General features: G+C 42.8%; 1 protein-coding gene across 3 annotated transcripts; it reads left to right on the forward strand.

Moving 5' to 3' along the window:
• The first annotated feature begins 16368 nt into the window (after positions 1 to 16368).
• med18 (mediator of RNA polymerase II transcription, subunit 18 homolog (yeast)) lies at positions 16369 to 19960 on the forward strand. Of its 3 annotated transcripts, none has more exons than XM_072547965.1 (3): positions 16369 to 16447; positions 17696 to 17793; positions 19233 to 19960. In XM_072547965.1, exons 2-3 carry the CDS (start codon positions 17721 to 17723, stop codon positions 19790 to 19792), a joined length of 633 nt encoding a protein of 210 aa, XP_072404066.1. In that variant the 5' UTR covers positions 16369 to 16447; positions 17696 to 17720; the 3' UTR covers positions 19793 to 19960. The 3 variants fall into 3 exon arrangements, with proteins under 3 accessions (XP_072404066.1, XP_072404067.1, XP_072404068.1); XM_072547966.1 differs by lacking the exon at positions 16369 to 16447 and adding an exon at positions 16581 to 17230; XM_072547967.1 differs by lacking the exon at positions 16369 to 16447 and adding an exon at positions 17385 to 17586.
• The last annotated feature ends 52129 nt before the right edge of the window (positions 19961 to 72089 follow it).

Consider the following 72089-nt stretch of genomic DNA (forward strand, 5'->3'; position numbering starts at 1 on the left):
CCATGCTGACCAGGTATCCCAACCTAATCTAGTCCCATTTGCCAGCATCTGGTCAATATCCCTCCAAACCCTTCCTATTCATATACCCATCCAGATGCCTATTAAATGTTGCAGTTGTACCAGCCTCCACCACATCCTCTGGCAGCTCATTCCATACACGTACCACCCTCTGTGTGAAAAAGTTGCCCCTTAGGCCCCTTTTAAATCTTGCCCCTCTCACCATAAAACATATGCCCCTCTAGTTCTGGTCTCCTCCACCCCAGTGAAAAATTTTATGAACCTGATCTGATAATCCTCGACGCCACTTTCCTGCCTTTTCCCCATGACGTCCATTCTATTCCTGATCAAAACTCTGTCTGTCTCAGCCTTGATCATATTCAAAGACCAAATCTCGACAGCCCTCTGGGGTAAAGAATTCTCCAGATTCACTCCACACTGAGAGAAGGAATTCCTTCTCATCTCTGTCCTAAATATGTGACCCCTTACTCTGAGATTATTCCTTCTGGTCCTAGACTCTCCCACAAGGAGAAACAGCTGCCCTGTCAAGTCTCCTAAGAATTTGTATTTATCAATATTCACTGAGCAGGTTGAATAAAGAAAAATAAAACACAACTGGTAATTATTATGTTGCAGTTTGTGGGATCTTGCTGTGAGCAAATTGGTGCCCGTATTTCCAATGTTACATTAGTTCAAAAAGTACCTCATAGTCCACACAGAGCCTTGGGATGTCCTAATGTTGCTATGTAAATGCAAGTCTTTCTTTTCAATGAATTGACACTTTTAGGTAATGAAAGTGAAAAGGAAAGGAAGGTTTATTAATATTACTAAAGCAACACCTTTATTCAGTGAAAAAAATGAGAGATTTAATAAAACAATATTTAATAAAAATAAAAGAGAAATGTTAGGTTGCTTTATTTCTTTTCTAATACAAACTAGAATGTTTCGACACCAAGTTCAAAATATTTTCATTATTGATGTGAAAATGCAAAATCTGTTTGGATGCACACAAATGCTATTCTCCTACTAATTGGATTAAATGAATCTCATTAAATCTAATACCCGCATTATGTAGGATGCAAACTTCCCATCTATAAACTTTAATTCTTGTTGCCATAACCTTTAGTCATAATTTTGTGTCAACATTTATTGTTGTAAATTATTATGTCAACATGTTCCCATTTCATTTTGCTACATCACCTGTCACTATCTAATCCGCTTAGACCAATAAAGCAAGTTTCTGAAATAATTATTCCAACATTGACAGCATCATTTATATGAATAAACCTAACTGGACATTACCAATTCATGACTCCCAACCTCCACTCCCGGCACCTTCCCCTGCAACCGCAAGAAATGCAAAACTTGAGCCCACACCTCCCCCCTTACTTTTCTCCAAGGCTCCAAGGGATCCTTCCATATCCGCCACAAATTCACCTGCACCTCCACACACATCATCTATTGCATCCGCTGCATCCGATGTGGCCTCCTCTATATTGGGGAGACAGGCCGCCTACTTGCGGAACGTTTCAGAGAACACCTCTGGGACACCCGGACCAACCAACCCAACCACCCCGTAGCCCAACACTTCAACTCCCCCTCCCACTCCACCAAGGACATGCAGGTCCTTGGACTCCTCCATCGCCAGACCATAGCAACACGACGGTTGGAGGAAGAGCGCCTCATCTTCCGCCTGGGAACCCTCCAACCACAAGGAATGAACTCAGATTTCTCCAGTTTCCTCATTTCCCCTCCCCCCACCTTGTCTCAGTCAAATCCCTCGAACTCAGCACCGCCTTCCTAACCTGCAATCTTCTTCCTGACCTCTCCACCCCACCCCACTCCGGCCTATCACCCTCACCTTGACCTCCTTCCACCTATTGCATTTCCAACGCCCCTCCCCCAAGTCCCTCTTCCCTACCTTTTATCTTAGCCTGCTGGACACGCTTTACTCATTCCTGAAGAAGGGCTTATGCCCGAAACGTCGATTCTCCTGTTCCTTGGATGCTGCCTGACCTGCTGTGCTTTTCCAGTAACACATTTCCAGCTCTGATCTCCAGCATCTGCAGTCCTCACTTTCTCCTGCTAAACATTTATACTTTGTTAGACAATACATTGCACTGTATGTTTTAAAGAAACATTTAACTTCCTCTGTAAATCTTAAGTGGCAAAAGTTTCTGCCAACCTGGCATTTCTGCCGTCTGGTAAAAGAGGGAAGCAGATAGAAGGGAAGACAGCTACGTGGGTCATCCTAATACTGTACTTTTGTTGTGAGGATTCAGTTGCTGTTGTCCATCTTCTTCCTGGCTGGAGGCCTCAGACTGAAAACAGCAAATGTTGGAGATCACAGCGGGTCAGACAGCATCCACCGAGGGAGAGCAAACTAATGTTGCGAGTTTAGATGATTCTTCATCAGAGCTGGAAGCCTCAGAACTGTCTTCTTTGAATTGTTCTAGAGATTCAGACAACTTTCCTTTATGCTTTCTTTTATTGGTCAGGGTATTGAGTACAGGAGTTGGGAGGTCATGTTGCATCTGTTCAGGACATTGCTTAGGCCACTGTTGGAATATTGAGTGCAATTCTGGTCTCCTTCCTATCAGAAACATGTTGTGAAACTTGAAAGGGTTCAGAAAAGATTTACAAGAATGTTGCCAGGATTGGAGGATTTGAGCTACAAGGAGAAGCTGAACAGGCTGGGGCTGTTTTCCCTGGAGCGTCGGAGGCTGAGGGGTGACCTTATAGAGATTTACAAAATCATGAGGGGCATGAATAGGATAAATAGGCAAAGTCTTTTCCCTGGGGTCGGGGAGTCCAGAACTAGAGGGCATAGGTTTAGGGTGAGAGGGGAAAGATATAAAAGAGACCTAAGGGGCAACCTTTTCATGCAGAGGGTGGTATGTGTATGGAATGAGCTGCCAGAGGAAGTGGTGGAGGTTGGTGCAATTGCAATATTTAAGAGGCATTTGAATAGAGTATATAAATAGGAAGGGTTTGGCTGGGTACTGGCAGGTGGGACTAGATTGGGTTGGGATATCTGATCGGCATGGACGGGTTGGACTGAAGGGTCTGTTTCCATGCTGTACATCTCTACGACTCTATAACTTTAATGCTGGCGGTAAATTTGATGTTGAATGCAGTCAGATAATGTCCCAAACACGAATTCATGAACTATTCACTTATTAAGAAAGCTTGAGATGGAGATGTAAACATCTATCCTGAAGGCTGACTTCAAACCGAAATGCTGCCTGTCACCTCTTGTCTGTGAGCTGTGATTTGATGACTAATAAAGTCTTGACAGAAGCATCAATATCAAGTTCCTTAGGCAATTTAGTTAAAAACTTCTGAATCTTCAAGTCACACTCACCATCCTGATGTCAACATTGCTTTGCTATCATGAGATCAAAATTGTGAAATTCCCTTCCCAACAATACTGTGGGCGTGCCTGCACTGTGTAAACTGCAGAGGTTCAAGAAGGCGCTCTCACTAGCTCCTCAGACACAGTGAGGACTGCAGATGCTGGAAGCCACGGTCAATAGATATGAAGCTGGAAAAGTACAGCAGGTCAGACAGCATCCGAGGTGCAGGAAAGTCAATGTTTGGGGCCGAAGCCCTTTGGTAATATTCATACCACACAAGTGTGAAGCAATAGCCATCTCCAACAAAAGAGAATTTAATTATTGTCCCTTGACAATGGCATTACCATCACTGAATTCCACCCCCACCGCCAACATCCTGGGGTTTACCATTGACTGAAAACTGACCTGGACTCACTATAAAAATACAACCAGAACAAGAGCAGGTCAGAGGCTAGGAATACTGCGGCAAGTAACTCACTTTCTGACTCCCCAGATGGAGTCCATCAACTACAAGGCTCAAGTCAAGACTGTGATGGAATACTTCTCACTTGCCCCAAAATAGTCTAGAAGCTTAACCCCATCCAGGACAAAGCAGCCTGTTTGATTGGCACCACATCCACAAGCATCCATTCTATAGCAGCAATGTGCACTATCTACGAGATGCACTGCAGAAATTCACCAAAGCTCCTGAGACAGCACCTTCCAAACCCACGACCACTTCCACCTAGAAGGACAAGAGCAGCAGATACATAGGAACATCACCACCTGCAAGTTCCCCTCCATCTGCAGTCCTCACTGTCCTGACTTGGAAATATATCACCGTTCCTTCAGTGATGATCATTCCTTCACTGTTGGGCCAAAGTCCTGGAACTCCATCCCTAACAGCATTGTGGATGTCCATCCATCATAGTGTACTGCAGCAGTTGAAGCAAGTAGTTCATCAGCACCTGCTCAAGGGCAATAAATGCTGGCCTAGCAAGTGACACCCTTATCCTATGGAACAAATAAAAATAAATGGTCTCACCAATATCCTGTACAAATGAAGCATAATGTCCTTATTTTTGGGTTTAATTCCTGTCACAACAAATGAGACCATTCCACTAGTTTTCCTAATTACTTGCTGTACCTGCATTTATTAGTTTGCTGTGAATCATTCACTTGTAGACCCAGATTTCTGTGCATCCCTCACCATTTAGAAATGCTTCCTTTTTATTCTCCCTCCTTAAGTGGACAACATGACACTTTTCCCCATGTACCAGATCTTTGTCCACTTGCTGAACATATACATACAATGTATATACCCCTTTGTAGCTTCCTTATGCCCTTTTCATAGTGTACATTCCCCTCTGTCATTGTTTGATTAGAAAATTTAACTACCATGCCTTTGGTCTCATCACTGCATTCATTCAAATGAATCATAACAAGTTGAGACAGCAGCAGTGTCCCCTGTATGACATTATTTGTCATCATATCATTTATTATTTGGAATGCCAGAGATATCAGAGGAATTTTGCACAGTCTGTGTGATGTCCATGAAAGGTTAATGATCGTAATTCGGCTGGTAAAATGGCAGATTGGAGAGTAACCCAGAATATATTAAAATTTACCAGCACATAGGGAAGACATGAAACCCACTGCACCTTTAGTGTGGGTCCCTTTGACTGAGTCCCATTTCTCATGCTTTTACTTATTGTTGTTCAATTTTTTTCCTTGTTCAAGGATGAATTCACTGCAAAATTCCACATCGATTGCCACAACTACAGTCTTCAAGAACAGTGTTCCTTTACTGGGCATTATTATCCCATTAAATGTTGTCACTTCAAATAAAACTGTATCTGTTGAAGTTTGTGTGTGCGTGTGGGTGTTAGAGTGTATGTGAGTGTGTGAATGTATGCGCGAGAGTGTGGGCTTGAGTTTGTGAGAGTATGTGTAAATGCATGTCTATGTAAGTGGGTGTGAACATGAGAGTGTCTGTGAGTGAATGTGTGTGTAAATGAATGTGTCTATGAGTGAGTGTGTGTGTAAATGAGAGTGTCTATGAGTGAGTGTGTGTGTAAATTAGAGTATCTGTGTTTGAGTGTGTCTGTCTGTGTGTCAGAAATCACACGACACCAGATTGTATTTAAACAGTTTTATTTGAAACCACAAGCTGACAAAGGGGCAGCATTACGAAAGCTTGTGATTTTAGATAAACCTAATCCTGGGCCTCCTCCACTGCCAAAACCAAGCCACCCGACTCCTGGAGGAAGAACGCCTCATCTTCTGCCTTGGGACCCTCCAACCACACAAGATCAATGCCAATTTCACAAGTTTCTTCATCTCCCCTCCCCCCACCTCATCCCAGATCCAACTCTCCAACTGCCCTCCTGAACTGTCCTATCTGTCCAACTTCTTTCCCACCTATCTGCTCTACCCTTCTCTCTGACCTATCACTATCATCCCCCACCTGCATCTATCTTTCACCTTCCCAGCTACCTCACCCCCACCCCCACCCTCCTATTTATCTCTCAGCCCCCCTACCCCCCAACCCCTCACTCCTCCACATTCCTGATGAAGGGCTTATGCCTGAAATGTCGATTTTCCTGCTCCTCGGATGCTGCCTGACCTGCTGTACTTTTCCAGCACCACATTCTCGACTCTGATCTCCAGCATCGACAATCCTCACTATCTCCTATGACCTGGTGTTGTGTGACTTCTGACTTTGTCCACCTTGGTCCAACACTGGCAATTCCACATCATACGCGTCTTTCGTGTGTGTATATATATCTAAACATATCTATATGAGAGTGTGCGTGACTGTGTGTGTGTGTGTGCGCGCGCGAGCGAGATAGAGAGGGAGAGACAGAAAAAATGAACTGTACAGGTCTGTTCAGGGCATGGATGTGCTCCTGTTTCTGTAACATTAGCTGTTTGGAAATTCCCAGAACATTGGCTTGATGTCGTCACAGTCCAAGGGCGGGGCTCTAACTACAGCAGGTGGGTTCCTATGATGAGCTGATGCATGCTTGTTGATGGCTTTTAGCATTCAAATATCATTCAAGTGTCATTCAAATGAGAGACACCAGGTGGTTAATAGGATGGTGCTGGCTGCTATACTGCTGTGCCACAGAGACAGAGAGAGACAATACAAAAGAAAATCTGTTCTTTATCAGGTCCTTTGGGTGTTAGAGGTTGTTTCTAACCAGGTCATTGTGAAGTGTGTTCAATGTCATGATATAGACAAGGTTAAGAGTGAAGGGAGGGTTTGAGTTATAAGGAGATGCTGGGACTTTTTTCATTAGAGTGTGGGAGGCTGAGGGGTGACCTTATAGAGGTCTATCAAATCATGGTTAAAATTAACACAACACCAGGCTATGGTCCAACAGGTTTAATTGGAAGCACTAGCTTTTGGAGTGCTGCTCCTTCATCAGGTAGTTGTAGCCCTGGTGTTGTGTGGTTTTTTTTAACTTTATACATCCCAATCCAACACCGGCATCTCCAAATTATAAAATCATGACGGGGAAAGATAAGGTGAACAGTAAAGGTCTTTTCCCTCTAGTGGGGGACTTCAAAACTGGAGGGCATGTTTTTAAGATGACAGGAAAAAAATTTTAAAAAGACATGAGGGGCAACTTTTTTTAATACAGAGACTAGTTTGTGTGTGGAATAAATCTCCAGAGGAAGTGATGCATTTGGGTACAGTTAAATGTTTAAAAGACATTTGAGGAAGTACATGAATAAGAAATGCTTGGAGGGATACGGGCCAAGCGGAGGCAGGTGGGATTACTTTAGTTTGGGATTATAATCAGCGTGGACTAATTGGAGTGAAGGGTCTGTGTCTGTGCTGTATGTCTTGGTGACAAGATCCAAGAAAAAGAGACGCCAATAATGCCATTGGTTTACATTAATTGGAAGGAGGATTCGAGGGATGATGGGGAGTCATTGTCTTTTTCCAGAAGGTGATGAACTCCCTGCCTTAAAGGGGGTGGAGGCAGAAACATTCATTGCATTTAAAAAAAAATCACTCAAAAACGCCTTTTGGTTCCATAAATTACAGCACAGTGGATCAAGAGCTGGGAAATGGGATGATGCTGGACAGATTCTTTCCAGAGTCAAGATTAGCAGGTCAGGCAGCATCCGAGGAGCAGAAAAATTGACGTTTCAGGCAAAAGCCCTTCATCAGGAATAGAGGCAGGGTGCCTGCAGAGTGGAGAGATAAATGAGAGATTCTTCCCAGCACAGGCATGAAGGGATGAATGGTCTCTGTCAGTGATCTAAAATTTTCAGTCATTCTCAAGAGTAAATGACTTGAGTGACTGGAGAATTGATGTTGGTTGAGGATGGAAACGGTGGGTGTATTGAGAGAACCACCTGCTCTCGTTTAGCAGTGAAATGGGATCCTTTGCAAGCACTCGGCAAGACCATAAGACCATAAGACATAGGAGTGGAAGTAAGGCCATTTGGCCCATTGAGTCCAATCCGCCATTTAATCATGGCTGATGGGCATTTCAACTTCACTTAACCGCATTCTCCCCGTAGCCCTTAATTCCTTGTAACATCAAGAATTTATCAATCTCTGCCTTGAAGACATTTAGCGTCCCGGCCTCCACTGCACTCCGCGGCAATGAATTCCACAGGCCCACCACTCTCTGGCTGAAGAAATGTCTCCGCATTTCTGTTCTGAATTGACCCCCTCTAATTTTAAGGCTGTGTCCACGGGTCCTAGTCTCCCAGCCTAACGGAATCAATTTCCTAGCGTCCACCCTTTCCAAGCCATGTATTATCTTGTAAGTTTCTATTAGATCTCCCCTTAACCTTCTAAACTGCAATGAGTACGATCCCAGGATCCTCAGCTGTTCCTCGTATGTTAGACCGACCATTCCAGGGATCATCCGTGTGAATCTCCGCTGGACACGTTCCAGTGCCAGTATGTCCCTCCAGAGGTGTGGGGCCCAAAACTGGACACAGTGTTCTAAATGGGGCCTAACCAGAGCTTTATAAAGTCTCAGTAGAACATCGCTGCTTTTATATTCCAATCCTCTTGAGATAAATGACAACATTGCATTCGCTTTCTTAATCACGGATTCAACCTGCATGTTTACCTTTAGAGAATCCTCAACTAGCACTCTCAGATCCCTTTGTACTTTGGCTTTATGAATTTTCTCACCGTTTAGAAAGTAGTCCATGCTTGTATTCTTTTTTCCAAAGTGCAAGACCTTGCATTTGCTCACATTAAACTTCATCAGCCATTTCCTGGTCCACTCTCCCAAACTGTCTAGATCCTCTGCAGCCTCCCCACTTCCTCAGTACTACCTGCCTGTCCACCTATCTTCGTATCATCGGCAAACTTCGCTAGAATGCCCCCAGTCCCTTCATCCAGATCATTAATATATAACGTGAACAGCTGTGGTCCCAACACTGAACCCTGTGGGACACCGCTTGTCACCGGCTGCCATTCCGAAAAAGAACCTCTTATCCCAACTCTCTGCCTCCTGTCAGACAGCCAATCCTCAATCCATGCCAGTAGCTCACCTCAAACACCATGGGCCCTCACCTTACTCAGCAGCCTCCTGTGTGGCACCTTATCAAAGGCCTTTTGGAAGTCTAGATAGACCACATCCACTGGGTTTCCCTGGTCTAACCTACTTGTCACCTCTTCAAAGAATTCTAACAGGTTTGTCAGGCACGACCTCCCCTTACTAAATCCATGTTGACTTGTTCTAATCCGACCCTGCTCTTCTAAGAATTTAGAAACCTCATACTTAACGATGGATTCTAGAATTTTACCAACAACTGAGGTTAGGCTAATTGGCCTATAATTTTCCATCTTTTGTCTTGATCCTTTCTTGAACAATGGGGTTACAACAGCGATCTTCCAATCATCCGGGACTTTCCGGGACTCCAGTGACTTTTGAAAGGTCTCAACCAATGCCTTCGCTATTTCCTCAGCCACCTCCCTCAGAACTCTAGGATGTAGCCCATCAGGGCCAGGAGATTTGTCAATTTTAAGACCTTTAGCTTTTCTAGCACTATCTCTTTTGTAATGGCAACCATACTCAACTCAACCCCCTGACTCCCTTTAATTGTTGGGATATTACTCATGTCTTCCACTGTGAAGACTGACGCAAGGTACTTATTAAGTTCTCCAGCTATTTCCTTATCTCCCATCACTAGGCTTCCAGCATCAGTTTAAAGTGGCCCAATGTCTACTTTTGCTTGTCATTTGTTTCTTATGTATTGAAAGAAACTTTTACTATCATTTCTAATATTACTGGCTAGCCTACCTTCATATTTGATCCTCTCCTTCCTTACTTCTCTCTTTGTTATCCTCTGTTTGTTTTTGTAGCCTTCCCAATCTTCTGATTTCCCAGTGCTCTTGGCCACTTTATAGGATGTCTCTTTTTCTTTGATACATTTCCTGACTTCCTTTGTCTAATCCCTCCCCGGATAATCTTTCTTTTCTTGGGGATGAACCTCTGTACTGCGTCCTCAATTATACCCACAAACTCCTGCCATTTTTGCTCTACTGTCTTCCCCGCTAGGCTCTGCTTCCAGTCTATTTTCGTCAGTTCCTCTCTCATGCCCTCATAATTACCTTTATTTAACTGTAACACCATTACATCTGATTTTGCCTTCTCTCTTTCAAACTGTAGACTGAACTCTACCATATTATGATCACTGCTTCCTAAGTGCTCCCTTACTTTAAGATCTTTTATAAAGTCTGGTTCATTACATAGCACTAGGTCCAAAATAGCCTGCTCCCTTGTGGGCTCCATGGCAAGCTGTTCCAACTAGCCATCCTGTAAGCATTCCAAGAATTCCCTCTCTTTGGATCCACTGGCAACATTATTTACCCAGTCCACCTGCATATTGAAGTCTCCCATGGTCACCGTGACCTTGCCTTTCTGACATGCCTTCTCTATTTCCCGGTACATGTTGCGCCTCTGGTCCTGACCACTGTTAGGAGGTCTGTACATAACTCCCATTATGGTTTTTTGCCTTTGTGGTTCCTCAATTCCACCCACACAGACTCCACATCATCCGACCCTATGTCAGTCAGTGCCATAGATTTAATTTTGTTCTGAACTAACAAGGCCACCCCACCCCCCCCTCTGCCCACCTCCCTGTCTTTTCGATAAGTTGAAAATCCTTGGATGTTTAACTGCCAGTCCTGACCCCCCTGTAACCACGTCTTTGTGATGCCTACCACATCATAATCATTCACGATGATCTGTGCCGTTAGTTCATCTGCTTTGTTACGAATGCTACGAGCATTCAGGTAAAGTGCCTTAATGCTAACTTTCTTATCATTAGAGATATTGGAAGTCATAAGATGTCCTAAATTATCCTTCCTTTTTGTTGCATTCCTAATCTGCCTCAAGGTTAAATCCACCTGCACATATGCTATCCTCCTGCTTATCTTTCCATTTAACTCCATACTCCCTGTCGCTTTCACTTTCCCTTCCCCCCAACTCAGAAGTTTAAAGTCCTACTGACCACCCTATTTATCCTTTTTGCTAGAACATTGGTACCAGATCAGTTCAGGTGGAAACCGTCCCAACGGTACAGATCCCCCCCCCCGGTTCCAAAACTGATGCCAATGCCCCATGAAATGGAATCCCTCTTTCCCACACAAATCCCTTAGCCCCGTGTTTACTTCCCTAATTTTCTTATCCCTATGCCAATTGGCACGTGGCTTGGGCAGTAATCTGGAGATTATGACCCTTGAGGACCTGTACTTCAATTTCCTTCCTAGTGCTTGATAATCCCCAAACAGGTCCTCCACCCTAGCTTTGAGGAGAAAGTGAGGACTGCAGATGCTGGAGATCAGAGCTGAAAATGCATTGCTTGAAAAGCGCAGCAGGTCAGGCAGCATCCAAGGAGCAGGAGAATCGTCGTTTCAGGCATAAGCCCTTCTTCAGGAATGAGGAAAGTGTGTCCAGCAGGCTAAGATAAAAGGTAGGGAAGAGGGACTTGGGGGAGGGGCATTGGAAATGCGATAGGTGGAAGGAGGTCAAGGTGAGGGTGATAGGCCAGAGTGGAGTGGGGGCGGAGAGGTCAGGAAGAAGATTGCAGGTTAGGAAGGCGGTGCTGAGTTCGAGGGATTTGACTGAGGCAAGGTGGGGGGAGGGGAAATGAGGAAACTGGAGAAATCTGAGCTCATCCCTTGTGGTTGGAGGGTTCCCAGGCGGAAGATGACGCACTCTTCCTCCAACCGTCGTGTTGCTATGGTCTGGCGATGGAGGAGTCCAAGGACCTGCATGTCCTTGGTGGAGTGGGAGGGGGAGTTGAAGTGTTGAGCCACAGGGTGGTTGGGTTGGTTGGTCCAGGTGTCCCAGAGGTGTTCTCTGAAACGTTCCGCAAGTAGGCAGCCTTGCTGATATATATGGTCACTGCTTTCCTTCCCGACTGCCCTTCCGGTCCACGTCACTTCCTCCGCTGCTCCCGCTTCTTATCCGCTGCTGCTTGCACTTAAGATGTAACCTCATCCTAGTCTTTCCCCGGAAAGACAAGACCTCCCGCCTGGCAACAATCAAGGTCGTGAAAATCAGTTTTGAAAAGCTTCAAATTGATTTTTGCTTCGCTTGTTTACATTAATGTATCTTGGCCTCATTTGTGTATACACCAGAGATTCCTGATGGATAACCTGCTAATTAAATACTGACCGTATCCAATCTCCCTTTCAAACCATTTGTGAACCTCCTGTGTGTCACAAATTAATATATTTTGAACAAAGAAATCCACATTGTGCTACTTCAGCTCAAACCCTCAGAAGAGTGGGATATTGTGGCAGGGTAGTTAGTTCACTGAGTTTGACAAAAGCTTGAACTAATGATCCTGAGAGAAAAGAGCTCAGATTGCAGCCAGAGGTTTAAACTCAAAAGTATTATATTGATTAAATATTAACATAAATCCATATACATATAATATACAAATATAAAATATATAAAGTATTAACATAATAAATATTAATACAACAAATGTTAGTTTACAATTAATAAAAATAATTTAAAAGATTACAAATAAATCTGGAGTAGAATAAAAAGGCTACTGTTTGTGAGAGTGACCATGAAATTCTCCTTTTGTCACTGAACACCATCTGGTCCACTAATGAACATCAGGAAAAGAATTTGCTACCACTATCTAGTCTGATCTGCTGGGAATTTCAGACACACAGCAACATGGTTTCTCCCTAGCCATTCAGAAATGACTGAGGAAGCTAACCCAATATATTCAAGAAGGTGGCTCACCACCACCTTCCCCAGGGCAATGACACAATACGTAGAACAGAGAACATTACAGCACGGTACAGGCCCTTTAGCCCTTGATGTTACACCAACCTGTGGAACCAACATGAAGCCCATCTAACCTACACTGTTCCATTTTCATCCATATGTTTATCCAATGACCATTTAAATGCCCTTAATGTTGGTGAGCCTACTACTGTTATAGGTAGGCAGTTCCACACCCCTGCTACTCTCTGAGTAAAGAAACTACCTCTGACATCTGTCCTATATCTATCACCCCTCAATTTAAAGCTATGTCCCTTCGTGCAAGCCATCACCATCCAAGGAAAAAGGCTCCCCCTGTCCACCCTATCTAACCATCTGATTATCTTATATGTCTCTATTAAGTCACCTCTCAACTTTCTTGTCTCTAATGAAAACAGCCTCAAGTCCCTCACCCTTTCCTCATAAGATCTTCCGTCCCTAACAGGCAACAGCCTAGTAAATCCCCTCTGAATCCTTTCCAGAGTTTCCACATCCTTCCTGTAATGTGGTGTCCAGAACTGTGTGCAATATTCCAAGTGCAGCTGCACCAGAGTTTTGTACAGCTGCAGCATGACCTCATAGTTCCAAAACTCAATCCCTCTACCAATAAAAGCTAACACACCGTATGCCTTCTTAACAACCCTGGATGGCAACTTTCAAGGATCTATGTACCTGGACACCGAGATCTCTCTGCTCATCCACACTACCAAGAATCTTATCATTAGTCTAGTACTCTACATTCCTGTTACTCCTTCCAAAGTGAATCACCTCACACTTTTCCACATTAAACTCTATTTTCCATCACTCAACCCAGCATTGCTGCTTATCTATGTCCCTCTGTAACCTTCAGCATTATCAATAACTCCACCGACCTTAGTGTCATCCACAAATTTACTAGGAGCAGGAAAATTGAAGTTTCGGGCAATTCGGGCAATTCCTGATGAAGGGCTTTTGCCCTAAACGTTGATTTTCCTGCTCCTCGGATGCTGCCTGACCTGCTGCGCTTTTTCAGCAACACATTTTCAACTAAAATACAATACAGCACAGAAACAGGCCCTTTGGCCCACCAATCCTTATTTAAGCTCACTACCTATTACCCATGCATGGTATCTATCCCTCTGTTCACCTCCTGTTCGTGTGTTCATCAAGATCCACCTTAAACGTTGCTAATGTGCCTGCTTCCACCACCTCCATTGGCAGTGTGTTCCAGCACCCAACACCCTCTGGGTGAAACATTATCCCCACATTTCTCCCCAAAACTTTCTCCCTCTCACCTTGAACTGTGCTCTCTTGTAGTTGACTTTTATAGCCTAGGAAAAAGCCTCTGACTATTCCCCCTATCTAATTTTGTAGACTGCTATCAAGTCACCCCTCAGCCACTGTCTTTCCAACCTTTCCTCATACCTAAAACCCTCCAGACCAGGCAACATCCTGGTAAACCTTCTCTGCACCGTCTCCAAAACATCTATTTCCTTCTGTTAGTGTGGTGACCAAAACTGCATGAAATATTCCAAATGTGGCCTAATTAAAGTTTTGTACAGCTGTAACATAACTTGCCAACTTACTAATTTGAGACCATCCTGTTTGTAGATTGGAACTGACCCATCTGGAGGCATATGAACATTGTTGATTTATTGATGTTGGCTTCTGAGAAGTTTCTGGAAGGTTGTTGCTAAGTCCAGTTACATGAATACAGCAGACATCTTTGTTGGGCTGGTTAATATACTTTTGTGTATATACTATGGTGTATATATGTGTTCATCTGTTTTTACTCCTTTCGAGATAGAATTTACTCACATTTTTAAATTTATGGAAATACAGAAGTGACTATTAGCTCTTAATAGGAACAACAGGGATAGGAGCAGGCCATTCAGCCCCTGGAGCATCTTCTGTAATTAATAAAGAGCACAGCTGAATGATCACCTGACAATGTACCCTTATCTGATATCTCGTAATATCCCTGTTGAACAAAAATTTCAGATCTTAAGTAAGAGATAATCAATTGTCACTTATGGAAAAGATTTCCTAACCTCCAAAACCACATTTTGATAGGGTAAAGAAGGATATTCTGTTTCCAACAGTAGGCATCGTCAGTAACTCGAGGGTCACAATTTCAAGACTGTCAAGAGAGTCAGGAGTAGGATGAGGAGTAACTCCTTTACTCAGAGAGTTGTTAGGATTCGGAATGCGCTGTCTGGGAGAATGGTGGAGGTGGATTCTGCATGAGGTTTCAAAACAGCTGAATGTATATTTGAAGCTGATGGATTTAGAGGGCTATGGAGATAGAACTGGAGAATGGGACTAGCTAGGCAGCTCTTTCAGGAGCTGGTACAGACACGATGGATCAAATGGCCTCCTTGTGTAAATTTCTAAGAGTCTCTACCGCTCTTTCTGTGGGTAAGTGCTACCTAGACTAAACGTTAGTTGTTTTTACATTACCTGGGGAGGTGGATGCCTTTTAGGGAGTGGATTACTCCCCTATTGAGAATGCGGTCAGATCAAACACCAATCAGTCCTTAAAGTGTTGACCATTAGGTTTCTTAGTGAGAGGGGATTGGTAGGTAGGATGAAAGGTCAGTGAGTTGGGGGAGGTTGTTGTTGGTGTGTGGTTTGCAGCTTTTATATTTAATGTTGGGAGTCCAAGTAACGTTCAGGTAAATCTATGTTTACATATTAATCGATCGAAACCTGCATCCCCATTCTAAGTGATTAAAGACTTAACAGCAATCTATGTTTGTTCAATACATTGCATCAGTTGTATGACACTTTGATCTTTTACTATAAATTCTGTGTCCTATGGTCCTGTCCCGCTAGCTACCTGATAATGGAGCATTGCTCCAAAAGTTTGTACTTCCAAATAAATCTGTTGACTATAACCTGGTGTTGTGTGATTTTTAACTGCACACTCCTTTTCAACAAACATCAACATTTTATGATCTCAAATGCAGGCAGGGCACACTTTACCCAGAATAAGTTGGTTGTGAAAACCAGGTAGGTACCTGAAACAGGTGATTGGTCATTAGAAAAATGGGCGGCATGGTGGCACAGTGGTTAGCACTGCTACCTCACAGCGCCAGAGACCTGGGTTCAATTCCTGCCTCAGGCGACTGACTGTGTGGAGTTTGTATATTCTCCCCGTGTCTGCGTGGGTTTCCTCCGGGTGCTCCGGTTTCCTCCCACACTCCAAAAATGTGCAGGTCAGATGAATTGGCCATGCTAAATTGCCCGTAGTGTTAGGTGCAGGGGTAAATGTAGGGAAATGGGTGTGGGTGGGTGCGCTTTGGCGGGGCGGTGTGGACTTGTTGGGCCGAAGGGCCTGTTTCCACACTGTAAGTAATCTAATCTAAACACAATATTGGTCAGATTAGTGAGGATTTAGACAAAGGGAAGAAATTTTAGTCCATGTAAGGACAGAAATTTGGTTAGTCTTTTTGAAAACATTTAACAAATGAACTAAGAAACTTGACTGGCTGTGTCTCGGAGTATTTTTTGACAGAAGTATATATGCAGTAGGTTCAGGTGTGATGGCTCATGTCTGTGTTCAGTAACTGAAATGACATCTGTAGTGACTGGGATTGGTCCTGGGTGGGATTCTGTTGTAATTATTGTCTGTAGATGGACCATGAGGATACAGTGTTTGAACTAATGGATAAACTGTCTTACTTCAGCACGTGAACATCTTGAAAAGAGTGTTAAACATCTCACACAGTCAATTCACAAAGGTTTGGGGAGGGGGAGGGGGAGGGGACGTGGACGGGGGGAACGTAAATGACGCGGCACCTGGTGGTTCCGTTTCCGGTTTCCGCCCGGACGCTGTTAGCGGCTGCACGCGGGCCACATCCGGTGAGGGTCCTGAGTCCGAGAGACAAAACACCCCCACCCCCCACGTGGGGATTCTGTCCCTCACCCCCACCCCCTCCCCCCCCCCCCCCCCGGCCCTCCGATCCCAGTCCGCCCCCCCCCCCCTCTCTCTACACCGGGATCTCCAAATCATCTCTCCCCCTCGGGTTGTGTGACCCCTGACCTGTGTCTCCCCCTCCCCCCAGATTGTGTGACCCCTGACCTGTGACTCCCCTCCCCCCGGGTTGTGTGACCCCTGACCTGTGTCCCTCCCCTGGGTTGTGTGACCCCTGACGTGTGTCTTCCCCACCCTGTTGTGTGACCCCTGACCTGTGTCCCTCCCCTGGGTTGTGTGACCCCTGACCTGCGTCTCCCTCCCCCCCCCCCCGTTGTGTGACCCCTGACCTGTGTCCCTCCCCTGGGTTGTGTGACCCCTGACCTGTGTCTCCCCCACCCTGTTGTGTGACCCCTGACCTGTGTCTCCCCCCCCACTGTTGTGTGACCCCTGACCTGTGTCCCTCCCCTGGGTTGTGTGACCCCTGTTGTGTGACCCCTGACCTGTGTCCCTCTCTCGCTCCTCCTCCGTTGCTGGGATTGCCTCCCTGTTTGACCTGAGGCCCCGCCCTGGTCACCTGACCCACTGTGACTGTGCTGGGGATGTTAACATGGGACAGTTACCCTGGTCCCCTGGTCCTCCTCCCTCTTTAGAGAGAGTGTGGCTGGTGCTGGTTTAACCTGAAGCTCCTCTTGGGTCAGGGGCGAGGTGGAGAAGGAGGGTCCTTCATGGTAACTTCAGCCTGTTTGGGAAGTGGACATGAGAGATATTGGATCTGGATTAGTGGTGCTGGAAGAGCACAGCAGTTCAGGCAGCATCCAAGTAGCTTAGAAATCGACATTTCGGGCAAAAGCCCTTCATCTGATGAAGGGCTTTTGCCCGAAACGTCGATTTCGAAGCTACTTGGATGCTGCCTGAACTGCTGTGCTCTTCCAGCACCACTAATCCAGAATCTGGTTTCCAGCATCTGCAGTCATTGTTTTTACCATGAGAGATATTGGATCTGCCGCAATCCTATTGAATAGCAGAGCAGGCTCGAGGGGCCAAACGGCCTCATCTTGCTTATATTTATTGAGCCCGTATATCTGTATGTATATCAGCCACCAGAAAACTAGCCCCCATGTTATTCAAACCCTAGTTTTCAAGCTGCCTGGTTTTCAAACGTTCTAACCTCTTCAGTGTTTTTATCCCCCCAGTTAGGTTTCCTGGAGACTTGACAAAATGGAGGCCCCTCCTGTAACAGTGTTGCCTGTCATTGGTGGGACCATCAACATGATGGAATATATTCTTCAAGGTATGAAATGTAGCCCAATTAATTTTACGTGAAATGATTTCAGGAGATAAACAACTGTGGCTTCAGAGCTAAAACTATTCTTGAGTGTTTGGTGTGTGAGACAGATTGGGTAGACGGTCTGCCATGTTGCTCCTGGTGGGGATAAGTGTGTCTCCTTAACTATAAAGAAAAATCGCCATTGTCCATGAGGGCCATAGAGCTGCGCTCTCATTACAGAGAGAGAGAGAGAGATGACTGATATTGGGATTTGGAAGTGCTGGTGTTGGACTGGCATATACAAAGTTTAAAAATCACACAACACCAGGTTATAGTTGTTTGGAAGCACTAGCTTTCGGAGCGCTGCTTCTTCAGGTGATTGACAAACTCCTAATGAAGGAGCAGTGCTCCGAAAGCTAGTGCTTCCAAATAAACCTGTTGGACTATAACCTGGTGTTGTGTGATTTTTAATCATGTTATCAGAGAACTACAGACTGTTCACATTGGGCTGGAATATAAGATTTTAATTTCTCTCAGCAGTATAACAGGTGCATTGTAGACTTTTTAAAATAAACGTTAAACAGGTTAGGCAGCTCCAGTAAGTGCATTCTATACTTGATTATTACCCTGTCAAATTTCTTTCCACCATTTAACTTGACCATATGGTTGTGTGGGAGTCTTTCAACTTGCCACTGGCTAGTAAACTGCTGGGTGGACATCTGCAATTTTCCTCCTCTTGACCAGGATTGTTTGAGGCCAGTTATAGTGCTCTGAATGCTAGCTGAGCTCTGCACAGACCTGGGAACTGGCTGGGTAGAAATGTTTTAATTCATGCTGAATCATTAGTCATGTTCTGATCTTCAATTTTGATAAAAATTGTGACAAAATCTTATTTTTGTATTCGGGGAAAAAGCAGAATAGTAAGATTTGAATGTTGCTGAAAAGAGAGGTATCTTACCGAAGTTTCTGCTGATATGGACAAATGCAAGAATTCCGCATTTCAAAAGATCACAACAATTCATAGTCCTTTTCTCCTATACTGTGAATTGTTGTGTTTCTTTTAAAATAAATTGACACTAAAGCTTTAGCAACATGCTGATTCAGCATGGAAACAGAGTTCCATTTGTCCATGCCGACCTGGTTTCCCAAACTAATCTAGTCTCATTTGCCTCCGTTTGACCCATATCCCTGTAAACCTTTCCTGTCCATGTACCTGTCCAAATGTTTTTTAAATATTGTCACTGTACCTGCATCTACCACTTCCTCTGGCAGTTCAACATGTCTTGCTGTTCAGTAAGATTCAGATGCAATACGACCAAGTGTCTGTTAGAATGCAAGCAATGGAAGCTCGGTGATACGCACTTTTGACAATGAAATCACTAACTATTGTAAGTGGTGCTTTACTTAGTATTCTCACGTTGTTAAAGTTATTTAATGATTGGAATTAATTCTGATTGCCACAGGAAGTGTGCTAGACCAGAGTCTGGAAAGCCTCCTCCATCGACTGCGTGGGCTTTGTGACAATATGGAGCCAGAAACTTTTGTAGACCATGAGCTGGTATTCCTGCTTAAAGCTCAGCAAGGAAGTCCGTTTATTTTAAGGGCCCGGCGCTCTGTGGACAAGCCTGGTTTGCCCTGGCACCTCCGATACCTTGGGCAGCCAGAAATTGGTGACAAAAACCGTTCAGCACTGGTGCGAAACTGTGTGGACATTGCAACTTCTGATGGTCTAACCGAGTTTCTGATAGAGATGGGTTTCCGAATGGATCATGAGTTTGTGGTGAAGGGGCATGTTTTCCGCAAAGGAATTATGAAGATTGTGGTGTCGAAAATCTTTCGGATTCTGCTTCCCGGTAACATTGACAACGTGGAGCCGCTCTCGCTGTCATACCTGGTCGAACTGAATGTGGTGGCACCACCCGGGCAGGATGCAGTTTCAGATGACATGAAAAGTTTTTCAGAACAGCTGAAGCCTTTAGTTCATCTGGAGAAAATTGACCCTAAGAGATTACACCAGGTGTAGGGAGAAATGTGTGTGACATTAGAGTGTACGGTTTGTGTGGCTGGGGAAGAGGTGGTATTGCCACTGACACACTGCACTCTGCCTGAGTTCTGAATGTGTATGCTTCTAAACTTCAAACATGTTTCGTGCTTTTAAAATATTTTGAATAAATTTTACTTTTTGTCTTTATACTTGAATCATGACTGCCCCAACCCAGATGGTGAAAGATGGATTTTGAACCTGATCATGACACATTTTATAATTTTTTTTACTTACAGAAATACACTTTGCAAGCATGCACCTTCACACTCTGTTATGAGCATGTTTGGAGGATCTCTGTCTCTCTGTCTCTCTGTCTCTCTGTCTCTCTGTCTCTCTGTCTCTCTGTCTCTCTGTCTCTCTGTCTCTCTGTCTCTCTGTCTCTCTGTCTCTCTGTCTCTCTGTCTCTCTGTCTCTCTGTCTCTCTGTCTCTCTGTACTAATTTGTTCTGTCTTTTGTTCTCTCTCTTTCACTTTGTCTCTTGTTTTCTTTCCTTTTTTTTTTGTTTCTCTCCCCATTATTTCCACTATTCAATGGATCACAACATAAATTTAATTGTTTTGTTTACTTCCCAATATATAAAAATCCATTAACCATGTTTCTTTATTGAAGGCAAAATTATTGGTCGTTTACAAAACAACGTATTAAATAAAAATGCAAAATTGGCTAACGCACGCATGCACACACACACGTACATACTTTACTGTGAAAGTATAAATGTATACCCCTCTAAATAACTCAAAACACACCCACTCCCCACAAGGGGAAATCGACATCCGCACAGATGCTGCCAAATTTGATGAGTTTCTCCAGCAATCTGTGTTTCAGATTTCCTGCATTCATGGTATTTTGCTTTTACTGTAATGATATTAATGCAGTAACCTGGAAGAAGCAGTGCTTTCGTGGCAGAATAGCACTCTCTATAATTTATGTATTTGATTTGTGGACTGAGCGAAATAGCCTCCTGACTCTTGGAAGAAAGATGGAATAGTTTGAATGAACATTTTCCTTGTGAACCTCATTGGCATACCTTATCTACATGGTGTTACCCTGAGAAGCTGATGTTGAACTCCGTTTGTGAGTTTTGAGGAGATTTGTAGCTCAGGTTGAGGTTCAGGTTGTAAGTTTGCTCACTGAGTTGGAAGGTTTGTTCTCTAACGTTTCGTCACCATACTAGGTAACATCATCGGTGAGCCTCCGTTGAAGCACTGGTGTTCTGTTCCACTTTCTATTTGTGTGTCTTGGTCCGTTAAGGTGGGTGATGGCATGATGACAAAACATCTGAGAACAAACCTACCAGCTCAGTGAGCAAACTTACAAGTTGGACTCTGCTTCTGGACCTGTTGATTGAATACAACTCAGTGAGTTACTTGGTCAGTTCAGAAGGCACTTAATGGTCAACTATGTTTGATGTGGGACTGGAGTTTCACACAGGGCAATCCGGATAAGGATGATCATATTAACCTCTTTGATCAGCTTTATGCTCACGTTTGCTAACACTTTTTTTAATTTCTTCAGTTCTTGTTTTGAGCCAAATTCAAGATTTCAGCACCCGCTGTGGGCTTTGAACGGTTTCTTAGGGGTTATTGCTGGGCTAGCTTCCACTAAGTTTTAAAAAAGACATCCTCAGCACACGTGCAAAAATCTGTGGGAAGGAAACGTTTTCTCAGTTCTGAGTGGAAATGCATGTGGAGATGTTAACACTACTTCCTTGCCCCCAAGTGTCTTAAAAATATTCCTGGCAGATTTCTCTTCACAGGAGAATCTGATATGTTAAGTCCTCCTTCCTGAGATTCTATTACAGAAAGAAAGAAGGAAATCTAGCTGTGTTCCTGGAACGCTGTGAGGAGTTGTATTTCTCTAACGTCAGTTCACAGTGTTCAGCATGTACAGGAGTTGTTACATAAAACTGTGCAAAGTAGAAAATACCAACAAGAATTTGACAATTACAAAGACTGTCTAATTATCAAAGGTCAACAGAAACTGGTGGTACCAGCTTTTTAATTTCATTTTTTGAAACTGAATTCAAGTTTCAATCTATCCCCCCCTTAGGCTTTGAACTCATTCGTTGGGATTATTCCTGGAACATTTGGAAACATATACATCTGGAAACTTTTAGCTGCTTTTGTAAGTTTAAAATTAGAACTATTATCACAAAACTGTAAATGAGAAGTCCTTATTTGGGAAGATTGTTGGGTTACTATTTGGAACAATTGCTCTTTTGATAACGTTTGGAATTTGTTAAACTTGAATTGAAACTCCTGGGAGCAGTGTACCAAAGTCTTCTTTCGGGATTTAAATTTCCAACCACAACTTAGAAGTAGACACTGCGGATGCTGGAGGTTGGAAGGAAAACCAGAAGATGCAGGAAATACTCAGCAGATTTGGCAGTATCTGTGGAGACAGAAACAGAACGAACATCTCAGGACGATGATCTTCTGTCAACAGCTTGGAAATAAGTGAGAGATACGAAGGATAGTCCTCAATCTGTAAACATTTGACTCGTGAACATAATCTTGTACAGGGGTGTAGTTTTAAAGACCTGACATGAACATTTCCTGTACTTACCAACAGCACCGCTGAACTATCCTGCATTGTGTTCTGACTTGCCTGACAATGGACTTGCGAACAGATTGCAGAAGGGAGCCCATTCACAATTTGGGGACTGTCTGTAGGAGGTTTTAAGCAAGGAATGGGACAAGATAAAATTGTGAGAGGGCGGAGAGTATAAAATAAGAGCAGAAATATTTGCTGGAACTCAGGGGGTTGGGCATCATCTGAGGAGAGAGAAATAGGGTTAATGTTTCAAGTTCAAAGACTCTTCTTTGAAATCAAAGAATCCCTACAGTGTGCATCGAGGCCATTCAGCCCATCAAGTGCACACTGACCCTCCGAACAGCATGTCTTTGGACTGTGGGAAGAAGCTCACGCAGACACAGGAAGAATGTGCAATCTCCACACACACGGTCATCCAAGGCTGGAATTGAACATGGGTCCCCAGCACTGAGAGGTAGCAGTGATTGCTACTGAGCCGTTCCAGGTTTCAGTTCTACTGAAGAGTCTTTAGACTTGAAACATGGGCGGCACGGTTGCACAGTGGTTAGCACTGCTGCCTCACAGCGCCAGAGACCCGGGTTCAATTCCCGCCTCAGGCGACTACTGTGTGGAGTTTGCACATTCTCCCCGTGTCTGCGTGGGTTTCCTCTGGGTGCTCCGGTTTCCTCCCACAGTCCAAAGATGTGCAGGTCAGGTGAATTGGCCATCCTAAATTGCACGGTGTAGGTAAGGGGTAGATGTAGGGGTATGGGTGGGTTGCGCTTCGGCGGGGCGGTGTGGACTTGTTGGGCCGAAGGGCCTGTTTCCACACTGTAAGTAATCTAATCTAATTAGCTCAGTTTCTTTTGATTGTTTCATTTCTTGTCCCATCGTTTGGCTGTGTGCAATTAACTCATTCAGTCGCTCTGCTCTTCCAAGCAGAGTAGACTTTTTATCCATGTCCCATGTCTTGCTTCAAACCAACTCCATCTCAAACTTTCCCCTGTTCCAACGAAGGATCATTAACCTGAAATGTTAATGCTTTTTCTCTGTCCACTGATGCTGACTGAGCTGCTGAGTATTTCCAGCTGTGATCATTTTTCTTATCTTTCTGATGTTTGAGTTCCTTTGCTGGATATAATGGAGCTTTCACTGAGAACATAAAAGAATTGTGAACACTGGAGGTCTGAAACAAACGAAGACAGAAAATGCTGGAGAAACTCAACAGATCTAGCAGCATCTGTGGAGAGCGAGAGAAGCAGAGTTAACAATTCAAGTGACCCATTGTCAAAACTAAGGAAAGAGATGTTTGCTAGAAGGAGCAATTGCAGTAACTCTCACCTAACATTTAGTGACTGCTGAAAAATCAGTTTAAATACTCAATGAGCTAAAGGTGACTGAAATTTCACAGTTGTTAAGTGTATTCAAAGTCGAGGGTGATATTGATGAAATTTTGAATCTACGATTCCAGTATTTGTCAGTGAATTCAATACCGATGCACAACAGATCTGGTTTAAGATTTTCACCAGCACAGCAAAGATTTTAAGTAAAAGCCAAAAGATGCTGTAAATCAGAAACAAAAACAAAAGTTGCTGGAAAATCTCAGCAGGTCTGGCAGCATCTGTGGAGAGCAGTCAGTGTTAATGTTTCAGGTTAGGTGACCCCTCCTCAGAATGGTTTCCCCAACTGTGAGGAAGGGTCACTCAACCTGAACCATTACCTCTGATTTCTCTCCACAGATGCTGTGAGATTTGCTGAGCTTTTCCAGCAATTCCTGTTTTTGTTAAAGATTTTATGGACACAAATGAAAATGAAACACAACAAAATATTACAAGGTTTGTGGTATACTTGTTCTGATTATTTTTAAATGGAACATCAATCACAAATGTAACCTTCCAGACTCCACAGTAAATGCAGTAGTGCTGTCTATTGTAAACTGCTGCTTGAGAGCTCAGCTACTGAAATGAGCTGTGAATGCACCAATGTTGCTGTCTGCTGTAGCTAAAATGCAAACGATATAGAAGAAAGACTTATATTTGTATATCACCTTTCATGACCGCCTAAAATTCACTTTGTAGCCAACTAAACTGCTTTGACACATTGTCACTGTGTGATGTGTGAATGCAGGAGCTTGCACAGCAAGAGTCCACAAATAGCAATGTGATAACGACCGAATAATTAGACTTAAGGTGTTAATTAAAAGATATTGACCAAAACACCAAAGGTCTATCTTTTGAAATGAAGCCATAGGATCTTTTACCTAAGAGAGCAAATGGGACTGTGGTTTCATGTCTTGTCTGAAAATAGGAACAGGAATAGGCCATTCAGTATGGTCATGGCTGATCATCCAACTTGGTCCTTCGTTCCTGCTTTCTCCCCGTACACTTTAATCCCTTTAGCCCTAAGACAACATCTTCAACACAGCAACGTCAAGGTGGACTGTTTGTTTCAAAACCATAGAGAGATTTAAACCCACAGATGTCAGATTCTGAGCTGTGAGTGCTAGAGTGATTCATGTTTGACCTTATTTTGTGAATATGCATGTTGGTATAGACACAGGGAGTCCCCGATTTACAAATATCCAACTAATTTGTAGGTATGACCATGATCCCATACAGTTTTCATATTAAAGACCCGATATAGGAACATTTCTTTTACATAGGATCCTTGAACTATCTGAACAACGTGGGCAGGGAGTGTTTTGTTGGATAATCGAATACCGGATAACACAGTTTAGCCAAGCATCGGGACCTTGCAATCTTGTTTGGATAATCCGAAATTCAGATAATCGAGGTACCTCCTGTACTTAAAACAGCTGCGTTACATCCTCCTGCATTGTCTTCCGATTTGTGTACAATCAACTTGTGAACCAACTCCAGACTAGAATGTGTTTCACACTTGGGGAACTGTCTGTTTACAGTTTCGATTTTTCCATCCTCTCCTGAGTTCTTATGATTTGCCACGTGTCCAATGTTACAAATTTTAGACCTTTCCCAGATCTGTTTGGGGGATCAGTGTTACTAACCCATTAACAAACCCCATTGTTTCAACAGGGCTGTGTTACAGACTGACCCACATAGAACTAATGTACTGTTGCCCAACCTCCCCCCCACCCCCCCCCCCCACCCCCCACCCCCCCCCCCCTCCCCCCCCTCCCCCCCCCCTCCCCCCCCACCCCCCCCCCACCCCCCCCCCCTCCCCCCCCTCCCCCCCCCTCCCCCCCCACCCCCCCCCAGCCCTAATCTCTTACCCCCCACAATTGGAATATGAGTTATACACAAATCCCTGCTGTAGTTAAACATTCTGAAATGTTAAATGTTATACTTTAGATTCTCTCCAAGTTCTCCTGTCATTTAACATCCGTGACTTTGATCTCTGGGGTAATTCCTTGCTTTGGCCTCATTTTCTGAATGTGTTCCAACATTTTGTGTTTGTAATTTGTGGCTATGTATTTTGTTTATGCAGTTTTCTGTCTGTAATGCACTCAGGCCCTGTTTGGGTGGATTCACACACACACTTTGGTATTGCTGTGATTTGCAACAGGAAGTTAATTTCTTTAAATGAGTGCTCAAAGAGTTCCTTATAATAAACTGAGGGTTCAATAATAATTTCGAGAGTAGTTACGTGTTCAAAAATCAGATTTAGTCATTTATTCTGAAAATATGAGCCTCCTTTTTTAAAAGTTTTTCCGTGGGAAATTAGCTCTGTTACAGCCTCCCACTATTATTCGACCATCCATTGGCAGCTTCACACTAATCCCTTCAGATTTATCCATCCTTAGGGTGCACTTGGTTTTGTGTTATTTGTTCATGGGCTGTGGCTGTCTCTGGCCAGCACTTACTGCGCATGCTAACTGTCCTGGGGAAGGTGAAGCTGAGCAATGTTCCCTTTAAACTGCACGTGTTGCCCCAGTGTGTCACACTGCTGATTGCAGCATTGATTTCTAATTCTGGAAGTTTCTGCTATGCATGGGCTGCTATCCTCGTGTAACTGTTAAGAATGTTAGAGGAAATACAGGTGGTGGCAAGGCATGCTACCTGTGCTGCTGTAGTCACTCAGGTATAGAGAGACCCACTATGCCCTTAGGGAGTGTGTTCCAGGATTTTGACCCACCGACACTGAAGGAAGTGTGATATATTTCCAATGCAGGATGGTGACTGGCTAGGAGGAGAACTTAAACAGAAGTTGCTGGAAAAACTCAGCAGGTCTGGCAGCACTTTGGAGAGAAAGACTTAACATTTCAGGCCCAGTGACCCTTCCACAGAGATCATGGGCTTGGAAGAGTCAGCCGTAGGCATGTTGCTGAGTTACTGCAGTATATCCTGGAGATGGTACAAGCTGCTGATGCTGTGTGTCAGTAGTGATTGGTGTGGACGTTGAAGGTAGTAGGTAGGGCTGCTCCACAGCAACACCTTACAGATTAGGAGCTCCTTTGTTACCTGCTGTAAAACTTTGTCAGCTGTGGCTCAGGTGGAGATATACATTCCCGTGAGCTAATTCTGAGGGAGTGCCATGAGTGTTCTGCCCAATGTCTTGGTCAATTATTTCTCCGTCAGCAACCTAAAAGCATCATGTCATTATTGTTTCTTGTGGAATCTTACTGTATACGAATTAGCAGCTGTTTTCCTACATTGAAAAATGGGACTAAAACTTTGAAAGTGCTTCATTGTAACAGTGAAGCTCATTGAGATGTCTTGAAGTCATAAAAGGTGCTATTTAAATGTAAGTTTTTCTTTTGCTGAAAACAATTTAAGTCTAATTATTTTCAATATTACCATTTTTGAACTTAAATCAAATTCAAAGAACAATACAGCACTGGATCGGGCCCTTCGGCCCTCCAAGCCTGTGCCAACACATTTTGTCCTTCCATTCTGAAACTCTCTTCGCCTATAGGATCCATATCCCTCTGTCCCCTTCTTGTTTATGTATTTGTCCAGGTGCCTCCTGAATGTTGCTATTGTGTCTGCTTCCACCACCTCCACTGGCCGCATGTTCCAGGCACTCACCGCCATTTTGTGAAAAACTTGCCTCGCGCATCTCTTTTAAACTTCTGCCAACCTCTTTCAGTAAACCTATGTCCCCCAGTAATTGACCCGTCCACCCTGGGAAAACACCTCATACTTTCCACTCAGTCCATGCCATTCACAATCTTATAAACTTCTATCAGGTCACCCCTTAACCTTCTGTGTTCCAGTGAAAACAATCCCAATCTATCCAACCTTTCTTTACAGCTAAAATCCCCCAACATCCTGGTAAACCTTTTCTGTACCCTTTCCAAAGCATCCACATCCTTCTGGTTGTATGATGACCAGAACTGTATGCAATATTCCAAGTATGGCCTAACTAAAGTTCTATAAAGCTGCAGCATAACTTGTGTATCCTTATACTCAGTGCTCCTTCCGATGAAGGCAAACATGCCATCAGCCTTGTTTACTCCCTTATCTATCTGCGCTGCCACCTTCAGTGATCTGTGGACCTGCACACCCAGATGCCTCTGCATATCAATACAGTAGCGCCTTGACTTACGAACTTAATCAGTTCCGGGACTCGGTTCGCGAACTGAATCAATTTTTCCTATATGAATTAATGTAATTCCAACTGATCCGTTTCGCCATGTCGTACTGCTTAACGAGATCAGATACGCGAGCACCATTCTCGTGTTTAGCTATTTTTATTTCCTTCTTCATTTCCACAGTAATACGTTTAGGCTTCTTAACACCACTATCACTACCACTTTTCACTTTCTTGGGAGCCATAATGAGAGCTAATTTAATGCAAAAAACAAAAAAAAGCGTAAGAATGCTTGGATGTAGCAACGAACGATGTTCACGGCGCGTGTGCAAAAGACGAATTGAACGAGATCATGCGAGGCCCGAGAACTTTTGTGTTCAAAGTGCGCGTAGCAAAGCAGAACAATGAAGCCATGTGGTCGCACACGGGCTTTTTGTGTTCCTACCTTGAATTTCGTACGTACGTTGAAGCAAAATTTTACGTACAATCCTGTTCGTAAACTGATTTGTTCGTGAACGGGGTAGTTTCTATGTCGAGGCGCTACTGTACTCCTAAGGGTTCTGCCATTCACTCTGTACTTTCCACCTGAACTTGACCTTCCAAAATGCATCACCTCACATTTGTCTGGATTAAACTCCATCTGCCATTTTTCTCCCCGTGCCTCCAACTGATCTATATCTTGCTGTATCTTCTAACAATCCTACTCTCTATCCGCAATTCCACCAATCTTTGTATCATCCGCAAACTTACTAATTAGAGACCAGCTACACTTTCCTCCAAATCATCTATGTAGATCATGAACAGCAGAGGTCCCAGCACTGATCTCTGTGGGACACCACTAGTCACAGCCCTCTATTCTGAAAAGCAACCTTCCACTGCTGCCCTCTGTCTTCTATGACTGAGCCAGCTCTGTACCATCTTGCCAGCTCATTCCTGCTAAAATGTAACTTCCCCTTTTGTACCAGTCTGCAGCGAGGGATCTTGTCAAAGGCTTTACTGAAGTCAATGTAGACAACTTCAACTGCTTTTCCCTCATTAATCATCTTCTTCACTTTCTCAAAAAAAAATCAATAATTTTTCACTAACTTTTAGGTTACGTCCACCTCTGTCAAAAGTACAGAAAAATCAATTTTCCTACATCCTTCAGTTCTGAAGAAGAGTTGTATTGGACTTGAAACATGAACTCTGTTTCCCTCTCCAAGATGCTGCCAGACCTGCTGAGTTTCTCCAGCACTCTCTGTAATTACTACTCACATAACAAATCTGCCATTTTCTTATTACTATCATTGCCCCATTTGCCTTTACTTCTTTCTCATTTTATTTTGAACCAAAAATATTGATACAATCCAATATTCAAAATCTTATGTTCTTAAGATGAAGGGCATCATCTTCGTTTGAAGACCCTCTCTAATGCTAGTACTGTATTGTCTGTTAATGTTATGGAACCTTTGACTTTCTGCTTTTAGAAGCATGTGGTAATTCTGTATCATCCGAATTGTTTTTGAATATGTCACACAGCAGGACAATTCATTAAGGTAAAAACAATGACTGCAGATGCTGAAAACCAAATACTGGATTAGTGGTGCTGGAAGAGCACAGCAGTTCAGGCAGCATCCAACGAGCTGCTCGTTGGATGCTGCCTGAACTGCTGTGCTCTTCCAGCACCACTAATCCAGGACAATTCATTAGCACTTCAGCCCAGTATACTATGGTGAATTCAGTTCTCATCTTTTCTCTGCTTAGATTTTAAACCTTGGATGTGACTCTTTTCTCTCTCTCAAGTCTTACATAAAGTTTAACTATTATGCCACTATTTACAACCATTGGATTGTTCACTAATTACTTACTCATTATTAATGTGGTGTGGCCTGTTCTCTGTCTATTGGTTGACATATTGATAGAAAAAAATGTCCCTAACTGCATCTTGGAAATACATTTGCTTTATTACGTAAGCTGTTTTATTTTCCTAAAAATAGAACATTTTAGGAAATTCATGTGAAAATTAAAATGTCTGATAACCACATTATGTTCGCTGACCTTCACATGACTATCTTGTATCCTTTGCCGTCCTTTTACTGTCCTCAGTGTTTCCATCACTCGAGCACTGTCAGGAAAGACCTTTTGTTTTATTTTAATTGATGCACACAATCTCTTCATGAGATTCACAAAATCGCAGAATTGTTAATGACAGCCATTCAGCCTACCCCACCTGTACCAGCTCTCTGAGCATTTAAACTCTGGTCTTTTCCCTGCAACTCTGTGCAATGTTTTAATTTAAATAACCATCCAATGCCCCTCTCGAATGCCTCCACTAAACCTGCCTTCTTCCCATTTCCAAGCAGCATATTCCAGACTCTAAATACTCATTTCTTTGATTTATTGTTGTCACATGTACCTAAGTACACTGAAAAGTTTTGTTTCGCGAGCAGCACAAGCAGATCATAGCAAACAAGGACATACAGATCTTAGGGTGCTTGGGCAGAGCAAGGCACACAGGTTTCAGCTGCACAGGAGGTGCACAAAGCAAGATCAACATCAGATTTGAAATTAGAGCAGTCAAATAACAGCAGGAAAGAAACTGTTCTTGAATCTGCTGGTGTGTGTGTTCAAGCTTCTGTATCTTCTGCCTGATGGAAGAGGTTGGAAGAGAGTATTACTGGGGTGGGAGAGGCCTGTAATAATGTTGGCAGCCTTTCCATGGCATTGGAAGATTTCAATGGAGTCCATGGATGGGAGGTTGGCTTCTGTGATGGCCTGGGTTTCTTCTCATGTTGCATTTACTTCTATCGCAAAATACTTTGTAACTAAACCATCTGGTTTTTGATCTATTTCTGAACAGAAAATGCTTTTCCCTAGCCATTCTATCCAGTAGAAATTTGATAGTATTTATGTTAAAAGTTAGGCATGAAAATGCAGTATGAACTGCGGATTTTGTTTGCCTTCTATAAGTCGGGTGTTTTTCCTCAACTCTGTCAGCAGAGGGCACATGAGGTACATGGCTCTGCTGTGCAACAATTCATCATCTACTGTGGGGATACAGATGTCACAAGCATCTGGAAGTTTATTTAATTGCCCTGCTTCCTGGACAGTTTATTAATTTCTCCAAATTTCGAGTCCGTTGTGGTGCAATCCTGTTTGCGCATTGCAGTTTTTCTTCCAAAATAGGGTTACCTAATCTGGGTTCTGTAATGTGCTGATGGGAGGCTTCGTTAGTTCTAAGTGTTATCTGACTGTTGGGTCTTAATGATGTAACACCAGCAGGTTACGACATGAAAGTGAGTTCCCCAGAGGTAATCCGTCAGCTCTGGGTTTCCATAATCGAGGGTGGCACAGGCAGCTTCCAGGGCCATTGCAGGCTGAAGGACTGACTGGCTTCCCAGTGGTTAGTGTTGTTTTTGTGGAGCACTTTTGCTCATCCTCCTCTGTAAAAATAAAACAACAAAAAGGTATTTTGCATTAATGGTAATGGTGAAGCATGCAGTAAATTAGAACTGCAACCACTGGCATCTGCAAATGTGTGTTTAAAGGCAGAAATCTGATGTTCCTGCCAGTGATACCTTGCATTTGCATAGCGTGCACTCTAATAGTCCTTGATGATAGATCTAGGAATGAAAAAAATACAATGACATGCAGATGGGGCATTTGCTCATTTGCTCCCCAGTAAAACAACACTCTGAAAGCTGAGATTGGTACATTAAAGACTATATTGCCATAATAATTGGTAATTTGGAGAAAAGTAGGCTTCATTTTACTTTTTTTTCCCTGTACCTTTTAACTCCCTTTGCCATGCTTCTGACCCAATGCTTGCCCAGTGTGAATGTGAAAATACACTAAAAAGAAACACCCTGTTAATCCCATTTGTTGTTTCTGATCTTTATTCCATTTTCTTTGTACTATTCAGATTTAGCCATTTCATGGTGCTTTATACTTCCTGGTTTAGACTCTCCGTCCCTCAATGAGAATCCTTTAATCTGATTGGTTGAGAAGCCTCCTTGTTTCTTGTTTGGCTTGAGGATTCCACTGAACAAGACTTCATGTGCACATTCAAGTATTTTTTAAAAAACGTGACAATGGTCTCTGCCTTTACCACTCTTTCTGCTTGTGAGTTCTAGACCTCTTATCATACTCTGGTTGAAGAAATCACTTCTCAACCCCCCCTCCATTTCTTTCACCAATGACTTCAAAACTATGCCCCTCTGCTAAAGAAAGTCTGAGCAAAAGAAAGCTTATCTCTTGGATCTCTCCTCTGTGGGCCATCATCTGAAACTGAAATGACAGACAGGGTAATGAGATTTTAGGAGGCATTGTAGGTAAGTTGGTGGATGACACCAAAATTAGTGGGTACAGTGGACAGTAAAGAAGGCTATTTAAGATTACAAAGGGATCTTGATCAATTCGATCAATGGGCTGAGGAGTGGTAGATAGAGTTTAAGTTAGTTAAATGCAAATATTGCACTTTGGTAAAACAAACAAGGACAGGACTTATACAGTTAATGGTAAGGCCCTGGGTGGTGTTGTCAAACAGAGAGGCCTAGGAGGTTCAGGTACATAGGTTTTTGAAAGTGGTGTCACATGTTGACAAGATGGTTAAGAAGATGTTTAGCACACTTGCTTTCATTGCTCAAACTTGAATAAAGTAGTTAGGATGTCATGTTGCAATTGCCCAGGACGCTGGTGAGGCCACTGATGGAGTACTGTGTACAGTTCTGGTCTCTCTGCCAAAGGAAGGATATTATTAAATTGGGGGGGGGGATGCAGAAAGGATTTACAAGGATGTTGCCAGGACTGAGTCATGATGAGAGGCTGGGATTTTTTTTCAGTGGAGCTCAGGATGTTGACGGGTGACCCTGATAAAGATTTATAAAACCGTGAGGGGCATAGATAAGGTGAATAGCAAAGGTCTTTCCCCTAGGTAGGGTGTTCAAAAACTAGAGGGCATATTTTTAGGCAAGAGGAGAAAGTTTTAAAAGGGACTTTAGGGGCAACATTTTCACACAGAGAGTGGTTCATATGTGGAATGAGCTGCCAGAGGAAGTGGTAGGTGTAGATATAGTTACAACATTTAAAAGACATTTGGACAGATAGATGAATAGGGAAGGTTTAGAGGGATATGAACCAATGCAGGCAAATGGGACTAGTTCAGTTTGGGAGACTTGGTCAGCATGGATGAATGGACTGAAGGATCTGTTTCCGAGTTGTATGACCCTATGACACTATGATAGATGAGTTATATTGACAGGTTAAGTAAGGGCAAAAGTAGTGTAATGTGGGAAATGTGAAATTGTTCATTTTGGAAGGGAGAACAAAGGAATAATATTATTTAAATGGAAAAAAACTGAAGAAAGCTTCAAGATAAGACCATAAGAAATAGGAGTGGAAGTAAGGCCATTCAGCCCATTGAGTCCACTCTGCCATTCAATCATGGCTGATGAGCATTTCAACTCCACTTACCCGCATTCTCCCCATAGCCCTTAATTCCTTGCAAGATCAAGAATTTATCAATCTCTGCCTTGAAGATATTTAACATCCCAGCCTCCACTGTGCTCTGTGGTAATGAATTCCACAGGCCCACCACACTCTAGCTGAAGAAATGTCTCCTCATTTCCATTCTAAATTGACTCCCTCTAATTCTAAGGCTGTGCCCAGGGGTCCTAGTATCCCCACCTGATAGAAACAATTTCCCTGTGTCCACCCTTTCTAAGCCATGCATTATCTTTTAAGTATCTATTAGATCTCCCCTCAACCTTCTAAACTCTAATGAATATAATCCTAGGATCCTCAACCGTTCATCATATGTTAGGCCAACCATTCCAGGGATCATCCATGTGAATCTCCACTGGACACGCTCCAGTGCCAGTATGTCCTTCCTGAGGTGTGGGGCCCAAAGTTGGACACAGTACTCCAAATGGGGCCTAACCAGAGCTTTATAAAGTCTCAGTAACACATCTGCTTTTATATTTCAATCCTCTTGACATAAATGATAACAATACATTTGCTTTCTTAACCATGGACTCAACCTGCAGACTCAACACAAAGGGATTTGGGGCGGGGGGGTGGATTCTTGTGCACAAAACACAGAAAGCTAGCACACAGGGTCAACAGGTAATCATGAAAGCTATAGGAATCTTGGGTCTTATTTCAAGGGAGTAGGAGAGTAAGCATAGGGAGGTCTTACTGCAACTCTACAAGGTATTGGTGAGACCATATTGGGAGTTCTATGAGCAGGTTTGGATCCCTTATTTAAGGAAGACTTTAATTCAGAGAAGGTCCATGAGAATCATCCCTGGTATGGAAGGATTGTCTTGTGAGCAAAGGTTAAACAAGTTTGTACTGTACTCACTGAAGTTTAGAAGAATGAGAGGAGATCTCATTGAATTGTATTGGGTTGTCAAGGGTAAATGCTGAGAGGACATTTCCCCTTATGGGAGAGTCTCAGACCAGAATAAAGGGACACCAATTGAAGACTGAGATAAGGAGGGATTTATTCTGTCAGAGGATTGTGAGTCTTTGAAACTCCTTGTGACAGAGAGCTCTGAAGGCAGAGTCATGTGTCGGAGATTGATAGAATTTTGAAAAGTTGGGAAATCAAGGTTTATGGGGAAAGGGCAGGAAAATGAAGATGAGGAAAGTCCGATCAGCCATAATCCTATTGAACATGGAGCAAACTTAAGGGTCCGAATGGCATATTCCTGTATCTAGTTCTTCTGATCTTTGTGTTCACAAGAGGGCATTGATTCGCTTATTGTAAAACTCTAGTACTTGATTGAAGCTCCTGGGAAGCTTCAGTGGGGTTGGGTATTACTGATTCTGAAATTTACAACATTTCTCCTCCTTGATATTTTCGAGTGTGCTAACCTCTCAGGGGCTTGGGACATTGGCATTTCAACTGATTAATCCTGGAGAACCATTCCTAAGGCTTCGATTCTGAATGACAATCTGAAGTTTGTGAGACCAGTAGAAAGCCATATCTTCCCTGTGAAACACCGTTTGATGAAGGTCTACAAAAGATTATCCACAAGTCCTGACAATTAACAAGCATTTCAACACCATGTGGACTGATCCTATTATCACTGCTTTCTAATCATTGGAAAGAAGAGAAAGACTTGTAATTTCTATGTTGAGTTTCATAGCTTTTGAAGGTTAGCCATTGCTGTGGTGTTGGAAACACAGCAATTTGTCCATTTAGCCCACCATTATACTGATCATCTGTTGTTGTGATATCAGTTGAGGGATTAATACTCTCCAGGGACTGGGGAGGAATCCTTTCCTCCACTTTAAAACAGCACCATCCTGTACTTTTTCACGAAATCTACCTGAGAGTAGGCAATTAGGCTCTTGGCTTAACATCTCTGCTAAATGGAAAGGCAGTATGTCTGACAGTGCGGCTCTCCCTCATCACTGCCCAAGTGTTTCAGTGTAGAACCTTGTGGTCAAGTCTCCAGAGTGGAACTTCAATCCACAGCCTTCCGAACTGGTGTTACCCAATGAGACACAGCTGCCAACTCTACTGTAGGTCAGAAGTCACATGACATCATGTGACTTATATATCATGTCTGAAGCTGTGTGACCTCTGACCTTGGAGAAAGTGAGGACTGACCTGCTGTGCTTTTCCAGTGCCACACCTTTCAACTCTGTCTTCTGACCTTGTCCACCCCAGTCCAACACGAGCACCTCCACATCATCAACTCTATTATAGATCAAGGTGATATTGGAGATACAAGATATTATACTTCAATTCTTCTTTGTTGAGATTCTTCAATCAACTGGATCAGAGGTGGTACTCCACTACTCTGGAGCAGATGGGACTTGAACCTGTGTCTGATGGCCTGAAGGCATTACCACTGTGCTACAGAGCCCCCTGCTTCATTGTCTGATTCCTCAAAGTACATTTATTGGTTACAGCCTGCAGGCATCGCTTTGTTAATGTGGGGTGGCTGAGTGGTTAGCACTGCTGCCTCTCAGTGCCAGGAATCTGGGTTTGATTCCACCCTCAGGTGACTGTCTGTATGAGTTTGTAGATTCTCTCTGTTTGGGTTTGCTCCGGTTTCCTCCCACAGTCCAAATATCTGCAGGTTAGGGTGGACTGGCCATGCTAAATTGCCCAGTGTCCAGGGATGTGCAGGCTAGGTGGGTTCTGGATTAGTGGTGCTGGAAGAGCACAGCAGTTCAGGCAGCATCCAAGGAGCTTCGAAATTGACGTTTCGGGCAAAAGCCCTTCATCAGGAATAAAGGCAGTGAGCCTGAAGCGTGGAGAGATAAGCTAGAGAAGGGTGGGGGTGGGGAGAGAGTAGCATAGAGGACAATGGGTGAGTGGGGGAGGGGATGAAGGTGAGGGAGGAAAGGGTGGAGTGGATAGGTGGAAAAGGAGCTAGGCAGGTAGGACAAGTCCGGACAAATCATGGGGACAGTGCTGAGCTGGAAATTTAGAACTAGGGTGAGGTGGGGGAAGGGGAAATGAGGAAACTGTTGAAGTCCACATTGATGCCCTGGGGTTGAAGTGTTCTGAGGCGGAAGAGGAAGCGTTCCTTCCTCCAGGTGTCTGGTGGTGAGGGAGCGGCGGTGAAGGAGGCCCAGGATCTCCATGTCCTCGGCAGAGTGGGAGGGGGAGTTGAAATGTTGGGCCACGGGGCGGTGTGGTTGATTGGTGCAGGTGTCCTGGAGCTGTTCCCTAAAGCGCTCTGCTAGGAGGTGCCCAGTCTCCCCAATGTAGAGGAGACCACATCGGGAGCAACGGATACAATGAATGATATTAGTGGATATGCAGGTAAAACTTTGATGGATGTGGAAGGCTCCTTTAGGGCCTTGGATAGAGGTGAGGGAGGAGGTGTGGGCACAGGTTTTACAGTTCCTGCGGTGGCAGGGGAAAGTACCAGGATGGGAGGGTGGGTCGTAGGGGGGTGTGGACCTGACGAGGTAGTCACGGAGGGAACGGTCTTTGCGGAAGGCGGAAAGGGGTGGGGAGGGAAATATATTCCTGGTGGTGGGGTCTGTTTGGAGGTGGCGGAAATGTCGGCGGATGATTTGGTTTATGCGTAGGTTGGTAGGGTGGAAGGTGAGCACCAGGGGCGTTCTGTCCTTGTTACGGTTGGAGGGGTGGTCTGAGGGCGGAGGTGCGGGATGTAGACGAGATGCGTTGGAGGGCATCTTTAACCACGTGGGAAGGGAAATTGCGGTCTCTAAAGAAGGAGGCCATCTGGTGTGTTCTGTGGTGGAACTGGTCCTCCTGGGAGCAGATCTGGGGGAGGCGGAGGAATTGGGATTACGGGATGGCATTTTTGCAAGAGGTAGGGTGGGAAGAGGTGTAATCCAGGTAGCTGTGGGAGTCGGTGGGTTTGTAAAAAATGTCAGTGTCAAGTCGGGTCGTCATTAATGGAGATGGAGAGGTCCAGGAAGGGGAGTGAGGTGTCAGAGATGGTCCAGGTAAATTTAAGGTCAGGGTGGAATGTGTTGGTGAAGTTCATGAATTGCTCAACTTCCTCGCAGGAGCACGAGGTGGCGCCAATGCAGTCATCAATGTAGCAGAGGAAGAGGTGGGGAGTGGTGCCGGTGTAATTATGGAAGATCAACTGCTCTACGTAGCCAACAAAGAGACAGGCATAGCTGGGGCCCATACGTGTGCCCATGGCTACCCCTTTGGTCTGGAGGAAATGGGAGGATTCAAAGGAGAAATTGTTAAGGATGAGGACCAGTTCGGCCAAACGAATGAGAGTGTCGGTGGAAGGGTGCTGTTGGGGACGTCTGGAGAGGAAAAAATGGAGGGCTTGGAGGCCCTGGTCATGGCGGATGGAGGTGTAGAGGGATTGGATATCCATGGTGAAGATGAGGCGTTGGGGGCCGGGGAAACTGAAGTCTTGGAGGAGGTGGAGGACGTGGGTGGTGTCTCGAACGTATGTGGGGAGTTCCTGGACTAGGGGGGATAGGACAGTGTCGAGGTAGGTAGAGATGAGTTCAGTGGGGCAGGAGCATGCTGAGACAATGGGTCGGCCAGGGTGGTCAGGCTTGTGGATCTTGGGAAGGAGGTAGAACTGGGCAGTGCGGGATTCCCGGACTATGAGGTTGGAAGCTGTGGGTGGGAGATCTCCTGAGGTGATGAGGCTCTGTATTGTCTGGGAGATGATGGTTGGGTGATGGGGGGTGGGGTCATGGTCAAGGGGACAAGAGGAAGAGGTGTCCTTGAGTTGGCGTTTGGCTTCAGCGGTGTAGAGGTCAGTGCGCCAGACTACCACTTGCGCCCCCTTTATCCACTGGCTTGATGGTAAGGTCGGGATTGGAGCAGAGGGATTGGAGGGCTGCACGTTGTGAGGGTGAGAGGTTGGAGTGGGGGAGGGGGGTAGAGAGGTTGAGTTGGTTACTGTCTCGGTGGCAGTTGGCTAGGTGGGTTACAGGGGTGGGTCTGGGTGGGATGCTCTTTGGAGGGTCAGTATGGACTCCTTAGGCTGAATGGCCTGCTTCCATACTGTGGGGATTCTGTGAGCTAGTAATTTGCATTTTTCAGATGAGACCAGCTCATGCTTGATATCCTCAGAAGGGCTGGGGAAATTTGAATCATATAGCACAGCAGGGGATTGCTCAATCCATTGTGCCTCTGCTGGTGATTCGAAAGTGCTCTCCAATTAAATCCCAATCCCCTGCAAAAATATTCCCTTTCAAGAACTCCTGCAATTGTTCACCATGTGGCAATACTGACCCAGGTGTGGCTGACGACAGATTTAATCTACTCATAAAACAAAAGCTGCCTTTTTTAAAAATACGTAAGGACATGACGAAACCATGCCACAGCCCCTTCCAAAGTCGGACCCTCATAATTAAATATCCTGCTGACAAGCTGCCAGCTGCTGGAGTAATGGCTCAAACCATTAACCAATTAACTCATGATATTTGTCCGTCACCTGACAGAGTAGGGGCACATATTTAAAAATTCAGATGAAATTCAGTGAGATTGAGAATAAGCAAAAAGTGTGATGGATCTTTGAGTTCTGCTGGAGAGGGGGAACTGAAATGACTGACTGTTTCAATGAAAACATAATCAGAATCGAAATAGATTCACATGGCTAGAGTGGCAATAGGTCAATGAGTATATCCTTCAAGATTTCAATTTGGAGGCTGGTTATTCAGTGTTTAGGTTCTAAATATGTAACGAGCATACTCTTCATATATCTATATTTTCCCACACAGCAGCAGCAATTAACACATTTCACTTAAAAATCTCAAATTGTAATAATAGAAAGAATTAACTTCGATGTTGCTGGGCTTACTTGTAACTGCCTCATGGCTTTTAAGCTGCATTTACAGTGCTGCACTAGTTGCAATGTGGAAAACTCAGCTGCCATGAAGCCACAAACAGATCATGACGCGATAATCCTGTTTAGCTGTGTTAATTGGGGGATAAATATTGGCCAGAAGATCAAGAGAACTCTCCTGCTGTTTGCCACATAGATGCTGGAATCTTCCATCTCCACTTACAAAGAAAATAAACAGACATTGCCTCAATGTCCTATTTGAAATGCAACAGATTTTTAAAGACATACTCTTTCATTGCTGGTAAGACCTGCATCTGCTGCCCATTGCTAATTGAATTTGGAAAGTTGGTGGTGAGCTGCCTTCCTACAACATGTTGCAACAACCCAGTAACACAGCAGATTGCCAATGCAGCCAAGGTCTTGGTGTGGGAATCTAATGGAGTGGTCTAATGAAAATTATATAATGATAAAGCCACCATAGTTTTACCAGACCATGGGACTACTCTCTAATCAGAAAAATGATGCCTAAGGGTGGTTCAGCCTGAGGGTCACCTGCATTTACTGGATTAGTGGTGCTGGAAGAGCACAGCAGTTCAGGCAGCATCCAACGAGCAGCGAAATCAACGTTTCGGGCAAAAGCCCTTCATCAGGAAGGGCTTTTGCCCGAAACGTTGATTTCGCTGCTCGTTGGATGCTGCCTGAACTGCTGTGCTCTTCCAGCACCACTAATCCAGTATTTGATTTTCAGCATCTGCAGTCATTGTTTTTACCTTGGTCACCTGCATTTGTCCACACTGTAGCAATACTGCACCAAGGGAGAGTCCTTCCTCATCATGGTATGATTGAAATGAGGTCAGCCAGATGGATCTCATAGAATATGAGTTCCCTGATTGAGGCTGTTAACCTGGTTCAGTCAGGGAGCCCTAGGCTGACAGGTATAAAAAGGAGTAAGTGAGGACTGCAGGGTCAGTGTCAGAAGTGTGGTGCTGGAAAAGAATGGCTGGTCAGGCAGGAGCGTTGATGTTGTGGGCATAAGCCCTTCAGTATCAGGGGTTCTGCTCACTCTAAGAGCTGACTCTGTGCTAGCTGGGCCAGTGTCATATACTATGCACCTGTAAGTACAGTGTGGAATATCAGCCTCTGTGCAGTTATTTCAGTCACCTCAGCCAGTGCAGGAATTGAACCCATGTTGTAAGGGTAACTCCTCACTGTAAACCAGCCATAAGCCAACTGATCTAACTAACTGCAAGGCAGCCAACTGTAACTGAAACATAGGCTGCTCCCTCATGAGAGAGAAGAGAGAGAGAGGAGAGAGAGAGATGATGGTGGTTTAATCTGAGGCTTGGGAAGGGGTTAAGAAAGACAATCCATTATGATAACTTCAGCTTCTTAACTCACCCAAGCTTCCCAAAGATGTTGGTTGACCTGATGTAGTCCCCCAGCATTTCCTGGTTTATTGTGTATCGATGATAGTCATCTGAATTTCTCAAAAACATGTTGCCTTTCATTTACTCTGAGGGCAGTTCCACTGATCACTCCTGTTTTTTGCAGTCGGGCTTATTACACATTTTGCATTTTATAATTAGAGCTACGGTGCATAATTAGATTTTGCATTTGAGTTCATAAATTAAGCAGACATTTATTATTCTTATTGAAATAAAGTTTAGGAAAACTAATTAAAATAATTCAGGACTAACATCTAAATAATTAAAACACTAAAATATGGGCTGCATTTTAAATATGATAAATGCTATGGAATTAGATGCTTTTTGTTTTGTTTAATAGAGAGGTCTTTTCACATTTTCTTTGCTTCCTGTATTATTTCACACCGTTTTTAACTGATGTGCTGATTGACTTACCCTTGTCTAACTGATGTTTTCGATAAAGCTTTTCTGCAATAGATTTGCGGGTGGATCAATTATATTTTGGCTGTGAGATATTATTTATTCAATCTGGGGTGAGAGTACAATTTATTTATTAATGGGAGACCATTCACTTTTTCTCTATAGTTAGTGACCTATTCACAAAGTAATACCCAGCATTAAGCTTTTCAATGCTACATGTTTGAGAAATCATTAAGGGTTTACTAATTACAAAGGAGCTCACACTGAGAGGTATTCTGCATCCTTGCTATTGTAAACCAGCTCACATGTACCATTATCCAATGTTTTGCCTGCAGTTTATTGTACCACACTGGCAGACTTCCCAAAATGCAATATTATAAAACATTATACTGATAAATAATTTTTATGTGTATTTGTTTTCATTTTGGACTCATCAAGAGCCTTTGAAATTAAAAAAAATTCTTCAAACTTCTATGACCTGTTTGGGTCATATTTCTAAACTAAAGGCACTATACAAATGAATATTGTTGTCACAATGAAGCAGTCTCAGCTTTGCACCATTGGGTCTCCTGTAAATTGAATATTAAAGCATTCCTCTGATTTGTCCCAATTCCAGGTACAGGCACCATTTGCAATTTATATTTGTACTGTTGTTAAACTGAAGGAGAATCACGCTGCTTGAATCAGTACCTGATGAACATATGAACACAGTAATTAGGAGCAGGGGTAGATCTTCCCCCCTGTTGAGCCTGCTGTAACAGTCAATACAATCAAGGCTGGTTTTGGGCTTCATCTCCATGTTGCTGCACATCCCTGGATTCCTTAAAAGATTGAATATCTATCTCTCTGAGTTTGAATTGAATGTAATAATGAATCATTCACAACTCTCTAGGGCAGAGAATTTCAAAAATACTTTGAGAGAAATATTTTCTCCTTATCTCAGTTGAAGTGATCAGTTCCTTATCCCGAGAGTACATTTCTCGTGTTTTACCACTCAGAGACCAGTGGAAACAATCTCTCAGCATCTACTGTTGTCAAACCACTTCAGAATCTTGTGTTTTTTCAATATCACCACTCATTCCTCAAAAACACAGAGAATGTATCTTATCTGCTATCACTTTAATGTTACTGAGTGAAATAGTCTATATCAGAAGAGACATATTGGCCAAAATATTCCAGACTTTACCGAATTCTGGGAGGTTCCAGCAGATTGCTTATGTTCAGGAGGGAGGAACGTAGGAAACAATAGACCAGTTAGTCTAACATCTGTCACTGGGAAAATGATAGTGTCCATTATTGTGGAAGAAATTGCAAAATGTTGTGAAAAGCTTTACACAGTCAGAGTCAACAAGGTTATGTGAAAGGTAAAGCATATTTGCTAGAGTTCTTTGTGGATATAACAAACAGAGCTGATAAAGGGGAACCAGTAGATGTGGTATATTTGGATGGGGAGAAAAGAAATCCAGATGATGCCACATGAAAGGTAGAGCCTACTGTATCATGAGCAATGAATGAGCATGGATTGAGGATTGGTTAACACAGTTGGGATTTGTGAGGCTTTTTCAGGTTGGAAAGACATATCTAGTAGCATGACTCAAGGATTAGTCCTTGTGCTTTAATTATTTACCATCTATGTTAATAACTTGGAGGAGGGAGCAGAGTGTAATGAATTCAAATTTGCTGACAATGCTAAAATAGGTGACAGGGCATGTTGTGCTGAAGATATAAGGAATCTGAAAGGGGATGTGAGTAGGTTAAGTGAATGAGCAAAGGGTTGGGACTTAGAGTTTAACGTAGAAAAATGTGAGGGTCTGCGCTTTGACAATAAGATTCAAAAGATAGGCTATTATTTAAATTAAGGCCTTCCCTGGACCAATGCTTTATCCCATTACCACCTCTCTACAATGCAGTGCTTTTGTTCTATTGTACCTTTCATCTTTAATCTCCTTTGTTTTACAACTTTTCCCGGAATTTCCCTGCACTCCAACAGCAGCCTCCCTTACCCAGTGTTCCCAATCTTTCATTCAGTCTGACGATGAGTCATGTTGGACTTGAGACCCTGTGTTTCTCTCTCCATGTTTGCTGTCAGACTTGCTGAGTTTCGTCAGATCTCTAGCATCCACAGTATTTGGCTTTTATTTGTAAAACAGTTTTTTTTTAACAGCTTATGCTGCATTTCATCTCACTTTAAAACAGATCTATTTATTAAAACAGATCTATTTATTAAAACAGATCTATTTATTGTGCAGACTAAAACTAGCTGATTCTTTTGAACACAGATCTATCTTTAAATTATTCCTCTATCGGATCCCTAGTTAACCTGGTGAACATGGAGGGAAACTGGTAAAATGTTAAGATGTTGTGACTCTTAAAGAGATTCTGCTTTCTCAGTGAACAAAGTGACAAAAAATAGATTTTATTTGGGGAAGCAGATAATCAGTATTTTATTATAATTACTAAATCATTTGTCAGTGGTACAATGATGTGATTTCATTCTGATTTATATTCGTAATGTACAGGTTTTGTTAATGATCCCATCCCATTTATTGATTGATGCCAACAATCATGATTGAACTTTTTTAAAATTGATTTTTCAATGTTACAAACTGAGATCAAAGTGGGGAGAGATGTGAGACTGAGATGCTTTCGTAGTTTCCCTTCTACCTGGGTGACAAATGGAGATGAACAAAGCATTAAGTCATGATTTCAAATCACATACTGAGCTGCAATGTGGAAAATTAACAACAGTAAGATCTGATCTTCCTGAAAGCTAACGCTGGAGATATGTCAGACGCGCATCTGAAGCCTGTTAAATTGTGCGGCACAGTGGACATTGGAAATTTAGCTTGAGCCAAAGTGCACATCTGTAATAGTATCGCTCTTATTTTTGTGATATTTGAGGCTCCGAGGAAAACCCATGGATTGTAACAAAAATTAAACTAATAATAAGAATTTCGACTTTATATCCAGTGAGTCAGTTGTAAATCAGAGTGGGTGTTCTGTTTCTGAGATGAAATCACTGTCAGTGCCAGATTAAGCTACAGCAGGTATTATTTTCCCTTTCAGTACAGAGGAACTCTTTCTCAGCATATGTTTAGACAGCTCAGCTACTTGATAAAAACCATATGATTCAAGATAGGACTTCAGCTGGGTGGAATATAAAGACCATTTTTGTCATAATCTCAATCTTTTACTAAGCTGCAAACGTCTATATCCTTTGGACCTTACATTACAGCTCTGGTCCCTAATCCCTGGCAGTCTCTGTGTGCACCAGATTTCAGTACTTGTTGCGTTACAAGGTGCCCAGTTTATATTGCTCTGCGTCAATTAAAAAAACAGGGTGGGCAATGTTATGATCTTGATTTTCAGAAGTTAGGAAAGGGGTGTTTTGTAAGTTTCCTGGTATTTACAGGCTGAGGTTTGTTCGGGGAAGGTTAGGGGAGAGGGGTGTTTGCGGTGGGGGGGAGCGGGGTGCAGGTGTCCACCTGTTGTTAGGGAGAATTTGTTATTAGATACATTTGAGATAAAGGTTGAGATGCCTCAAGTGATTATACAGTTAACATTGAAAGAAAGGAACACTGCGATTGAGAGATCCCAACTGGAATTAGCCAAGATATCGTTAGAAATGAACAAAAAGTCCTTCATGAGCTGAAGAGAAATGATAAGGCTTGAATTAGACGGGGAGAAAAAAATAAATTGAGGATAATGGCTAGCGGATAGAGAGAACAACAAAGGGAAAAGTTAGGAAAAGTTGAAATGGAAATAGAGGAAGAAGACAAACAACATGAGATGGAATTGCAAAGATTTTCTAGAGATAAGGACATGGAAGATCATGAGTTGACCAAGGGAAACTTTGGAATAAAGAAGGAAAGAGGAGGACACTGATTTCAGTGAGGAATCTGATTTCATGAAGAATTCAATGCTTAATACCCAGGTTTACTGAGGATAGAATAGAAGAGATATTTTATCTCATTTGAGAAGACAGCTAGACAGGTGAAGTGCTCCAAAGATGATTGGGTATTAACGATTTCTCACCGTATCATCCCAACCTCACCTCAGTAACTACCAGCCATTCCCATTTTATGTCCTTCTCATCTGATGCTAGCTTTATTTCTAGTAAATTTCCATAGCTGGAAAAACTCACCACTCTCTGGAAATTCCAGAATGGACCAGCATCTCTGTCATCAGTGCCATCTTTAAATCCTGGACACACACCTGGTCAAACATTGGCATTGCACATAGGGCTCATGGCACATGGTTGGCATGGCTGACACTTCCTGGCACATGCATTGCCACTTTCCTGCCCCAGTCACCAAGTAACTATTGAGCCACAGAGCTCACCTGCCCTTAGCCACATCCCACCCTGTTACCATCTCCAGGTCACTGCAATTCTACCCCCAAAGTCTATTTCTGCTTCTCCCTGCTCCAGCCTTGAATACTCCACCCCAATCGCCGTGGACTGCTGTAGTGTTCTCAACTCACACTTGAAGCTGCATTAAACATCTAGAAACCCAACCATGTGCCGAACTTGGACCTTTCATTTCTGATCCTCAGTGAGTAAAGATTTAAAAGATGACTTGAAATTCTGTGAGATTATCCTGATGAGTCAATGCACTTGGACCCACATGAGAGGAACTAGTCATCAATGTATATGCACATTGGTTCTTAACAGCCATTCGTGAATCTAAGTGTATTTTCTGTCAAATACATTGGTTTAATTTTGTTAGTGTCTATAATAAATAGGAAACTGTATCTTTAATTGCCTTTATAGCACAGTATTGTGACCTTTGCCGTAGTTGGTATTATAACAAATTGACCACGGTAATTAATGTAGCTGGGGAGAAAATTGCCATAAATCTGAAAAGTTAATTTCAGTCTTGTTCGGAAGCTTAAACCTATCACAGCAGGTAATTAATCAGCGTTCAGGGTAGCATTGTTTCTATTACAGTGCCTTCTCTTTTTACCTATCATTATGTTCTCTGTGGGAAGCACACACTGTCTTCATTTCTATCTTGTCACATGGCAACACTTTCCCCTTCCACACAAATTGGGGTTAAGGAAAGTTTTGAAATCAGTTTCTAAAATTGTGTTCCTTTATTGTATTTCCTTTCACTTCAGAAGCATTCATTTGTTAAATTGCCTGGGTGGTTTCTATCGAAAAGGCTCTGAGATTTTTACCTGTTGTTATTGTGGGAGTGCATAAGCAGGGAAACATTGGCAAACACAAAGAACAGGTTTTCCACGGCCTTCCTGGGTAATTAGTTGCTAATTCTGTCACAATCCCCTCCCTGTCTATTTACAGAAATAAACCCTAATCATTACATTGCCATAGAAGCAGAGATAACAGCCATTTGGAGGAGTGCAATTCAATTTCTCTGATATATTTTGGATGTTTTCTGATAGCCCAGACCTGGGTCCAATTTTAAGTCTGTGCAATTGGAAGGGTTAAAGCCAAGCCTCTGCTTAGCATGTGACTGAATACAAAGTTCCAAATGAGTGAGTTGACATAGCCCAACAGATAGTAATGTGAGCTAATATTGTGTACGTTAATCATGAATCATAAAATCATAGAATCCCTACAGTGTGGAAGCAGGCCATTCAGCCCATTGAGTCCATATTGATCCTCCAAAGGGCATCCACACCCAGACCAACCCCCCGCCCCCAAACTTTCCCAAGGCTAATCCACCTAGCCTGCACATCCCTGGACACAATGGAGCAATTTGCATGGCTAATCCATCTAGCCTGCACATCCCTGGACACTTTGGGACAATTTGCATAGCTGATCCACCTAGCCTGCACATCCCTGGACACTATGGGACAACTTGCATGGCTAATCCACCTAGCCTGCACATCCCTGGACACTTTGGGACAATTTGCATGGCTAATCCACCTAGCCTGCACATCCCTGGACACTTTGGGACAATTTGCATGGCTAATCCACCTAGCCTGCACATCCCTGGACACTTTGGGACAATTTGCATGGCTAATCCACCTAGCCTGCACATCCCTGGACACTTTGGGACAATTTGTATGGCTAATCCACCTAGCCTGCACATCCCTGGACACTTTGGGACAATTTGCATGGCTAATCCACCTAGCCTGCACATCCCTGGACACTTTGGGACAATTTGCATGGCTAATCCACCTAGCCTGCACATCCCTGGACACTTTGGGACAATTTGCATGGCTAATCCACCTAGCCTGCACATCCCTGGACACTTTGGGACAATTTGCATGGCTAATCCACCTAGCCTGCACATCCCTGGACACTATGGGGCAATTTAGCATGGAGAATTCAACCTAACCTTCACATCCCTGGACACTGTGGGGCAATTTAGCATGGCCAATCCACCCTAAACTGCATATCTTTAGATTAATTGAAGAAGACAATTTGTTTGTAAAGCAGATAAAAGCAGTACTTGCAAATTATTTCATTCAAAGATTTTCTACAATAAAAATAAAAGCTCAATTTATGACAATAGAGTGAAATCGGGAAAAGATCAGAAGTTTGGGTAGTAGCACATCAAGATTCTTCAACGGTGATGAGAGGAGTTATTGATAACTATTGAAATGGACAGAAAATAAAAATAAAAGAGCTGAGTCAATAATTTTTTACAGGTGATTAGTAAACCAATATTTGTTCTGTAATTTCTGACTGACCTCTTTACAAACACATTGGCCTGGATTTTCATGGAATGAGATGGAAGCGTGTGGCCGGGGACTGGGATTCAATTCCTTGCTTCATTCGTGGTATTTCTGATTTTCAGAAATGTTCTTGAAGGAGATGATCTAGTTTGGTTTGTGAGTCTGTACTCGGCGCTCCCTACCTGGCTATGTCCATTGTGGAGATGGTCATGTTACAATTATCATCAAGTCAGGTTAACTTTTAAAGTGTCATGGTTGACAGCAACCTAAAAGGTGTGGTGAACGGTAAGTTCAAAATGTTCTCCTCGTTCCATCCCAACCCCCATCCATTGCATGGAGCAATGTCCCTCACCAAAGGTCATGGTTCTTTAAATCACCTCTGTTAAGCTATTACACCTTCATACTTATTCACCCACTACACAATATATAGAGCAATTGTAGAAGCTACAAGCAATTGAATCCTCTTAGCTTTGTGGAAATAAGGATTAGGTATTCTTGGCTGAGATCCATTAGATTGTGGGAAATGCTGAATCCCAAGATAAATATTGCTTAATTGATGATTCTACTATTTGATCTCTTCTGTCAATTGTATAATGTTTATTTCCACAACGTAATGCAGTTTCAAGAGTTTGCAACTTGTTTCAAATGGATTGATGATTCACACTTTTATTGACTTGTGGTAATGTGAGTTTCTTTTGAGAAGATTATCAATTACCATATATACTCGAGTAAAGGTCGATCTCATGTACAAGTCGACCCCCTATTTTTGGCCAAAAAATTTAGAATTTTCCATATAACTCGTGTAAAAGTCAACCCTCGTTCTTAAAAAGATAACAGATTAACATTTGTGAGTCAAGGTATTATCCTCTATGTAAATGTAACAATGAGGAAATTAACTTTTTTTTCTCATGCTATTAGGAGTTTGGATGTACAATTTACACCAACATTAGGCTACGGATTTCATTATCAAACGAGTGCTATAATTAGTATAATTAGTGTGGTACAAAGTTTATCACACCATCTTTTCCTATTTAAGATAGGCATTTACTTGACTATAACTACCGTGAAGCTTTTGATGATTTCTCACATCTGCAACGATCTGTGAGACTGTATGAGAGTCACATGTCCAATAACTTTTAAAATCAGATGTAGAAGTTTAAAATGTTAGTTTGACAAACTAAAACAACAGGAGATGAGAGAAAATAGAGGGAAATGGAAGAATTTGGTGCAAAAGTTTTTAAGATGCATCAGGTCAGAATCAGGTGACAACCTCCCTTTGTGTGCAGCTCAGCTGAGCTCAGTTCCCCTGTACCTCCGGGAAATTACTGTAGTTTGTTATGTTCTTTTTCTTTATTTGTTAGAGATCACTTGGGCTTCTGCTAATGGTATTTTGGACTGTAGCATGAATTTCAACCCCTCAAAAGTAGGAGCCATGTAACAGTTGACCCCCACCTTAAAAATAGTCAACATAGTTGACTTTTACATGAATATATACCGCAATATTTTTAAGAAGCTTAAAAATTTACTTTAATTATTTAATTCTTACAGAATCATAGAGTTATGCAACATGGAAATAGACCCTTTGGTCCAACTAGTCTGGGCTGACTATGTTCCAAAACAAAACTTGTCCCACCTGGCCCATATCCCTCCAAACCTTTCCTATTCATGTATTTAGCTAAATGCCCTTTAAACATTGTAACACATGTCCACATTGAATACTTTCTCTGGTGGGTCATTCCACACATGAACACCACTGTCTGCGTGAAAAAAAAAGCCCCTCGTGTCTTTTAAGAAATGTTTTCCTCTCTCCTTAACAATATGCCCTTAGTCTGAAAATGCCCAGTTTAGGGAAAAAGGCACCTGCCGTATACCTTATTCTTTCATGGAATGAGGGCATTAGTGGCTGGGCCAGCAATTATTGCCCATCCCTAATTGCCCAGAGGACGGTTGAGAGTCAACCACATTGCTGTGAGTCTGGACTCATGTGTAGGCCAAACCAAGTAAGGATGGCAGTTTCCTTCCCTAAAGGACTTTAGTGAACCGGATGGGTTTTTCTGAAAGTTGACAATCGATTCCTGGTCATCAGTAGGCTCTTAAATTGCAAATTTTAAAAAAAATTGAATTCACATTCCACCATCTGCCATGGTGGGATTTGAACCTGGGTCCCCAGAACATTATATGGGTATCTGGACCAACAGACAGTGATAATACCATATCCATCAATCTTATACACTGCAGTGAAAAAGTCCAAGTCTATCCAGCCTCTACTTATAAGTGAAACCATTCATTCCCAGCCTCATCCTGGTGAATATTTTATGAACCCTCTCCAGCTTAATAATATCCTTCCTATTACAAGGCACAGAAATGGACACAGTTCTCCAGAAGAGGCCTCACCAATGTCCTGTACAACCTCAACATGATGTCCTGACTCCTATAGTCAATGGACTGACCATTGAGGCAAGTGTGCCTTCTTAATCACCTTGTCTATATGTGATACAAACTTCAAAGAATTGGGTACCTGCACCCCTAAGTCTCTCTGTTCAACAACACTTGCCAACACTGCCCTACTTTTAATTGTAGAAGTTCTGCTTTTGTTTGTTTTACCAAAATGCAATACCTCGCATGTATCCAAATTAAACTCTATCTGCCACTCCTTAGCCCATTGACCCAACTGATCAATATCGCCTTGTAATCTTAGATAACCTTCTTCACTGTCCACTATCTCACCAATTTTGGAGTCATCTGCCAATTTACTGACCATGCCTCCTATATTCTCATCTAAATCATTTATATAAATGACAAATAAAAACAGTCCCAGCACCAATCCCTGTGGAACACTACTGGTCACAGGCCTCCAGCCTGAAAACCAATGCTGCACTACCACTCTCTGTCTCCTGCTGTTAAGCCAATTTTGTATCTGATTGGCAAGCTCATCTAGAACCCCATGTGATCTAACTTTACGAATTAGTCCAGCATGTGGGACCTTGTCAAAAGTTTTACTAAAGTCCAAGTAAAGAACGTTGAAAAGTGCGGCACTGGAAAAGCACAGCAGGTCAGGCAGCATCCGAGGAGCAGGAGAGTTGATGTTTCGGGCATATGCCGTTCTTCAGGTAAACAATGTCTTTTGTTCTGTCTTCATCAATCTTCTGACTACTTCCTCAAAAGAACTCAATCAAGTTTGTGAGATGACTTCCCCCATAAAAAGCCATGCTGACTATCCCAAATCACACTTTGTCTCTCCAAATACATATAAATCTTACTCTCCGTATCACTTCCAACAATTTATCAATCACCAAAGTCAGATTCACAGGTCTATCATTCCCAGGCTTCATTTTACCACCTTTCTTAAACAAAGGAGCAACATTAGCCACTCTCCAGTCTTCCTGAAATTCACATTATATTATTGTCAGAAACAGGGAAGTTTACAATGGGGAACAAAGAATTGGCTGATGAATTAAGTTCATTATTCACAAAGGAGGACATGAATAACATGTCAAAAATGACGGGGAGTATGGGGTTTAGTGAGAGGGAGGAACTGAAGCAAATCAGTATTAGTAGATTGACAGGATTGAAGTCTAAAACCCTGAGGAGCTCCTGTAGGGATTCCTGGAACTGAGATGAATGACCTCCAACAACCACCACCATTTTTGTACGTGTCAAGTATGATCTCAACCAATTACGTTTGTCCCCTGATACCCATTGATTGCAGTGTTGCTAGGGCTCCTTGATGCGACACTCGGTTGAAAGCAGCCTTGCTGTCAAGGGCTGTCACTCTCACCTCCCCTCTGGAATTCAGCTCCTTTGTCTATGTTTGAACCAAGGCTGTAATGAGGTCAGGAGCTGAGTGATCCTGGCAGAACTCACACTGAGCGTCATTAGTATAGAAGGAGAAGCAAAAGTGAAGTAAAAGTCAAGTTAGGAGATTTATACATGCAGCTTATTTTTAAAAATTCATTCATGGGATGAAGGTGTCTCTGACTAGGCCAACGTTTATTGTCCATCCCAAGTTGCCCAGAGGGCAGTTAAGAGTCAACCACATTGCTGTGGGTCTGGTGTCACATGTAGGCCAGACCAAGTCAGGGTGGCAGATTTCCTTCCCTAAAGGACATGAGTGAACCAGATGGGACAATTGGCAATGGTTTCAAGTTCAACAGCTCTGACGAAGGATTATTCTTGAAACATTGACTCTCTTGCTCCTCGGGCGCTGTCTAACCTACTGTGCTTTTCCATTGCCACACTTTATCTATTTTGACTCTCCAGCATCTACAGTCCTCACTACCTGTCAGAAACTGAACATTCCTGGTAATGGGGATATGGTGGACTCATGGCAAAGGTAATGGGAAACTTCATGGAGGTTATACACTTGATGGAAGTGACATAGATTCAGGGTCCCATTGTCTGCAAAAAAAAAGGAATGTAAGAGCCAAGAACTCAGAGCAAGAGTAGCCAATTGAGCCCCTCATAATTGCTCAATCATTTGATACAATCGTGACTGATCTCATCTGACCTAATATACTCAAGCCTTTTGCCTGATTTATCTCCTGGGAGCTTGGAGAAACTATCACTTTCTCCATGACAACTCCTTAGCCAATCAAAGTCAACTTGTCAATGAGGCAGCATCTGAAAGGCCTTGACAGAGTGGATGTTGGGAAGCTGTTACTATTGGTAGGAGAGACTAGGACCTGAGGGCACAGCCATAGAATAAAGGGAAGAATGGAGATAAGGAGAAACTTCTGCCAGAGAGTGGCAAATCTATGTAATTCATTGCCACAGAAGGCTTTGGAGGCCAAGTATTTGAGTACATTTAAGACTGAGATAGGTTCATGAATATCAAGGGTATCAAATGTTATGGGAGAAAGTGGGAGAATGGGGTTGAGAAACTTAGCAGTCATGATTGAATGGCAGACCAGACCAGATGGGCTGAATGTCCTAACTTCTGCTCTTATGCCTTGTGGTCTTATGTTCTTCTGTGTATAAGTTGCTTATATTTGGCACTTGTGGGCTTGTCCTGGTGATTTAAAAATCTTTATCAGTACAATTGGGCAGACTGGTTATCTATCTTGGAGTAGGGGTGACTAAGGTTGTGGGGAGGGAGGTGGTGGTGGTGGGGAACTGAGAAATATAACATTCTGAGGGGTATAGACAGGGAAGACAGGGTGGAAGGATCAATGACCGGGGCATCGATTTGAGGGAAGGGGCTGAATGTTTAATGGGCATGTAAGGAAAAGTATTTTCACCCAGAGGGTGGTGGGAATCTGGAAGGGTGGGAATGGCAGAAACCCTCCTCATGTTTAAGGAAGTATCTAGTTGTGCGTTTGTAATGCCAAGACATACAAGGCTGCGCCAAGTGATGGAAAATGGGATTAGAATTGTTAGGTGACTCTGTAGGACTTTTTTTTAATGCTGTAGACTTCTCTAAAATGTCTCACCTTCCAGGAATTTCAAGGTATCTTGCCTTTTGCAATTTTTTAAAAATTGCCTGACCTCATTTTCATGAGGACAATTTGCAAGAATGACCAATGTGAAGGGGACCTACATTTTATTCTGTCTAGTTAACCAATTTTTACTCTTTCCTCACACTGCAAAAAAAGTTCCTTTTTCCATTGGCAATTACTCACAAATTGTCCTGATGATTGCAAGATGAAATGTTTTGACAAATCTGTCTTTTCTCAGCAATACTCCAGCTGATTGTTATCAAGGATCCCATATATATCTACATACAAAATTTCACTCTGTGAAGAAATCCATTCCAACGAAAGACTGGTTTTAGATGTTGCCCTCATGGACTGGCTGTCAAGAGTATTACATCATGTATCGCAGTTTTTATTTTATGCTTGGATATTTTGATGTATATTCTGACTGTAACACAATACCAAAGTCCAGCTGTCCCATGGTGTGGGCAGTTTTTGATTATTCCTTTTCCCTTTAATATTTTATGTTTAATGTGAAACAGTTTTTAGTTGCCATCAAACCTCCATCCCTGGTTAAAATGGCTCAGGGCCAGTCCAGACTTAAAATTTGTTTTGAGCAGTTTGATACATTATGACGAAGTCTGGAGAGATGAATATGTTTCTCTCTTTTTTTTTGTATTGTTGGTTCTGACAGCGTTTGAAAACTTTTGATGATGTACTTTTCTCAATTCAATAGGTACTTGACCATGTGTAAAGTCATACAAAGACATTATAAACCAGACAGAATCCTGAATTACCCAAAATTGATGGGTACATTTTATGTAAACTCACTCAGGCAAAGTACAGAGGAACCTCGATTATCCAGCATTCGATTATCCGAATATTGGATTATCTGGCAAGATCATAAAGTCCCAATGCTTGGCTAAACTATGTTATCCAGCATTCGGTTCTTCAGAATTCGAATAATCGAATGAAAGATTCCCCGCCCATGTCCTTCGGATAATCGAGGTTCCTCGGTGTAGCAATTGTTAAAAAAGTAAAACTACCCGGAATACTGTAACTTACACACAAGCTCAAGGAACAGGAGTGTCACAGTTAATGCCTCTAAGTGAAGTAAGTAAATGATCTGACCTTCCTGGTGGTCCTGAAGACTAATGGTGTTCTGCCCAATGTAAGCTGATTGCTCTTCTGTGGACAATTTCCTTTAAAATGTAATCAGTCCCTTTCCAGAGTGGGTGTCATCGTACTTGAATTATGTTTATTTCTAAATTCTCTATCTCTGTGATTAATTCCAATTTGTAATGGAGATAGAGCTTAAAAGCTCACACAGTTGTGAGTCTTTGGAACTCCTGGTCCCAGAGAGCTGTGGGGCCGGAGTCCTGTGGATGTTTAAGGCTGAGACAGGTAGATTCTTGATCAGTCAGGGAATCAAGGAAAAGGGCAGGAAGGTGGATCAGCCATGATCCATTGAATGATGGAGCAAACCTGAGGAGCCAAACAGCCTACTCCTGTTCCCTTTTCTTATGATCCAAACAAATACTGGGACAGATTCTGACATTGCATCCTGCAGGGCCTCTTGATGCTGCTCCTCTGTATAACAAATAGATAACTTTCTAATCATAGATTTTCACAAAGGAGAGTCAATCATTTGATAGCTGGCTCTTAGTGAAGGCTTCCTAATTTACTTTTGTCAAAGCTATCAAAATCCACTGAAACAGATAGAGAATCTTTCACAACCTTTTGTATAATGGGTTTTGATAGATTTCCATTGTCTCTGGCAGTTCTTTTCCCCAGCTGAAGTAGATGTTGCTAATAGTCCTTAGTTTTCTTTCCTCAGGTAATTCAAAAATAGCAAGTCTGAAACTCTGGAGGGGAACTGATGGGTATATCTCTGTTAATCTATGTTAAGGTTTCTTTTTAGAAATGTGGCATTTCTATAAAGTTGTGTTATCCCTGCAGACATTTGCAAGCCCAGCATCCTGGCTAACTATGGTGTCTTTCATATGAAAATCACGGGATTTAAATCGGATAGTGGAATTAATGATTAATAACCCACATATTGCAACTACATGACAGCAGAATGATATTTCAAGGTTCCACTCTCCAACATATGCTATAACATGTGTTTCATTAACACGAATTTGCTGAAATGCGATTGACAAATTGGGGACACTTCTAAAGTGCGAGCTTTTAAAATGTGTGTTGGCTGTAATGAGATTACATTTTTAAGCGCTGTTTCTAAAGCACGATTTTTCTATAACACGGGTTGTGTAAATACAACCATCGTGTTATTTAAGAATTACCTGTAGGTGTGAACCATGGGAGATAGTCATTGGAAACCAGAGCAGAAACCAGAAATGTTAAATGATGTTTAGGATGCTATGGAAAGACCTCTCTTGCTAAATTCACCCAAAACTCGCCCAAGATAGCATCAAATTCCATTTTAGATTCGGAGATCTTTCCTCTGCCTAATACCATTTGTAAAGTTTTCATTTTAGGTTAAAAAAACATTGTTTGGATTGTGGACCATTGCTCAGACTACACCAGAAGGTAACATATCTACCTGATGGATTAGTGGTGCTGGAAGAGCACAGCAGTTCAGGCAGCATCCAACAAGCAGCGAAATCGACGTTTCGGGCAAAAGCCCTTCATCTACCTGATGTCACCTGTCACTGGTGAAGCAGTAAAGGTTACGATCACTGGAGCATATCAGATTGGAAAGAAACTTGAAGATGCAGATTAGTAGTGAGTACTCCAGATAGGAGGAAAATTACAGAGTGTGTTTTGTTAAAAGGTTAATACGATACTATGACAGGGAGAATAGTCAGGAGAGACGTGTGTTTACACTGCTCCAAAACATAGGAAGTGAAATAAAAATATCAGACTATTTGAGAATGAATCAGAAATTGTAAGTCTGTGAGCAGTATATGCTAATTTATGTGTTTTTTTATTTTTCTGTACGTTCAAGTGTGAACTGAAATAAAAGCTAAGGATTGCTGGAGGATTATTGCATTTTTGAAAATAAATGACCTGGCACCCATTGTAAGCACAGTTTACACAGCTGCTGATTCCATCAGAATGAAGTGTATATTGTAGACGAGCTGGAGCCAAAGGATTGTGGCACTTTAATTAACAACTCATAGCTGGTTGGTCTATGGGCTAGTGACCAGTTATGGAGGGAAAAGGGCTTCTGCCTGCCAACAGCTAAGTGCTTGGTTCTCAGGCTGAACAGTTTGGGGCTGTGACTAAGACAGGAAGGAGTTTCCAGACCTCCTCCCAGCTCAGGGCCCTCTCTGTCTCTGCAGTATAAGCTACTGCAAACTGAAGAAAACCAGTTTATTTGTCCCCCAGCAGTTGCTGTAAGCTGTGACTTTTGATTAATAAATCATAGACCTGTTGTAAGGATGGACCACACATTGTGCAAACAAACCCGATCTGTGCTTTCTGTTAGCCAGAGTCTGAAAGTCAGGTAAAGATGAGCCATGAATGGACAATTGTGCATTTTAGATTAGATTCCCTACAGTGCGGAAACAGGCCTTTCGGCCCAACAAGTCCACACCAATCCTCCGAAGAGTAACCCACCCAGACCCGTTCCCCTACCACTACGGGCAATTTAGCATGGCCAATTCACCTGACCTGCACATCTTTGGACTGTGGGACGTAACCAGAGCACCTGGAGGAAACCCATGCAGACACGGGGAGAATGTGCAAACTCCACACAGTCAGTCACCTGAGGCTGGAATTGAACCCGGGTCCCCGGTGCTATGAGGCAGCAGTGCTAACCACTGAGCCAAGATGCTGCCCGATATTTAACTTTTGTGACAACCATGGGAATAGCAGGGGTTGATATCCAGTGTGCTACCCCAGTGAGATGCACCATTATACAGTGAAGGACTGTTGGATGCTGGAGTTAGAGAACTCATGTAGTTGCTTTGAAGTCATATACTGTTTGGTTTGCAGTTTGTTTTTATTGTGTTAGGGAGAGTTTCCAGATAAAAGAGATAAAGATTCTAATAACTGCACAGAAATTTGATGAAATTAATCTGGGTACAGCTGCATCAGCCTGAATCTGAGTGTTAGTATGGAGATAATAGTAATCCTTCGGTGAGGTTTGGGTGTTTGTAAGTATTTGGCTGTGATAAAAAGGATGTCTTACTGCAGAGGCAGAGAGGGCCCGGAGCTAGTGGGAGGTCTGGAAACCCCTTCCTGTCTTACTCACAGCCCAAAGCTGTTCAGCCTGAGAACCAATCACATAGCTATTGGCAGGCAGAAGCCCTTTTCCCTCCATTTGAAACCTTTTCTAATGTTTGTAAGGAAATCTTTCTTAGATTTGTTTTGTCAATGTATGATAATTCATGGATTTCTTGTTTAATAAATATAGCATGCTTTTTGCTAAAGGGACAGCCTCTTGTGAACACCCTCTCTATCCATATCCTGTAACCCCATATTTACGTGGCTAATTCACCTAGCCTGCTGATCGCTGAACAATATCAGTATGGTCAATCCACCTAACCTGCACATCTTTGGACTATGGGACGATTTGGAGCATCCACCCGAAACCCATGCAGACATGGAGAGAAAGTTGCCTGACGGTGGAATTGAACCCACATCCCTAGTGCTGTGCAGGTAGTAGAGCTAACCATTGAGCAACCGTGCCACCCAACTCCTATAGCTTGTGTCACATTGTGAACTAGCATTGACATTGTGTTACCCTGCAAGTGACTGTCAGCCTGAGAATGTCCTGTTTATTCCAACCCTCTGCCTTCTCTCAGTTAACTAATTCTCAAACCACAACAGTATATTACACTCAAATTCATGAGCTCTAGTTTTGTCTACTGACCTCCTGTGTGAGACCTTATCAAAAGTCTTCTGAATTTTGAAATACACCAACACCACTGGTTTCAAAAGACTGCAACCAATTCCTCAAGCATAATTTCCCTTTCTCATAAACCCATGCTGATCCTGCCCAACCAGATTATTATTTTCTCAGTGTTCTGTTATTACATCCTTTACAACAGATTCTAATGCTTTTCAGGTGAGAGTAGGGAGATTTAACAAAAACATGACTGGCAAGTTTTTGACATAGAAGGTTCACGTGTGGAATGAACCTCCCGAAGGTATGGTGGATGTGGTTAGAAATAGAACATTTAAAAGACATTTGGATGAGTACATGAATAGGAAAGTTAAAAATCACACAACACCAAAGGTTATAGTCCAACAGGTTTAATTGGAAGCACACTAGCTTTCGGAGCGACGCTCCTTCATCAGGTGATAGTGGAAGGCTCGATCGTAACACAGATTTATAGCAAAAATTTACAGTGTGATGTAACTGAAATTATACATTGAAACATTGATTGTCTGTCAAGACTTTCATCTGTTAGAATACAGTGATAGTTTAATTTCTTTCATGTGTAAATCACAAAACCTTTTTTTAAAAGTTGCATTCTCGGGTTAGCTGTTAACAATGGTGATATCTAGACAATGTACATGTTCTACATGTAGAACTCTGAGCTCAAAAACTGCATGAATTTATGTAAAACTCTGTTATCTCACTTTTTAGATTAGAATCAATCTAAACATCAGGTCATAGACAGAGAACACGGGGGGCTAACACCTTCAACATATTGTCTAGCTATCACCATTGTTAACAACTAACCCGAGCATGCAACTTTAAAAAAAAGGGTTTTGTGAAAGAAATTAAACTATCACTGTATTCTAACAGATGAAAAGCTGAACAGACAATCAATGTTTCAATGTATAATTTCAGTTACATCACACTGTAAATTTTTGCTATAAATTCTGTGTTACAATCGAGCCCTCCACAATCACCTGATGAAGGAGCGTCACTCCGAAAGCTAGTGTGCTTCCAATTAAACCTGTTGGACTAAAACCTGGTGTTGTGTGATTTTTAACTTTGTATACCCCAGTTCAACACCGGCATCTCCAAATCATGAATAGGAAAGGTTTGGAGGGATATGGGCAAGTTGCAGGCAGGTGGGACTAGTTTAGTTTGGGATTACATTTGGCTTGGACTGGTTGGACTGATTGGGTCTGTTTCTATGCTGTAGGACTCTATGACTCTCCCTATCACTGATGTCAAACTAATTGGTCTGTCTTTCAGCTTTTTCTCTCTTTCCCTCCCTTCTGAAACACTGGGGTTACATTTATCACTTCCCTATCTCAGGAACCTTTCCAGAATTGATCGAGTTTTATAAAGTAAACGCCAATGCATCCATCACCATCTCAAGGATAATTAGGGAGAAGCAAGAAATGCTGGTCCATCCAATGAAGCTCACATCCTATGAGTGAATTAAAAAAATTATCATTCAGGTCACTTTTTTCAACACTTTGAGATGTAGCTCATTTGGTCCAGGGAATTTACCAACCTTTATCTAATTACTTATTGTGTAATTTTGCATACTATCTCTTCATTAGTACTAATTTCTTTCTCTTCCTTGTTTTTCTCAAGTCTCTTGGTTCTATCGTATTTGGGAGATTTTGTGTATCTTCTTCAATGAAAGTATTGTTTAGTTTTGTCACTATTTTTTCATTCTCCTATATAAACTCTCCTGTCTCCACCAGGGCACGACTCACTTTCAGTGGAAGTAGGGGAATGAACAACTGCTTCAAGAAAATGAAACAACGTACGAAGGCTAAATGTGTCTGTTTGCATATGCAAGTTATGGTTTCGGGAGACCTTTGACCTCATTACAGGCTTGGTTCAGCTGAATTCCAGGGGTGAGGTGAGAGTGGGTGTGCCTGGCATCAAGGCCATATTTGACCGAGTGCAGCATCACAGAGCCACAACAAAGCTAGAGTCAGCAGAAATCAGAGGGAAAACTCTACTCTGTTTGGAGTCATACCTGGCACATAGGAAGATGGTTGTGGTTGTTGGAGGTCAGTCATTTTCCTCCAGAACATCTCCCAACACCAGCTCCTCGAAAACCGCATTAGGGAACTGGAGCTGGAGTTGGATGAACTTCGGATCATTCTGGAGGCAGAAGGGGTTATTGACAAGACTTACAGAGAGGTAGTCACTCCCCAGATAAAAGAAAAAGACAGATGGGTGACAGTTAGGGGACATAAAGGGATCCCCTGTGGCCATTCCCCTCAACAATAAGTATACCGTTTTGGATACTGTTGGGGGGGATGACTTACCAGGGGAAAGCAGTGGGGCACCTGCTGCTCTGAAGGGAAGGGGGAAGAGGAGCAGAGAGGTAGTCATTGGGGATTTGATAGCTAGGGGGACAGATAGGAGGATCTGTGGGGATGAGAGAGACTCATGGTTGGGGTGTTGCCTCCCAGGTGCCAGGGTCTGTGATGTCTCTGATTGTGTTTTTGCGATCCTTCAGGGGGAGGGAGAGCAGCCCCAAGTCGTGGTCCACATTGGCACCAACGATATAGGTTGGAAGAGAGATGGAGACTTGAGGCAGACATTCAGGGAGTTAGGATGGAAGCTTGGAGCTAGGACAAACAGAGTTGTTTTCTCTGGTTTGCTGCCTGTGCCATGTGCTAGTGAGGTGAGGAATAGGGAGAGAAAGGAATTGAACATGTGGCTACAGGGATGGTACAGGAGGGAGGGTTTCGGGATTTTGGATAATTGGAGCTCTTTCTGGGGTAGGTGGGACCTCTACAAGTAGGATGGTCTTCATCTAAACCAGAGGGGTACCAATATCCTGGGTGGGAAATTCGCTAAAGCTATTAAGGTAAATTTAAACTAATACAGCAGGGGGACGGGAACCAAAACTGTCGGACAGGTACAGAAGAGGATGAGAGTAGGGAGTTCCAAAATCAAGTATCTGACACTGGCAAGCGAGAACCTGGTTTGAAGTGTGTGTACTTCAACGCGAGGAGCATCCGAAATAAAGTGGGTGAACTGGCAGCATGGGTTGGCACCTGGGACTTCGATGTTGTGGCCATTATGGAGACATGGATAGAGCAGGGACAGGAATGGCTGTTGCAGGTTCCGGGATTCAGATATTTCAGTAAGAACAGAGAAGATGGTAAAAGAGGGGGAGGTGTGGCATTGTTGAGCAGAGACAATATTACAGTTGTTGAAAGGATGTTTGGGGACTCGTTAACTGAGGTAGTGTGGGCTGAGGTTAGAAACAGGAAAGGAGAAGTCACCATGCTGGGAGTTTTCTATAGACCTCCGAATAGTCCCAGAGATGTAGAGGAAAGGATAGCAAAGATGATTCTCGATAGGAGTGAGAGGGACAGGATAGTTGTCATGGGGGACTTCAACTATCCAAATATTGACTGGGAACACTATAGTATGAGTACTATAGATGGGTCAGTTTTTGTCCAGTGTGTGCAGGAGGGCTTCCTGACACAGTATGTAGACAGGCCAACAAGGGGTGAAGCCACATTAGATTTGGTACTGGGTAATGAGCCCGGCCAGGTGTTAGATTTGGAAGTAGGTGAGCACATTGGAGACAGCGATCACAATTCTGTCAGGTTTACTTTAGTGATGGCAAGGGATAGGTGTACTCCACCGAGCAAGAGTTACAGCTGGGGGAAGGGAAATTACGATGCAATTAGGAAAGATTTAGGAAGTGTAGAATGGGGAAGGAAACTGCAGGGGATGAGCACATTAAAAATGTGGAACTTATTCAAGGAAAAGCTCCTGTGTGTCCTAGATAAGTATGTACCTGTCAGGCAGGGAGGAAGATATAGAACGCGTGAGCCGTGGTTTACTAAGGAGGTGGAATCCCTGGTCAAGAAGAAGAAGAAGGCTTATGTTAGGACAAAATATGAAAACTCAGATAGGGTGCTTGAGGGTTACAAGGAAGTCAGGAAAGACTTAAACAGAGAGCTCAGAAGAGCCAGGAGGAGACATGAGAAGTTGTTGGCGGATAGGATCAGGGTTAACCCTCAGGCTTTCCATAGGTATGTCAGGAATAAAAGAATGACGAGAGTTAAATTAGGGCCAATCAAGGATAATAGTGGGAATTTGTGTGTGGAGTCAGAGGAGACAGGGGAAGCACCAAATACATATTTTTTGACAGTGTTCACTATAGAAAATGAAAATGTTGGCGAGGAAGATACAGAGATACTTGCATCTAGACTAGAAGAGATTGAGGTTCACAAGGAAGAGGTATTAGAAATACTGCAGAGTGTGAAAATAGACAAGTCCCCTGGGCTGGATGGGATCTATCCTGGGATCCTCTGGGAAGCAAGGGAAGAGATTGCTGAGCCTTTGGCATTGATCTTCAAATCATCATTGTCTACAGGAACAGTGCCTGAGGACTGGAGGATAGTAAATGTGGTTCCCTTGTTCAAAAAGGGTAGTAGAGACAACCCTGGTAATTACAGACCAGTGAGTCTCACTTCAGTTGTTGGTAAAGTATTGGAAAAAGTTATAAGAGATCGGATTTATAACCATCTAGAAAAGAATAATCTGATCAGGGACAGTCAGCATGGTTTTGTGAAGGGTAGGTCGTGCCTAACGAATCTTATTGAGTTTTTTGACAAAGTGACCAAACAGGTAGATGAGAGTAGACCGGTTGATGTGGTGTATATGGATTTCAGCAAGGCGTTCGATAAGGTTCCCCACAGTAGGCTATTATACTAAATATGGAGGAATGGGATTGTGGGAGACATGGCAGTTTGGATCAGTAATTGGCTTGCTGAAAGAAAATAGAGGGTTGTAGTTGATCGAACATGTTTATCTTGGTGTCCAGTTACTAGTGGTGTACCGCAAGGGTCAGTGTTGGGTCCACTGCTGTTCATCATTTTTATAAATGACCTAGATGAGGGCTTAGAAGGGTGGGTTAGTAAATTTGCGGACAACACTAAAGTCAGTGGAGTTGTGGATAGTGACAAAGGATGTAGGAGGTTGCAGAGAGACATAGATTGGATGCAGAGCTGGGCAGAGAGGTGGCAAATGGAGTTTAATGTGGACAAATGTAAGGTGATACACTTTGGACGGAGTAATCGGAATGCAAAGTACTGGGCTAATGGTAAGATTCTTGGGAGTGCAGGTGAGCAGAGAGATCTCGGTGTCCATGTACACATATCCCTGAAAGTTGCCACCCAGGTTGACAGGGTTGTTAAGAAGGTATACTGTGTTTTGGCCTTTATTAATAGAGGGATCGAGTTCCGGAACCAGGAGGTTATGCTGCAGCTGTGCAAACCTCTGGTGCAGCCACATTTGGAGTATTGTGTACAGTTCTGGTCACTGCCTTATAAGAAGGATGTGGAAGCTTTGGAAAGGGTGCAGAGGAGATTTACTAGGATGTTACCTGGTATGGAGGGAATGTCTTATGAGGAAAGGCTGAGTGACTTGAGGCTGTTTTCATTGGAGAGAAGAAGGTTGAGAGGTGACTTAATAGAGACATACAAGATAATCAGAGGGTTAGATAGGGTGGACAGGGAGAGCTGAAAAATGTGTTGCTGGAAAAGCACAGCAGGTCAGGCAGCATCCAAGGAGCAGGAGAATTGACGTTTCGGGCATAAGCCCTTCTTCAGGAATCATGCCCGAAATGTCGATTCTCCTGCTCCTTGGATGCTGCCTGACCTGCTGCGCTTTTCCAGCAACACAATTTTCAGCTCTGATCTCCAGCATCTGCAGTCCTCACTTTCGCCTGGACAGGGAGAGTCTTTTTCCAAGTATGAGGACGGCAAACACAAGGGGACACAACTTTAAAGTGAGGGGAGGTAGGTATAAGACAGATGTCAGAGGTAGTTTCTTTACTCAGAGAGTAGTAAGGGTATGGAATGCTTTGCCTGCAATGGTAGTAGATTCACCAAGTTTAAATGCATTGGACAGGCATATGGACGTACATGGAATAGTGTAGGTGGGATGGGCTTCAGATTAGTATGACAGGGCGGCACAACATTGAGGGCCGAAGGGCCTGTCCTGCGCTGTAATGTTCTATGTTCTATGTTCTATGTTCATTATAAATAATCAACTTAATTGCACAAAGAAATGAAATGATTAATGTACTTTTGGGCTTAAGAAGTTTACCTATGCCTCTTTTGTTTTAACAGCATTTTTCAATTATACTTCAAAGAATATATTAAATAAAGAATACATCTCAGAAATTATTTAACGTTTTGCAGGCTACATCAATTTAGCTGATCAGTAATTCACAGTAGAGTCATAGAGTTGTACAACACGGAAACAGACCCTTCAGTCCAACTCGTCCATGCCACTGAGATATCCTAAATTAATCTACTTCCATTTGCCAGCATTTGGCTCATATCCCTCTAAACGCTTCCTATTCATATACCCATCCAGGTGCCTTTTAAATGTTGTAATTGTACCAGCCTCCACCACTTTCTCTGCCAGCTCATGCCAAACATGCACCACCCTCTGCATGAAAAAGATGTCCTTTTGCTCCCTTTTAAATTTTTCACCTCTCACTTTAAGCCTATGCCCTCTATTTTGGGACTCCCCCAGCCTGGGGAAAAGACCTTGGTTATTCCGTAGAGACACATTGATAAAATTATATACCACAGAAGAGACTGGCCTAGATCTTAGCAGACTAAGCCGTCTCATAGACATTAGTTAAACTTAACTTCACACTTTTCAATTCAATTTATCTTTTTATGTGACTTTCTGGAGGTAGGGGCTGACAATTAGATGGTGAGGGAAAGAAGGCTTTGAATCTTTTTTGAATAGTGGAACCAACAGTGGAGTTTCTTTATCAACATGATGCAAGGATTGAGAGAGAAACTGGAATGGCAGAGAAAGAAAATGAATTAGAATCAAATCAGCTTCTGAAAGAAAAATAAAGAGACGGAAATTGAATATGTTATGGACCAGACCAGACCCCCTCAATATATTTTAAGAAGGTAGCTTAGACACGAACATTTTCTTATTTTAAAGGTAAATGTGAAGTGCTGTGTTCCCAATGTAATGTGACTGGTCAAACTACTCGATGTTAAGCAAAACACAATTTATTTAAAGCCTGTATTAAAATACAAACAAAAGAAAGAGGAATTTAGAATAACTTAACTATTGGAAAACTTAACTGAATAATAGGTACAGTACCAATTACTCATTAACTGTTCCAAAATAGTAACACCCCATAAACACACCCCTTGGCAAAATGGCAAATTCAGACACAGGTTCTCACATGCAGTTCTCCAATCCAGGAGGACAAAACATTAAGTGAAAATTCAGAGATGGTAGCAGCCAGGAGACATTTACTGAAGCTTCCAAGTTTTTTGAGACCCCAAAACTAAACCTAAAAACTCAAAACACAGCGAGAAATCCTGGTTGGTGAGAGCTGGCCACATTGCAGCTGCTTCCATTGTTCCAACTTGTTGACTTTCTTAGAGACAGCTCGGTGCCTCTGTCTTACAACGTCTCTTCAAAAATACCCACAGCAAAATCACTTCTTAAAGTGACTGCATCATCACAATTAGAAAACATAAACATTTTTAAAGAAGCAGAGAAATTGCTGGAGAAACCCAGCAGGTCTGGCAATCTCTATGGATAGAAAGTTCTTGTAACATTTCGAGCCCTGTGAGCCTCCTCCGAACTGAGCATTTTAATATCTCTGGCAACAATTCAATGTAATGAGATTGAGTACTTCTGATTGTTCCTATTCATAGAGGTCATTGTCATCGAGTTATAGAATCAGACAGCACAGAATCAGACCCTTCAGATCAACCTGTCCATGCTGAACATAATCCCAAGCTAAACAAGTCCCACCTGCCTGCTCCTGGCCCATATCCCTCCAAACCTTTCCTATTCATTTCCTTATCCAAATGTCTTTTAAGTGTTGTAATTTTACTCCCATCCACCACTTCCTCAGGAAGTCCATTCCACACACAAACCACCCTCTGTGTAAAGAATTTTCCTCATGTCTTTTTAAAGTCTCCCTCCTCTCACCTTAAAAATGTGTCCCCTAGTCTTGCAGTTCCCCATCTTAGGGAAGAAATAACTACCATCAACTCTATCTATACTGCATTATTTTATAAACTTCTATCACGCCCCTCAACTGCCTACGCTCCAGTGAAAAAAGTCCCAGCCTATCCAGCTTTTTAAATATAACTCAAACCTTCCAGACCCGGCAATAATCTAGTAAATCTCTTCTGGACCCTCTATCAAATTGTCAAAATGTAAGCTGTGCTTTTAATTTTGTTTTTAATTAACACTAATGATGCATTTCACAGACAATTAAAGTTCAAATGCAGTGTTTGTTTAAAAACATTGAGGGATTTGTAATTTGTGGAAGCAATGTAAATTGATTACCAGCTTGGTGCACATACTTTAAACCCCTCAATCGCTCGCTCACACCAAAGTAACACCATGTGTCAGTAAGATGTTGTCATTACTTCAGTACATTCTTGCCCATTGATGAGGTACAATGGAAACATTATGAGTGTGTTCTATAAAATGAGATCCAACATCATAACTACAAAAGCAGCCTTTCATGTTTCATAAAATCAGCGGAAAAGCTGAGTTAGAAATGCTATCTTCCGGGTAAGTAGCTTTAGTATATATTTCTGTGGAATTGTCATAAGATCGCAAGACCATAAGACATAGGAGCAGAAAATTAGGCCATTTAGCCCATCAAGTCTGCTCCATCATTCAATCATAGTAGGCAGGCAGGAGGCTGGGAGAGCACAGTAAGCCAGGCAACATCAGGATGTGGAGAAGTCGATGTTTTGGGTATAATCCTGCTTTAGGACATGGGGGTGGGGTGGGTGTAAGGGGAGCTGCAGATAAAGGGGGTGTCAGGGGCAGGGTGGTGAAGTGGTGAGAAGTGGAGTCAGGCAGAGGGTACTACTTAGTTGGTCAATCAGAGGAATGAATCGGTTGGTGGCTGGGAGGAGTGGAAAGGAGGGGGAAGGGTTGGGAAGGGAGTCAGGGGATGGGAAAGGAGGTTATTGAAATTGGAGAACTCAATGTTGAGTCCTGCGGGTAGTTGGTTACCCAGGCAGAAGATAATGTGTTGTTCCTCCAAAAGGAGCTGTGGTTTGTTTTGGCAATGGAGGAGGCCAAGGATGATCATGTCCGAAAGGGAGTGGTTGGGAAGAATTGAAATGGGCAGTGACTAGGAGGTCAGGTCAGTCCTTGAGGGCCTGGCTGAGATACTCGGTGAACTGGTCTCCAAGTTTATGTTCGGTCTCCCTGATGTAGAGAAGACCACATCGGGAGCACCGGATGCAGTAAACTAGGTTGGAGGAGAGGCGGGGGAACCTCTGTCTCACTTGGAAGGACTGTTTGGGGCCCTGGATGGAGGTGAGGGGGGTGGTGCACTGGCAGGTTTTGCATCTTTTCCACCCCCAGTCCTGAAGAAGGGTCACACCTGAAACATGGACTTTTGCACCTCCTAATGCTGCCTGGCTTGTTGTGTTCTTCCAGCCTCCTGCCTGTCAACTTTGGATTCCAGCATCTGCAGTTTTTCTGTCACCTGCCATTCCATCATGGCTGATAAGCTTCTCAACCTTATTCTCCCCATAAAACTTGATCCTCTTTGCAATCAATGATTGTGTGGTCATTGTTGCTTACGGACTTGCATATATTCATGATTTTTCTGTAATCATAGAATCCCTACAGTGCAGAAAAAGCTCATTCAACTGAGTCTGCACTGGCCCTCTGAAGAGCATCCCACCCAGACCTGTAGCCCTGTATGGAATTTTCAGTCATGACTAACTCACCTAAGTTGCACACTACAGGACATTTTTCTTTCCTTTAGCTTGGCCAAGCCATCTAACCTGCATATGTTTGGATTGTGGGAGGAAACCCGAGCATCCAGAGGAAACCCAGAGCATCCAGAGGCAGACTCGGGGTGAATATGGAAACTGCACACTGACAGTTGCCCGATGGTTTTTCTAACCTGGGTCCCTGGTGCTGTGAGGTAGCAGTGCTAACCACAGAACCCCTTCATTGCTTGTACTTTTTCAGTATCATTTAAAGGTGGTTGACTTGGTCCATATTTTAGATTCAACTCTACGGAAATGCAGTTCTTGAAACAACTGGGACTACTTTTTAAAGACTGAAAGAACTGCAGATAATGTAAATCAGAAACAAAAACAAAAGATGCTGAAAAGCTCAGCAGGTCTGACAGTATCTATGAAGAGAAATCACAGTTAATGTTTCAGGTCCAGTGACCCTTCCTCAGAATTGAGTCTACTTTTTGTTGGTTTCTTTGATTTTCCTATTTTGATTGCAGCATTAGGAAGGCAATTTGGTGCACGAGGATACAGGTGTAAGAGTATAATGAAGCAATGTGATAGCCTTGGGCCTGAAGGCTAATTGTGATCACAATCCAGCTATTGTTGTGAAATTCCATCACTGCTTTATATTCAGAATCAGAGAGATGTGCAGTGCAAAAACAGACCCTTCTGTCCAACTCGTCCATGCCAACCAGATATCCTAAACTAATCCAGTCCCATTTGCCAGCACTTGGCCCATATCCCTCTAAACCCTTCCTATTCAAATACCCATCCAGATGCCTCTTAAATGTTGCAATTGTACCAGCCTCCACCACTTCCTCTGGCAGCTCATTCCATACATGACCACACTCTGCATGAAAAAGTTGCCCCTTAAGTCCCTATTAAATCTTTCTCCTCTCACCCTAAACCTATACCCTCTAGTTCTAGACTCCCCCACCCCAGGGAAAAGACCTCCTCTATTTACCTGATCCATGCTGCTCATGATTTCATAAACCTCTATAAGGTCACCCCTCAGCCTCTGATGCTCCAGGGAAAACAGCCCCAGCCTGTTCAGCCTCTGCCTGTAGCTCAAATCCTCCAACCCTGGCAACATTCTTGTAAACCTTTTCTGAACTCTTTCAAGTTTCACAACATAGCTTAAAAATGTGTTCCTGGAAAAGCGCAGCAGGTCAGGCAGCATCAAAGGAGCAAGAGAATCGACGTTTTGGGCATAAAAGCCCTTCTTCAGGATTCCAGCAACACATTTTTAAGCTGCATCTGCAGTCCTCACTTTCTCCAAGTTTCACAACATCCTTCTTATGGTAGGGAGACCAGAATTGCACACAATATCCTCAGAAAATATTTATTATTCCTGTGTTGCAGCCTTACTATTTCTCAAACGGTAATTATCGATAAATTATTTTTCAGAAAAGTTACAGCAATAACAGTATATTTTCTAATTCTGCAGGATGTAGTAACAAAGAAAGGGAAAGAGGCCATTCGGTCCCTGGATCCTATTCTGTCATCACATTTGATCATGGCTCATTTGTTTTACTGGGGAGGTGATGGCCGAGTGATATTATTGCAAGGCTGTTCATCCAGATATTCAGGTAATGTTCTGGGGCTGTGGGTTTGAAGCTTGTTGATGGCAGATAGTAGCATTTGAACTGAATCACTAATTCCCTTCAGGGCAGGAAACTGTTGTCCCTGTATGGCCAGGCCTACATTTTTGCCCATCCTAAATTACCAAGAGGACATGTAAAACTCAATGGCATTGCAGTAAGTTTGGAGTCACATGTAGGCCAGACCCTGCAGGGATAGCAGATTTCCTTCCCTTAAGTACATTAATGAACCAGATGGCAATTAGTTACAATTGACAGTGGTTAGGTGGTCACCATCAGACTGGATCTTTATTCCAGAAGTTCTTGTTGGTTCAACTTGCCATGGTGGGGTTCAAGTCTTTATCCTCAGAACATAAGCCTGGGTTCTGCATTTCTAAAGCAGTGATATTATGATGCTGCCACCACCCTTCAATGTATTGAAACCAACTCTAACTTTTTTTGTAAATAAAACAAAGACAAAAATTGGTGGAAAAAGACTCAGCAGGTCTGGCAGCATCTGTGGAGAGAAATCAGCAGTAGTGTTGCGGGTCCAGTGACCCTTCCTCTGAACTAACATTTTCTGTTTCTGTATTAGCTTGAAGTATGGCCAGGCTGATTGAGGGTTTTGGATAGCGTGACTAAATCTTTTCATGTTTGTGATGACTGTGGGAATACTGGGGCTTGGTTTCCAGTGAGTTGTGACAGCTGACAGACAGAAATTACCGCCTCCCATAAGTGAACGCTTTCCTGTCAAACCATCTGAACACCCTCTGCACCTCTTCATTCAACAACTCAATTGAGACCTGGCTGGACACATGGAGGAATGGTCAGTGAGATGTATCAGATCTTTTGAAAGGTGTTACAAACCTACAACAACAAAAACCCCTTGGATTATGTTAAGTTTGAGCTTTCTTTAAGCGACGAACTCTAAAATGACTCCTCCTTCAGATCTTTAAACAGAAAGCTGGAATGTTGCCAACAGATCACTCCATGCATCAGGGGACTGAGCTAGAACTTCAAACACACCGGAGCATTTTCAATTTAATTTATTGATTCATTCAAGTTATTTATTTTGTGTCACTTTGCAAAAAAAAGATGCAGCTCTGTAATGTCAGAGTGCTTGGGTGCAAGGGAACTTAGTGAAAGAGCATGATTTAAGATCCAATCCGACTCCCTGGGCTATTGATTTACAGAGTGCGAGATTAAGTCCTAGAGTTAGTAAGTGAGGCTTTGAACTGATTGAAATTACAAGCAGGATTTATTGATGCATTTACAGTGGTTGCAGAGTAAGTAGAATTCAACTTTTCTGAACATGGAGTGCTGTGTTTCAGCAAAATGTCAGGAAGTGACTGATTTAGACCACATTGAAGCGTTACATTTTTGTATGGAGCTGCTCTAGGCTCCTCAGCAACAGGAAGATGAATTCTGTAACTTTTCACTGTGCTGTTAAGGTACCTTTAAGTTCTAAATGCTGATTATGTTGTTTTTTTAAACACACAATGGCACCAATCCTGTTTTGTAGCTGAATGATATTTACATGTGTGGACTGCAACCAGGAACTGCTGCAGTGAAAGACAAGTCCATTTCACTGAACTGTCAAAAAAAGTTGAGGAATTTATGATGAACATTTATAAAATGCTGGCTCTATATCACCCAGAGTATTACTTCTAATTCTGGACACCAAGAAAATGGCTCTTATATCTCTTGCTGCGCTGAATTGGCTCATAACCATTTGGGATTTCAGTCGGGCCAGAGTTGTAAAAGCAAGGATCTCAATTTTACCAGTTTATATTGTTAAAGATATCAAATTGATCTCAATGTGATCAAACACATATGGCTTTCAACTGGTGTTGCAAAGAAATGTAATGCTTTATGCAGAAGCTGAATGGTCTGGAGCTGAGTTGATGCCTTTGCCTGTATCCCAGGTGCAAAACATGTGCCTTGGTGTCCACTATGGAGGGTGACATGTACACCTGAGATGACCATGTTGGCACTGGATCTGGTGGAGAGATCCAAAAACTCTGTCTGAGAATGGTGTTGAATCGGTTCCAAAGTGGGGACACACACTTGCTGTCTCTGTTTACTCAGGTCCCAGATATTGTGTGGTACTGTTATGGTCCCCTCGTCACCATATGTTACTGTGTTAAAGACCGTGAAAACTTTGTGGGCAGCTGACAATGTGAAAAATGCTGAGTGCCATTAATTGACCACTGAATATAAATTAGGATCATTATATTCTATCCCTTACTTTCAATTCTTTGAACCAGGTGCTGAATTTGACGAAACGCTGTCACCAAAATCTATCACTCTGTCGAGCTAGCCACTTCTTTTTGCTTCCTCCACTGGGAAGGATTATTTCACTGGGGTTGGCTTGTGCTTTGGAGATGGGCCAGGTACCTCACCAGAATTCTGAAAAACTTGACAGCTTTGCATTAATAAATTACAGATGAAATATAAAAAACATGTTCCAGCAGGCATGTTGAAAAATTATCTCTTGGCACTTTATTGACGACCCTAAATGATACTTGTTATCTGAGTGAAATAGAATTAGTGGAATGGAATGGATAGGATTTGTTGCACTTGGTAATATAAAATGTAGAGAAATGGTAGTTGCTGAGGATAAACTCTCAATTGCTGATGTAAACTAATGATACAGTATAACAGGTAAACAATATGCTCTGTATACTGACCATAGGACTGAATGAAACAATGATCCTTTGAAACTAGTCTCTTTTTTAATGAGAGGAACTGATGCCTGATACTGATCTGTTGAGTTGTCTTCCTTCTTTCCACGAGTACATTTAAATATACCCTGCTTTACAACTTGTCCCCGTGAATTATGAATTATTCCGTGAATTGTCATCACTAAATTGGGA

This window comes from Chiloscyllium punctatum, chromosome 27, assembly GCF_047496795.1.
Source record: "Chiloscyllium punctatum isolate Juve2018m chromosome 27, sChiPun1.3, whole genome shotgun sequence".
In the NCBI taxonomy this organism is placed as follows: domain Eukaryota; kingdom Metazoa; phylum Chordata; class Chondrichthyes; order Orectolobiformes; family Hemiscylliidae; genus Chiloscyllium; species Chiloscyllium punctatum.

Coding starts and splice junctions, on each gene's coding strand:
- med18 (XM_072547965.1), top strand. CDS start 17,721: ATGGAGGCCCCTCCTGTAACAGTGTTGCCTGTCATTGGTGGGACCATC. Junction 17,794..19,232: donor GATGGAATATATTCTTCAAG/GTATGAAATGTA, acceptor TGATTGCCACAG/GAAGTGTGCTAGACCAGAGT.